This window comes from Dama dama, chromosome 14 (genome assembly GCF_033118175.1).
Source record: "Dama dama isolate Ldn47 chromosome 14, ASM3311817v1, whole genome shotgun sequence".
NCBI lineage: Eukaryota > Metazoa > Chordata > Mammalia > Artiodactyla > Cervidae > Dama > Dama dama.
In genome coordinates, this window is record NC_083694.1 from 50970894 (window position 1) to 51042667 (window position 71774).

At 47.8% G+C, this 71774-nt stretch overlaps 1 protein-coding gene across 1 annotated transcript; it reads left to right on the plus strand.

Moving 5' to 3' along the window:
• The first annotated feature begins 14622 nt into the window (after positions 1 to 14622).
• LRRC38 (leucine rich repeat containing 38) lies at positions 14623 to 51853 on the plus strand. Its single transcript, XM_061159790.1, has 2 exons — positions 14623 to 15268; positions 51351 to 51853. Exons 1-2 carry the CDS (start codon positions 14623 to 14625, stop codon positions 51602 to 51604), a joined length of 900 nt encoding a protein of 299 aa, XP_061015773.1. The 3' UTR covers positions 51605 to 51853.
• The last annotated feature ends 19921 nt before the right edge of the window (positions 51854 to 71774 follow it).

The following is a 71774-nucleotide window of genomic DNA, read 5'->3' on the forward strand; positions in this document are numbered from 1 at the left end:
ACTGTCAGTGGACAGAGGTCTGGAACATTCATCTTTATTACTAAGACTTTGGAGAAGGTGGCTTAAATCTGAGAGCAAGTGGACAGCCCACAGTGGACGGGCAGACGAAGGTGCCAGGTGAATGCAGAGCTGGGCCATCACGGTGCTACCTCTGGGAACCCCCAGCTTGGAGGCACACAGCTCCCAGGAGAGAGAGAGAGGAGAGGGGCTGGGTCAGCCAGGCTGTTTCTCTAGGTTGCTCTTCTTTCCCTGTGAGGCATGGGTGAGCCGATTGAGAACATCTCTGTCCAGGTTGCAGGAGACATTGCCCACCATCCGGTACTGAGAGCTGTGGCTGCCATGGCCTTGGGTGGTCTGTGTGTTGCATGGCGCCTTTCTTAGCCTTGAATCTGCAGCTCACCTATCACGTGACAATGGGCATTCCAGCGCCTGGAACTGAATATTTCTTTCCCACCTGCACAGCCCAGCAGCTAGGGAATGATGGTGTATCTGCCTTCACAGCACTTCCTCTCCATCTGCTTGGGAGGGTTCTGTCCTTTCTATCTTTTCTGGGCTTTTGAGATACCAAATTGGGACCATGAGTGGGGAAAAGCAGGAGCCAGGATGGGAAAGGACAGAAAAAGCAAGTGGGCTGAGGCTTCAGAGAGTGTGGAGAGTGAGGGATTTGGAGGGTTCTGGCACAGCTGTGTGGATTTTTGCTTACATGTGAAATCTAAAAGAAATGGTACAAATGAACCTATTTATAAATCAAAAATAGAGTCACAGCTGTAGAAAAGAAACTTATAGTTGCCAAGGGGGAAAGTCTGGGGGAGAGGGATAAACTGGGAGATGGGGATAGAGATACACACACTACAAGATATAAAACAGCTAACCAAAAGAACCTACCGAACAGCACAGAGACCTCTACTCAAAATTCTGTAATGACCTGTATCAGAAGAATAGAATCTAAACAAGAGTGCATCTATCAATATGTATATGTATAACTGATTAACTTTGCCGTACAGTGGAAACTGACACAGCGTTGTAAATCAACTATACTTCAATAAAAATTAATTCAAAAACACAACCAAAGGAGAGAGAGAGTTGAGAAGAGAATAAGACAATGGTATCTAAAAACAGTTGCCCTGACTTGTTACTTGAGAAGTGGCAGGAAGGATTGAACCTGTATTGCAATTACTTTCTGGTACAGGATGGCATTTCTTTGAATCTGACACTATAGAGACTCAATATGTATTCCTGACTCAGAGTTGGGATGCCCTAGGTATTAAAATGACAGACTCCTACACCTGATATGTGATGGGAGCTGACAGTCAGGGTGAGTCTTGGAATCTCTCCTTTCGGAGCTCGTGGTTTCACGTGAGAGACAGACAGGTGAGCAAATGTAACTCAGTGAGGCTAGAGTTGCATCAGGGGATGTACCAAGGACCAGAAGGACACAGGTGAGTGTAGGGGCCATTATATCCTGGGGAACAGAGCAGGCAGAAGTGGGCCCTGAGAAGGAGGTGATACAGAGCAGGGAAGAGCATTCGGCAGGGAGATGACAGCAGGTTAGAGGCACAGAGGACCAATGACCACTGCATTTAGAAGCAGGAGAGAGGCCGGATGGAGATTGAGACCCAGGATGAGGTGGCTTTGGAACATTGAAAACCTCGATGTGTGTTCGGACTTTCTGTAAGGACAAAGATAAGCCATCGAAGGTTTTGTTTTGATTTTAATACCCTTTTCCTCATTATAAAATGCTAATTAAACTGTTCTATGTTGGAGAAGGAAATGGCAACTCACTCCAGTATTCTTGCCTAGAAAATCCCATGGACAGAGTCTGAGCCTGGCGGGCTTCAGTCCTTGGGGTCGCAAAGAGTCAGACACAACTTAGCAACTGAGCAGAAAGTACACTTTTCCTCATAAAGAACCAATTGAACTGTTGTATTTTATTTTTTTTTCCTCTGTGTGCATGGGTGTGAAACAAAATTGGGACTCTCCTACACATAACATTTTGTAAAGAGTTTCTTTTCACTTGATATTTTCCATATCATTGAACAGTCTTCTAAAAATAATATTGCTAAGAGCTGCATAGCATTTATTTAGGTGGACATTGTATGATTTATTTATTAAAAAAAAATATTTACTTACTCATTTCTTTTTGATTGAGCTAGGTCTTCATTGGTGCTAGCAGGCTTTCTTTAGTTGCAACGAGTGGGGGCTACTCTCTTGTCACAGAGCATGGGCTCTAGGGCACATGGGCTTCAGTAGTTGCAGCTCGTGGGCTTAGTCACTCCACGGCACGTGGAATCTTCCCAGACCAGGGACTGAGCCTGTGTCTCCTGCATTGGCAGTCAGGTTCTTAACCACTGGACCATCAGGGAAATCCATAAACTCACACTTTTCAACCTGATTGCTGACTTCGGCTTTGTGGGAAGCAGTAAGATCTGTGATATGCCTAACTTGTCCAGCGTGCACCAGGAAAGGTAGGGTTGTGGGCAGGGTTCAGAGGGCAGGTCAGTGGGACTGTGGTGGACAAGACCTCCTTTCATCCTCCCCCTAGTCTCCTTCTGGCCTCTCATTCCCCCATGGTCAAAGTCCTAGTTCAGGACCCCGTCATCACTCTTGTTTTAAAAACACTTTACTGAAATATAACTTACATACCACCAAATTTGCTCATTGTAAGTGTCCAACTCAATGATTTTTAGTAAATTTGTAAGTTCGGCCACAGTCACCATGATCCAGTTTCAGAATATTTCCACCACTCCAAAAAGTTTCCTCATGCTTGTGTGTGTTAATCCTCACTTATACTGTTGTCTGTGGGCAGTTCAGCTTTCTGTGTAAAGATTTGTGTATACTGGACAATTCATGTATACACAATCTTACAATACGTGGTCTTTCTCATTGACTTCCTTCACTTAGCATTGCAAGTGTATCTCAGTCAGTTGCTCAGTTGTGTCTGACTCTTTGAGACCCATGGGCTACAGCCTACCAGGCTTCTCTGTCCATGGCATTTTCCAGGCAAGAATACTGGAGTGGGTTGCCATTTCCTCCTGCAGGGGAATTTCCAAACCCAGGGATCCAATCTGTGTCTCTTGCGTCTCCTGCATTAGCAGGAGGATGATTTACCACTGAGCCACCTAGGAAACCCTCACTTAGCGTAAGGCAAGATTAATCCATGTTGTAACATGGACCAGTAGTTCATTATTTTTTAAATTACTAAATACTATTCCATTGTATGAACCTACCACACTTTGTTTATCTATTCACCAGTGGGTGAACATTTGGGTTGTTTCGGTTTGGGGCGATGATGAGTAATGCTGCTGGGAGCATTAGCTTAGATGTTTTGGGGTAGATTCACCTTGTTCCTTCTCTTGGGTAGAGTCCTTGGAGTCCTGGTGATATAATCACCCCCTTGAATTGCTGTGGAAGAGTCTTGCCAACCCCTACCTCAATCTCTATGCTGTCCTCATGGTCTTCTCTCTAAACATACATTCAGTTTATCTCTTCCTAGTATAAAACTTTTCAAGAGCTCAGAACAGAGTCCAGACTCTTGGCCTCAAAATGTACTGTGGCCTTCCTGCTGCAGCCGGCTCTCCTCTCTCAAACCCCTCTCTCATGTTGGGGATCAGGCCAGGCAGGGTGTCACTGTGTCCCCAGTGCTCGAGACCATTTAGAATGAATGTGTTTAATCATTCCCATTGCTGGGTGAATGCATGGGAATAGAAGCTCTGCGATCAGAGCTTTAAAAATCCTTGTATAAAACCCCAAGATTGACAGTCAGACCCTAGGACAACTGCAATAGAAGGTCCCAAACTAGTAAATGAGGAATCAGGAGACCTGGGTTACCTCCCAGCACTGATTTTAGAGGTTTAGTTGTTGCTGTCATTGTTCATTCGCTAAGCTGTGTCTGACTCTTTGCGACCCCTTGAACTGAAGCACACAATCTCCCAGTCCCTCAGTATCTCCTGGACTTTGCCCAAGTTCATGTCCATTGAGTTGGTGATGCTATCCAACTATCTCATCCTCTGCTGCCTTCTTTTTCTTTCAATCTTTAGTAGCCTTTCTCAAACATTCATGGCCAAACTCTAAATTTTTTCATAAGACCTCTGTGCTTTTATGCACACAGATATTTCTTGCTGGAATAATATTCCTTACCTGGAACAGATTCCCCAACTGTTTGGAGAACTCCTGTTCATCCTTCAAAGCCTTAGTCATCTATATGTATAGTAACTGAATCACTTTGCTGTACACTTGAAACATTGTAAGTCAACTGTACTTCAATTAAAAAAGAAAGAAAAACAACCAAAAACAAAGACAGAAAAACCAAAACCTTAGTCAGTTGTCACTTATTCTCTGATACCTTGTCTGATCCTTCCCATCTAGGTAGAATTATCATTCCCTTCTTTCTCCATACCACTGGATTTTGTACACAATTTTATCATTATTTGCTTTACAAATCATTAATGTGTCCACTTCTGCCACTGGGTGGCACAGATGAATTGGATTCATCTATTAATTGTTTGTTTCATGAACTCTGTGTGATGGCTTTGGGAAAATACATGCAAATATATGCAAATGAAATGCAAATTAACACAAAAATAGCTCCTTTGTACCTCTACATTTACTAGAAAGAATTCTAGTGGCTTTATACCCTGTTCGGGTTATGTCACGTTCTGTTCCTCATTTATACTCTCAGAAAGACACACCTGGCTGGAAGGAGGGGGTGTGTGTGCAGGTGGGGGTGTGCACATATTGGCAGGATGGTGGCCCCAATGCCAAGGTGGCTAGTAAGGGTGGCTTAATACTGCTCTGCAATCAGATATATGTGACTTTTCCAAAATAAACAACAATTTCAGACTCTGAGGCTATAGCCAATCAGTCCACCTAATCAGCAGCCATCTAACCACCTCCCATCATTATTAGTAATTAACAGCTCCCGTTTGGCCACAAGAGGTGCAAAAAGAGCACAGGGAACTTATTCCTGGGGTGGGAATGTCAAACATCCTTGGAGCTCCCCAGCTGTGCAAGCTGAGTGTTCAGTGAGCCGTCCAAGGCTGGGTTTCTGTAAAGTGGACACATGACGTCTGGCCCACATCCCTGACAACTGCTTTGAGATCATGGGTGTAAAGGGCTTTGCAGTCCTGTAAATGGTTAATGAGAGTGCTTGGGGTCACTGTCATTATTACTGGGGTGGGGTGGTGGCAGTGAGCAGGGAGCAGCAGCCACGGGGCCACAGAACAGGTATGTAGTACCTGTGGGGTTGAATGAACCGTTCTGTGGTGTAATTACAGAGATCTCATACCGCTTGAGCTTTCCAAAGCAATTCAGACTTAAAATATTCTTTGCCTGAGTATCATTCCAAATGGCAGAATCATTCATTTATACAGGCCCACACTCCTTTGTCCATCAGGCAAAGATATGGAGCAGCTGACCTGTGCTGGGTTCCAAGATTTAAAGATGAAAAAGACACCTGCTTTGTTCACAAGGACCTTTTCCTGTAGTCCTTGTTCCTAAGGACCTTTCTTCTCACACCAGAGCTCACTAATATCCAGCAGGGGAGACAAACATGTCATCAATAAATGCCACAGCTCATGCAAGGGACAGTGATGGAAGCCTGGGGAGCAAGAGAGGTGAAGGAGGCTGCACCTGGGAAGGTCAAGGCCACCTAAAGAACTGCACAGCGTCTTGAAGGGCGAGCAGGCACCTGCCAGGTGGACTGGCAGAGGGAATGCCACATGCCCGAGTACAGAGCATGAAGCCAAATGTGCTCCAAAATCTGATTTAGAAAATATGGTTAATGGCGTCAGATGTACATTTCCCCAATCACACCAACCCGAGCTTCCTTGGTTCCTGCAGACACCGGTGACACTTATGAACTCATGAGGCTTGTTGGCAGTTATCACACAGTGAGTCCTTGAGCTGTCTGCTCTCCGCTGCCGCTGTGTGTCCTGTCTCTTCAAAGAGATTGTGAGTCACCTGAGAGCGGAGGCTGTCTACTCTATCTTTAGCTCCTCAGAACCCAGGTCAATGCCTTTCTTGTGAATATTAAGCAGGTAACAGACATTTGTTGCAGGAGGCATCTACATGGATGTCGGGTCAGGTGTTGCTACTTTGAACACCCGGTTGACGTGGTCCCACGTGCTAATTTGCACATTATCTCATTTCATCCTCATGGTGACCCTACGAGGTGGATACAATTAGTCTCCATTTTACAGATGAAGCCACTGGAGCTTTGAGAGATAACTTGCAGAAAAGATGCAGTCTAGGAGTGATGCAAGTAGGATTGGAAAGCAGCCTGACCGGTCCATGGGCCGATGCTTTCAGCTCCGACTCTACCCAATTTACTTCCCATTTCAGTGTGGTTAACAAAGCGGCATGCGTTGGAGTTTTCAGACAGACAGATAAGTCCTGAACTGTAACCAACTTGTGGTTATCTCTTCCGATGGCTGCCTCCTAAATTAGGGGCTCCTTGAGCATGGGGCCGTCCTTGCTTCATCCTTGTACCCCCGTACCTAACACAGCACCTATTCTCCTGGGATGGATAATAAGGGGACCAGGGAATTGTTCAGAGCAATTCTGGAAGGCTCCCTGGAGAAGGCTAAGTTTCAATGAGCCAAACTGGGAACAATAAGAGGCAAGCAGGGAAGAGAATGTGTGTGAAGACTCGAAGGTAAATGCAATAAAGTGCTGTGGGCTTTGATGGGGTGGATTGTAGCAAAACATGTGTTTGGGGGAGCCCAGACTCCCAGGCTGCTTCACGCATAAAGCTGGCACTTTGTGCTCCACATACGAGTCCCTCTCCCTCCATGAGACCAGAGCTGAGGTCACCTATGAAGGGATGAAGGTGCTTGCTCCCTTTAGGAGGTGGGTGGGCAACTCCAAGTGAAACACCACTGGGAGCTATGGTGGCCTAGTGGAAAAGCATCATTTGTAGATGGAAATTAATTAAGCATTTTCCAAATGCTTATCATCTTTTGGGGCTGATTCTAGGAATTGGGGCAATGTAGTGTCCTCATATGGTCTATGGGGTTCTCCAGGCAAGAATACTGAGGCAGAAGCTCCAATACTTTGGCCATCTGATAGGAAGAGCTGACTCTGGAAAAGACCCTGATGCTGGGAAAGACTGAGGTCAGGAGGAGAAGAGGGAGGCAGAGGATAAGATGGTTGGATGGCATCACCAACTGAAGGGACATGAATTTGAGGAAACTCTGGAAGACAGTGGAGGACAGAGGAACCTGGGGTGCTGCAGTCCATGGAGTCACAAAGAGTTGGGCATGACTTAGCAACTGAACAACAGCAACAAAATGTCCTCTTAGAGGTTCTATTTCAGTGGCAGGAGGTAAAGTGAATAAGTAAATCATCTAGCAGGCTAGGTAGCATCAGGTGGTAAGGAATGCTCTGAAAAAAGCAAAATGAGGTGGTAGCACAGAAGTGGTGCCAGGGTAGAAGGAGCTCAGTGGAGGCCAGCTAGAGGAGGTAATGTTTGGGCTGAGAAAATCTGAATGACCAAACGGCACCAACCACGCCAAAAGCTGGGGGTGGAGTGGGGCAGGAAGTGTTCCAGCCAGAGGGCACAGCACATGCAGAGGTCCTGGGGTTGGAACAAACATGAAAAATTAGATGCACAAAAAGACTAGAGTGGCTGGAAGGTGGTGAGCCAAGGGGATAAGGGTCCAAAATGGGTGAGAGAGGCACGTGGGGCCAGAGCATGCGGGGTCTGGTAGAGTTTTATTCCAAGTGCCAAGGTGTATTAGCTAGCTATTGCTGTGTAACAAATGCCCCAGAAATTTAGCAATTTAAAACAAACAACAACAAAAAACACCCAGGGCTTCCTTGGTGGCTCAGTGGTAAAGAATCTGTCTGCCAATGCAGGGGACATGGGTTCGATCCCTGATATGGGAAGATCCCACATGCTGTGAAGCAACTAAGCCCATGAGCCACAACTATGAGCCTGTGCTCTAGAGCCCAGGAGTTGCAGCTACTGAAGCCCGAGCACCCTAGAGCCCATGCTCCCCAACGAGAGAAGCCACTGCAATGAGAAGCCCAGGCACTGCAGCTAGAGAGTAGCCTCCCAACTCCACAACTAGAGAAAAAAGTCTGTCCAGCAACAAAGACCCAGCATGGCCAAGACAAATAAAATTAAAAAATAAAACAAAAAACAGGGACTTCCCTGACAATCCAGTGGTTAAGACTCCATGGTTCCAATGTAGAGGGTGTGGGTTTAATCCCTGGTTGGGGAACTAACATCACACACTCTGCATGATGCGGCCAAAACAAAAAGATCCCCCAAACGTTTTAATCTGACGGTTTCTGTGGGTCAGGAGTCTGACAGGTCTTCGCTGGGTCCTCTGCTTAGTTTCGCTGACAGGCTGCAGCGAAAATGTTTGCTGGGCTTATGTGGTTGTTGGCAGGACTCAGTTCCTCGTGGGCTGGTAGACCTGAGCCATCTTTAGGTGCTCGCTGTGCCGGATACTCCAACACGGCAGCTCGCATCATCAGAGCACATGAGCCAAAGTGACGGCAGAGAGGAGCTGATGGCAAGGTGGAAGTCACCGTCTCTCGTGATCGAGTCACAGAAGTGGCCGCCCTCACCTTGGCCAAACATGTTAGGAGCAAGTTATGGGGGTGGGGGAGAGTTAGGGAGTTTGGGACGGACATGCACACACTGCTCTATTTAAAGTGGATAACAAAGAAGGACCTGCTATAGAGCACAGGGAACTCTGCTCGATGTTATGTGGCAGCCTGGGTGGGAGAGGAGCCTGGGGGAGAATGGATACACGTGTATGTATGGCTGAGTCCCTTTGCTGTCCTTCTGAGACTATCACAGCATTGTTAATCGGCCATGTGAAAGTGAAAGAGTTGTGTCCGACTCTTTGCAACCCCATGGGCTATACAGTTCATGGAATTCTCCAGGCCAGAATACTGAAGTGGGTAGCCTTTCCCTTCTCCAGGGGATCTTCCCAACCCAGGGATCGAACCCAGGCCTCCCTCATGGCAGGCGGATTCTTTACCAGCTGAGCCACAAGGGAAGCCCTTAACCGGCTATTCTTCAATATAAAATAAAATGTTAAAAAAAAGAAGCAAGTTACAGGTCATGCCCTCATTCAGGGATCAGTGGGGATCACTGGGGGTCCTCTTAGAAGTCTGCCTACCACTCACAGGAAGCCATGGGGGTGTCTGGACAAGAAGATGATGTGGTCCACTGTATATTTTCAAAGGCTTACTTTGGTTTTCTTGAGTGGTGGGAGAGTCAGTGGGGATTGGGCAAGGCTGGAAGCAGGAAAGCCAGTGGGGCTTTTGTAAAAGACGATGCTTGTCTGGGAGAAGGAGGTCCCAGCGGAGGCAGAGACATAGCACCAAGGGGCCTTGTCAGTGGGCAGGAGGTGGGTGTGAGGGGAGAGGAAGCCGGGATGAGTCCTGAGCTTGCTGTGACCTGAGCCTCCTGACTGTGGGGTGATGGTGCCCTTGACTCGTGGGATGTGTGCTCCGTGTTTTTGTCCTGGGGGAGACAGGGTGGCACCACCTCCGCCCTCCTTAACCAAGGTCACACATTTGCTGGCTGGCTGGCCAGCACTAGGAGCACCGGCCGTGAGCAGAGAACAGATGTCTCCTTGTGCCGGGCTGCGGGACTGACCCCATGTCCTTGGTCTCATTAGTCTGCCCACGCTCAGGCCAACCAAGCCAGGACGCTGGAAGCTGCTCACCTACAACTGTGCTCACAAAGTCAGCCAGAGCTGGGGAGGGCTAAAGGTGTGTGTGTGTGTGTGCATGTGTGTGTGTCTGTCTGTCTGAGAGATGCTACATTTGGAATAAGGTTCAGGGCAGGGAGAGTTATTAAAACTGATTCTAGAAAGTTAGGTCAAATATACATATATATATCCACAGCAAATATGAGTTTCCCAAGTGGGTCAGTGGTAAAGAACTCGCCTGCCAATGCAGGAAATTCAAGAGATGCAGGTTCGATCCCTGGGTCAGGAAGATCCCTTGGAGTAGAAAAGGGTAACCCACTCCAGTATTCTTGCCTGGAGAATCTCATGGAGAGAGGAGTCTGGCAGGCTATAGTCCATGGGGTCACCAAGAGTTGGACACAACTGAACGTGTGCACACACACACACACACACACACGCACACACAGAGGCAAATATATTTCAGACAGATACTTTTATTCTTTAACTAAAGAATGCCACCTCCATTAAATATTTACGGGCTATTGGTGAAAAATAAAGAATAAAGATAATTAAGTGGCCATTTATGATGTCAAACTCACTGCTAAGCACTCCACAGATATGCCATTTAATCCTCATAACAACCCAGTGAAGTAGGCACTAGTGTTATTCCATTTCATTGACGGGAAAACTGAGGCTTAGAGAAATGAAGCAACTTGCCAGAGGTGACCGAGCCAGGGAACAAGAGAGCCAAGTTTCACCCGACTGTGTGACTCCAAATCCATGTTCTTAACTGCAACCATCCCTGTCTGTGGGATTTCTCAGGCGAGAAGACTGGAGTGGGTTGCCATTTCCTTCTCCTGGGGATCTTCCAGACCCAGGGATTGCAAAGAGTTGGACACAACTTAGCGGCTAAATAATAACCACCACAAGCACCATCTGCCTCCCACTGCGGGTGGTTAAGGATCCGTTTCCCAGTTCCAGGGGTGAAACAGGGGCAAGAGCTTTTCTTCCATAAAGTGGGTCCAGCCTTGCCAGAGAGGAGCAAAACAAAAGCAAGTTTTACTGTTCCTCTCCCACCCCAACCTAACGGAGGACACAGCTGGTGCCTTGAGAGAGGAAGGGTTCAGTTCTCACCTATACAAGCGGCAGATGGTGCCCCCTGGTGGTGGTATCTGGGAAGGGCAGCGGGTGGGAACAAAGAAGAGCTTGGTGTTAAGACAGTTAATGGGGGCACAGATACAGAGCAATGTCCTGGGGGCAGAGAGCCATTTCCTCGGAGTCAGCCTGCCCCCAGGCAAAGGGGGCCAGGGCATATCTCCGTTCTTGGGGTCCATGGGGTGCCAGGTCAGCCAGGCGTTCATCAGAGGTGATGCATGCCAGTAACCCAAATGACATCACCAAACAGCAGCCACGCTCTATCATTCAAACCTAGCGCCTGTACCCAAATTCAGACTCCAGCACGTACCATACTGGGATCATCTTGTTTACAATTTAGGACCTAGGATTTGGACTAATGTAGAGGTCAGTCTGGCAACCAAGAGGGCTGATCTCACAACCAGATGGTTTTTGCTTAGGGACAAGTTACCACATGGGGGATTTCCTGGGGACCCCACCCACATTATAGTTGCTCAGTTGTGTCTGACTCTTTTGTGACCCCATGAACCTGCCAGGCTCCTCTGTCCATGGAATTCTCCAGGCAAGAATACGGGAGTGGCTTGCCATTCTCTTCTCCACGGTATCTTCCCAACTCAGGAACTGAACCTAGGTCTCCTGCATTGCAGGCAGATTCTTTACTGCCTGAGCCACCAGGAAAGCCTACCTACATAGCTCCCAAGGCCCAGTCTCAGGGGCAGTCAGACCAGGGGCCACTTATAGGAAGTGCTCCATAGCTTGGGGAACTCAGAAGAGGAGCCAGGGTTTCTGCTTGGTGACTTGGGGAACGTGTGACATCAGGTTTTGAAAACATGAGACACCTTGGATATTTGACCCCCGTTTTGAAACTCTTGATCAGGAATCACAAAGTGTGTTGACTCTGGGAATAAATATAGAAAGGGAGTTGATAAACCGAGTCTCCAAAGGCCTGTCCACATCACTTGCAGTGTTTTCTCCTGGGGTTGTAAGAGGCCCCCTTCGAGGGGAGGGAGCTGGGGAGTCGATTGCCTGTGTTCTATTTCCAGCAGCTATCACTGACTCACCGTGTGACCTTGCTGAGGTCACGGCTATGTTTTCCTTGCTAGGGGAACATCAGAGGTGGCAAACCTTGCGTTTTCCCAAGGAATGAGAGTCCTGGAATATGGGGAGGGGCTCCCTGCACCCCATGAATCCTAGTCATGTCTGTTCCTGCTGTTATTCATGAAAAATGGTTTTTGATTTAAATTCAAGGCACCTTGGGGGACACTCAAAGCAGGAAGCAAGGCGTTCCTGCCACAGCAAGACTTATGGCCATTTTTATATGCACTGTCTCTCCAAACACTTTCCAGCTCACGTTCCAAACCAATATTTCCCCACATGGCCTCCACATCAGCTGTGGAAGGGGAGAGGGAAGGTATTTTCTCTCTAGTTTCAAGAGGAGGCAGTCAAGGCCAAGAGAGTCATTTCTCAACATTCTCCTTACCAAGGACCCTTTTATTATCTTACCACCTCACATCCCCGTTTTGCAGGCCCTTGCTAAAGGCTCTGCATTTATTAGGTAGAAATCCATCTGTTTCCATTAATCAAAGTCACCAGTTTCTGTTCAGTGCAAAAGAACTCGGGCTATCACTGACATCATTGCCAAGAACTATGGCATTTGCTCTGGGTGACCTCTTCATAGATAAAGGCTCAATTTTCACCAGTTTTTGAAATTCTGCAGAGTTGATCTTCAGGGATCCCAGGCTGGGGAGTATTTCCCCAGAGAGATCGAGCAGCCTGGGTGGAAAGTTCTATAGCCAGTAGTGGGGCCAGGACCAAGTCCAGGAGCTTGACACTCAGGCCAGGGCTCCAGACAACCAGATCAATTGGCAGGGAAGGTTGATACACACTCAGATACCCAGGCACATGGGTGCATGCATGCAAAATGGCAGCTCAGTCAAATGCAGGTGCCCTGTAGCAGTGATGCTAGGGGCTCAAACCAGTAAGAAATAGGTTCCCCTCTATACTGGAGTGAGGAATCAGAGCTGAGCCTGAGGTTCGAGGAGTGAAGGGTGTAGCAGATGCTTCCAGAGTGCTTCTGGATAGTTGCAATGGGGGGACCTGTTTGTTCTGTCACTGGCCTTTGCTTTGACACTGCAATAATGCATCATTAATGTAGCCAGGGACCAGAGTAGGGGCTGAGTTCTTGCAGCTGGGGATGACAAAGACAAACTGGGGACCCCAAGAGAGTGGGGACAGACAGGAAACTCAGGAGGTCTGGTGTGGAGGCTGGGGGTATAAACAGGACCCCAAGTGCCTCAAAGCTTCCCCCAGGGCTCTGTACCCCTCCTCTCCCAGGGCTCCTGCAAACACTCATTCTCTGTTGAGCCCTTGGCTCAGTCCCAGAGGCTCAGGGTTTTGATCCATCGGAAAGCATCGGGCCTCACATACCTTTGGAAAAAGGCCGAGGGCTTAGCTTTGCGGCTTCAGAATTCAAGCCTCCACCAATCTGTGTGGGGCCAGGGGCCAGGGGCCAGGGCAGGGTATTGGGGGCCTGCTGCCCAACAGCTGTTGCTAGGTTATTTTGGTCCAGTGGGAGCTTATCAATTCCAGGACATTTGGACCAAAATAGCCAACAGCCAAACCATCTCTTGGTGGCTCTGTGGGGACTTCTCCTTAGAAAAGTTTCTAAAATGGGGCTTGATTTGAGGGGTGGGTGAAGTGACGAGGGCTAAACTCACATACTACTTGCTGTCCTCCCTGACCACCTTCCTTGGGGACCAAAGCTGGGGTTTTGCTGGGGAGAGGGTAGAAATTAAGAGGGAAAAGGTCATCCTTAAACTCTTTCTCTTGACTCTGTCTTCCTCCCCACAAGCTGGAGTCATACCTATTACCGTCTCCCGTTTGACAGACGGGGTGCACGGGGTCCAGAGAGGAAGAAACACAGGTACTGGGGCCACACACACACACAAACTGGAAACCCAGGCCTCTGAGCCCAGGCCCGGCGGCCTCTCGGTGAGGCCTTGGTTAGACCAGCAGAAGATCCGCGCCCGGTGGCTGCCAGGTCCCCGACACACTCAGGCCAGCGTGGAAACTGCTGACTGGCCCTGGCTTTTCTTCGGGCCACAGCGGGGGCCCTGGCAGCGCCCGCCTCGGTTGACCCCGCCAACCTCCGTGATAGGGGTTAAGTGCCTGCGGAGGAAACGAGGTAGGAAGGTCAGCCACCCTGAAGCTCCCTGGAGCCCCGCCCAATGCCGGCTCGGCAGACCCGGGCACGGCTCCCCGAGAGCCTGCCAGGATTGCACCGGGCGCAGAGCCAGAAGGACCCAGGTCGCGCTCCGGTTTGCAGCAGGGGTGGCGCGCGGGGAGCGCGCTTTGGCACCTGGCGGGCGCGTGGGTGGGGGTGGGGGCGCACGCCCCCGACACGCCCTCAGAAATCCACTGGGGTTGGGGGCGCGTGGGAACTGAACTTGGTCGTCGAGTGTCCCGCGCCAAGTCTGCGCGACAGGTCCTATCGCCCGGTGACGGAAGGAAGCTGCCCGGGCGGGGCCGCGTTTGGCGACGGTCACTCCGCTACCCTTACCGCTCCCGCCTCTCCTCCGGGATTTTCCAGCGGGTTAATTTCCTGTTCGGGTAAATCCTTCGCGAGTCCGTCGCCCCTCCCTCCCTGGTCCCCCGCTCCCCCACCTCCGCCCCGGCCTCTCGGGCTCCCCGGGTCGGTCCGCGCTGCGCTCCATCGCCCCCGCGCTCCCGGGCGCACGCCCTCCCCGCGCCCGGCCTCCGGGGTCCCGCGCGCCGCCCAGCGCCAGGGCTCAGCCCCAGAGTCGCGTCCGCGTCGCCGCCGTTCGCGCGGGTCCAGGCCATGCGCCCCCGCGCCGCCCCCCGCGCCCCCACCGGCGCCGCCGCCGCGGCGCTGGGGCTCTTTAGCTTCCTGCTGCTGCTCCGGCCCGGACACGCGTGCCCCGCGGGCTGCGCCTGCACCGACCCGCACACCGTGGACTGCCGCGACCGCGGACTGCCCAGCGTGCCGGATCCCTTCCCCCTGGACGTGCGCAAACTGCTGGTGGCTGGTAACCGCATCCAGCACATCCCCGAGGACTTTTTCATCTTCTACGGCGACCTGGTCTATCTGGACTTCAGGAACAACTCGCTGCGCTCTCTGGAGGAGGGTACGTTCAGCGGCTCGGCCAAGCTCGCCTTCCTCGACCTCAGCTACAACAACCTGACCCAGCTGGGCGCCGGCGCCTTCCGCTCGGCCGGGAGGCTGGTCAAGCTGAGCCTGGCCAACAACAACCTGGCGGGTGTGCACGAGGCCGCCTTCGAGACCCTGGAGTCGCTGCAGGTGCTGGAGCTCAACGACAACAACCTGCGCAGCCTCAGCGTGGCCGCCCTGGCCGCGCTCCCCGCGCTGCGCACCCTGCGCCTCGACGGGAACCCCTGGCTCTGCGACTGCGACTTCGCCCACCTCTTCTCCTGGATTCAGGAGAACGTGTCCAAGCTGCCCAAAGGTGAGTCTGCGCGGGGGAGTGGGGGGACGGAGGGACCGCGCAGGGAGAGGCTGCGGCAGCCGGATAGCCTCGGGGCAGCCGTCTGGGGCAGAGCCCGGAAGGAGAGACCTGGTCGCTCATGGCCACTGCTCTGAATGAGAGTTGCTCCAGGTGTAATCCTCGCACGTTCCCAGCCTGAACTTTTCCTGGGACTCTCCTCGGGAAGGAGAGTGGGGAGGGACACATTTGGAATTCTTTGGAATTTCTGGGCCTTGTTGCTGTCCTTGTTTACCTCCAACAATGTTTGGAACCTGGGTTTCCCAGATCGTCTCATGGGGCTTTGGCTCCTAGCACCGGTGGATGCTCCTAGCACCTAGGGCTTCCTAGGTGGCTCAGTGGTAAAGAATCCGAGTTTGATCTCTGGGTGGGAAAGATCTCCTGGAGAAGAAAATGGCAACCCACTCCAGTATTCTTTCCTGGGAAAGCCCATGGACAGAGGAGTCCGTGGGGTCGCAAAAGAGTTGGACAGGACCAAACAACAACAATATCAATGGTGAATGTACCTTATTTCTGGGCCCCTCCTAAGTAGAAGACTCCCTACTGTGTGTGAGAGCAGCGACTCAGCACTCTTCTCAGTACCCTGAACATGGAGAGAGAGCGCACCAGTTCTAAGAGCTCTCTAATAGCTTCTGGAGCCTGAGCTGGCTTTGATTTCTCAGCTGCCAATTTGTTCTTCTGTCTAAAAGGGGTAAGGAATATTCCTGATGAGGAATAACGGCAGCCTGCAAAGAGCCAGTGATGCAGTAAAGACTTGCGGTAGCTTTTCAGCCCAGATGTGAAATTGCTGAACAAAAATCCCCTGGGCTGGGACACCTTTTGCTTGCCTGGTGCACTTTTTCTGTTGGTGACATAGACATACGTGCCCACTTGGCAGACAGGAACATCAGGGCACAGTAGGTAAGGGGCCCTGTGAAGGCCAGGAGGAAGGAGGCAAAGGCAGAGCTGAGAAGAGGGGACCCCAGCATCTGTAAGGATGAGCCCTGAGCAGGTGGACTGTCCTTACCTTCAGTGGATTCCAGGCTTCCACTGGTGAGCCTGTGAGCGTGGTCCCAGCAGCGAGCCTTCAGAGCCAGACTCCACCTCCCCCCTTGCCCTTGGGGGCTTGGCAGAATAGGAAGCAGAGCTGTAAGACCCACAGTAAAAAAAGGTGACATTGATGTGGATTTATCTTTGAGAAATATATATATATATATATATATATATATATATATATATATATATATATCCATTTATTGAGAATTCAAGGATGCTGCTCGTCTATGTCCTGAATCCCTGTGCTCACTTATTCATTCCGTACTGTCACGAAGCACACATCCCAGGCAATCATTTCTCTCCCGAGCTGACACTTTCAGCCCAGGCTGGCTCTCCCACACCAGCAAGTTCTAAAAAGACCTGATGTGCAAGGTGCAGAGTCCCCCAACTTTACACTTTGCCTTCATTTGCTGTCTGGCTCCCCAGGCCCTCCCCACCAGAAGACTGTCCCGGAGACAGGAAGGTCCAGGTGCAGACCTCATTGTGGAATGGGGGTTCACCCTGGTTTTGATTGCTTCTGCCTTTGCTTCTCGGTGTTGTTGGCATCATGAACCCCCATTGTCAGTTGAGGGAGTATAATTGGTTCTCACTGTTAGTCACATGAGGACTTTGTGTTATGGGTCAGGAGCCGTGAATTTCAGTCTCAGTTCTGCCATGGATGGCTGTGACCTTGACCAGGACATGTATCCTGTCTGGGTCTCAGTTTTTTCATTTCTAAAGTACTTTAATTGACCTCTGAGGTCTCTATAGAGCCCTGGATTTGGAAGGCTTAGATTGGAGCTCTGGATTAAAAACTGAGTGACTCTGGGCAGGTCACTTGAGTTCTTTGAGCCTCCTCTTTCTTCTGTGTGAAATTGGGACACTGGAATGCTGACCAATATGTCTGACTGGTGATTGTCAGTATCAGAGCCGTTTAATGTGGGTAAATGAATGAGCAGTAAAAATAGAAAGGGCTTCCCAGGTGGCTCAGAGGTAAAGAATCTGCTTGCCAATGCAGGCTACATGGGAGAAGTGGGTACGATCCCTGGGTCGGGATGATCCCCTGGAGTAGGAAATGGCAACCCACTCTAGTATTCTTGCCTGGAAAATTCCATGGACAGAGGAGCCTGGAGGGCTGAAGTCCTTGGGATTGCACAGAGTCAGACACGACGAGGCAACTGAGCACCCATGAGCATGCAAGAATAGAAAACGTTATTCTTCCTCTTGTCCATAATACAGGAAAGCAAAGAGCCACCAGATGGAGATGTGGGGGGTAAGGATGGACAGGTCCAGAGCAAGTCCAGGACAGGTCCAGGCGCTGGTGGAGGGTTGGTCTCATTCAGAGAGGGAAGATGGAGGCAGCAGGACAGCTTGGGGGCTCCCGGAGTCTCATGGGGTGAAGGCCCGAGAACATCTGTGACCTCACTGCCCGTGGCCTGTGGCCAGAGCAGGGTCTTAAGCTCTGTGAACCAGAACAGGGCAGGGGGTGGGGTGGGGTGGGTGAGTGGGGAGCACCTAGTCTAGGCCTTGAGGCGAGAGAGCTGGGTTCTGACGTAGACTCAGATTATGACCCTAGGCAAGTCCCAGGCCTCTCTGTGCCTCAGTTTCCCTGCCCTAACTTCAGACTGAAGAACAGAATCCGATAGCAGGTTTGCCGCGAGGGTTGTATGAGGTCCTCTCTGTCAAGGGCACAGTGATTTTAGCAAGGAGTAGGTGATGGTCAGGCATTAATCACTCCTTTCCCTTCTCCTCATGCATTCGGGCCTCTCATATTTTCCCAGAGGCATCTGGTGACGGGCTGAGAGTGCAGACTCCAGCTCAGATCTGCTTGGTTCAGATGCTGCCTCTCCCTCTTACTAGTTGTGTGTGCTTCTGCCTTCCAGTTTCCTCTCCTCTAAACTGGGAATCATGCTAGTACCCACCTCACAGGGCTGTTGGGAGGAGTAGAAGGGTAGCCTCTATAACCGGGTCCCCAGCCTCCGGGATCTAATGCCTGATGATCTGAGGTGGAACTGATATTATAATAATAGAAATAAAGCGCACAGTAAATGTAAATGCGCTTGAATCATCCCCAAACCATTCCATCCCCTGCCTCCTGGGTCTGTGGAAAAATTGTCTTCCATGAAACCAGTCCCTGGTGTCAAAAAGATTGGGAACCACGAATCTATAAGGTACTTAGAACAGTGCCTCACACACCGGAACTACCAATAAGCAATAGTGCTGTTATTACCCTGTTTTGTCCAGAAGGCCTGGAGAGCTGATGGGAGGTACTTGCCCAAGGTCATACAGAGAGTTAAATACAGATGGAGGGGGGAGCGCATCAGGACCTCCTGGCTCCTGGCCTCCAACCAGTTGACCATCCACTTCCTGCCAAGGAAACTCGGCACCTTGGGGCTTAGGCTCTAGGCCTTTCTAGGCAGGGCCCAAGGTGGGGAATTCAGTGGAAAGAGCAGAGACCTCCCCCCGCCCCGGCCCCACAACAACGCCTCCTGTCATCTCCCCTGCCTCTTCCTCCCCAGAGAAGCAAATCAGGCTGAACCAGTGACCTTGACAAGCTCTGACAGCACAAAAGCATGATGCCTGCCAGGTGAGCGTCTGCGCTGATGGGAGCGCTTGGCCACTGGTGGAACACCGCGGGGTCAGCCGGTCCCCGCCGCGCAGACTCCTGCAGGGCTCTGCTTTCGGGGGCAGAGGGGTCTGGGGGAGCCGGCCTACTGGGGCTGGATCTGAAGAAAGGCTCACCGGCCAACTTGGCAACAACAAGCAAGCAAACAAACCCCAAGCAAGAAAACAAACAAAATCCCAGGATGCTAATTCACTCTGAATTTCAGGTAAACAATGTATAACATTTTAGTATAAGTCCTGTGCAATGTTTGGGATATTCGCACGCACAGAATTATTTGTTGTTTTTTGAAATTCACATCACTGGCCATCCTGTGTTTTATCCAGTGGTTTCCCTGATAACTCAGCTGGTAAAAAATCCACCTGCAATAAGGGAGACCTGGGTTCGATCCCCGGGTTGGGAAGATCCCCTGGAGAAGGGAAAGGCTACCCACTCCAGTATTCTGGCCTGCAGAATTACATGGACTGTATAGTCTGTGGGGTGGCAAAGAGACAGACACGACTGAGCAACTTTCACTTTCACTACCTTCTGGTGGCAGTTTGTGGTTTACCAGGGCCGTCTTTTTTTAAAAAAAAAAAACCCGTGCCTGGCAAATTACCTTTACCCACAACTGGTCACTGGGTGTGAGGTACAAAGAAAAGAAGTGGTTTGCACAAGTTCATGTTGTTAGTGGCTGAGATGAGCCTGCACTCAGGAGTGTTTGACTCCACTCCTAATTCTTTGTGATGGCCTAGAACAGGAGGGCGAGAATAGCCCCTGCTCTGTTCTACCCATCCCTGACTCCCCTAGGGGACAGCTGGCTGCCCTTCCAGCCCCAGATTCCGCTCCTGGTCTGGTGGTTCTCCCAGGAGCCAGGTTCTGGGCCAGGTAGGACACTGTGCCCTCAAGGGAACAGTGACCATCCTTCTTCAATAGAAGTAGCTTCAGACCTGGAAGATACAGACATGGGAACTCGCTCAGGCGACAGTGGGGTAGAGAGGGAGAGAAGGTGGCGGTGGGGAGGGGGGCGTCTGGGAGACAGGGAAGTGGCAGGACAGCACCCTTCTTGGCAGAGGGTGATCTTTAAAGCCCTCCAGTCCCTCCCGTTGTCTTCTGTTCACAGCAGCCCAACGAGGTGTGTTGGAAATGAAAACATACAGGTGGTGAGGAGCCTCTGTGCACTGATCCCTGGGGAGTTTGTTTGACTTGCAGATTCCTGGGCCCCCAGACCCACTGAATGTTGGCCTGGTGGATGAGGCCTGGGGATCTGCATTTTAAATGCCTCCACCTCCTGAAGGGCTTCCCAGATGGCTCAGTGGTAAAGAATCAGCCTGCAATGTGGGAGAACTGGGTTTGATCACAGGGTCAGGAAGATCCCCTGGAGAAGGAAATGGCAACCCACTCCAGTATTCTTGCTTGGATAATCCCCATGGACAGAGAAGCTTGGCAGGCTACAGTCCACAGGGTTGCCGAAGAATTGAACACGACTTACTAAACAACAACATTCCCTGAAAGGGGCTTGCAGTGCATACACTTTAAGCTTGAAAACTGCTGCTGGAGGGGGCAGGCTTTTTACGGCAGCTGTGAAAATGCTGTGTGACATTGTGGGACTTTCCTGTCTCTCTGCCTCAGATTTTTCTGCTCTAAACAAAGGCATGTGAGTGGGAGGATTTTAAGGTTCCTTCCAACTCTAAAATTCTGTGGTTTCAAGGGAAGGGAAGATGGTCTGTGTCGTAAAGGTTAGGAAGCTGAGGCCTGGGGAGACCAGGCCCCTCCAGACACCCCACTGCTGGAATCCCGGGCCCGCAGTCTCTGTGCAGTAGGGAGGGGGTAAGCACACCCAGGAAGCCTGGGGTTCTGGGCTCACAGTTCATCCCACATGACCTAGCCTTGCTCCTGGAGCCTTGGGCAGCAAAGGCCACTGGATTTGAGGAATCGTGGCTCGGTGGTAAAGAATCTGCCTGCCAATGCAGGAAACTTGGGAGGTGAAGGTTTGATCCCTGGGTTGGGAAGATCCCCTTGATAAGGAAAGGCAACCCACTCCAATAATCTTACATGGGAAGCCCCGTGGACAGAGTGGGCTACAGTCCGTGGGGTTGCAAAGAGTTGGACACAACCGAGAGACTAAGCACACATACGCATACATCTTACTTGGGCTTCCCGAGTGACACTAGTGGTAAAGAACCTGCCTGCCGATGCAGGAGACATAAGAGACGCAGGTTCGATCCCTGGGTTGGGAAGATCCCCTGGAGGAGGGCATGGCAACCCACTCTGGAGAATCCCATGGACAGAGGCGCCTGGCGGGCTACAGCCCATGGGGTGGCAGAGAGTCGGATGTGACTGAAGGGACTTAGCAGGCACGCACAGTGTGCACATTTTCCTTGTGCTTACACACCTAAGAGAACCACGTTCCTGGCAGAGGTAGATCGAGGTCTCACTCGCTCTTTCAAGTGGCCTGCCTCCCGCTGTTGACAGGTTTGTACATGTCCTGGTGCCACAGGCGCTTGTGTTTCTAACTTGTCTCTTAATTAGAGTCAACTCCTCAGTGTCACTTTTCAACATCCCTAGTGTCCTGGCCGGGTGTCAGCTTTTACGGGCACCGCGCTCTGGAGTCCCGGGGAGAGTTGGCTGCAGACGTGACCCAAGACAACCCCTTGTCTCTTTTCTCGCTGGAGCGCCCCACCCATTCCTGCTACTCTGTCCCAAATGCTGGATCTTTCTGGAAATGGCACCTTCGTCTTGCTGCTGCTGTTGTTTAGTCACTGAGTCATGTTAGATTCTTTGCGACCCCATGGACTGTAGCCCGCCAGGCTCCTCTGTCCGTGGGATTCTCTAGGCAAGAGTACTGGAGTGGGTTGCCATTCCCTTCCTTGGGGAATCTTCCTGCCCCAGGGATTAACCCCGCGTCTCCTGCATGACAGGGTGATTCTTTACCACTGAGCCACCTGGGAAGTTGGGGTACTCTATCAATTAACTCAAAGGGTGACCTCATTGCTGGGCCAGTGGGTCAGGGGACCTGCCTCTCTGCCTCGCTCAGACAGCCCTGGAGGAGCAATTGGCAGTTTGCTCTGGAGAAGCCAGTTGCACTGTTACCTGAAGCTGACCAGCTGCCAGCTGACTTAGGTCCCCCAAAATTGAGGCCTTTCAGCCAAGTGGCTGTCCGTTGCCCACTGTCTCAGAATCCTGTGGTTCCTGATGTAGCTGAGGATGAGGTGCTTGGCTGGCCTTGTCACCTCCCGGCTGGCGGTGGGGTGTAATGGTGTAATGGTGGTCCAGAAGGACCCCCACATAGGCTGGTTGTCGTGAAGACCTGAATCAGATGCATTCGTGGTTACTTGAGTCAAATCGTATCCTGAGCACCGTCACTGTAAGATCACAGCAGATTGTATCTCTCCAGTCCTGGGACTGTCCTGGGCGCCTGCCCTCAAGTCTTCTCCCAAGCTGTGCCAGCCACTTCCCCAGTTCTTCACTTCCCCCACCCCCTGCCGCCCCCCACCTTCCCATCCTTATTTCTACTTCTCTGCCATTCTGGTTCCTACTTAACCTTCCAGCCTCCAACCTTCTGGGCCTTGAGGCTGCATTGGGAGGCTGGCCTGTGCAATCTCATCGGATGCTGTATTACCTCTATGATCATTGCTCGACCTGCCAGTTTGCGAGTCTGGCCTGTTTTGAGGCACAAAGTGTGTCTTTTTCTCCTTGAACCCCCGCAGTTGGTGCAGTAAATTACATGTTTGGAAACCTTCTGATGGCTTGCATTGCCCTTGGAACAAACCAACTCCCTCCTGTGTCCTGATAGGGTCCATCCACACCCCAGCCATACCAGCCTTCCTCTGTCCTGGGAACACGCCAGGTACTGGTGACCAACCAGGGCCTCCTAAGTTATGGTTTCTCTCTTCTGCTGAGATGGTCCCACCTTCCCATGGCTGTGTCTCCCTCATCATCAGGTCCCCATGAGACGTCCCCTTTTCAGAGAGGCCTTCCCTGACCACCCCACCCAAGCAGTCCCATCCCCACCCCGCTCATTGTTGTCGTATCTCCTTGTGTCCGTGGCATCGTGCTTGTAGAGTCCACATTATCTTGGTCACAAATCTTGTGGCTCTAGAAGCATGAGTTCCAGAGCCACACGCTCCCTGCAGTGTCCCCAGTGACTGGGCCGTGCCCAGCGTAGAAGGGGCTCCAAGGGGCTGTGAGCATGTGTGAGTGGACAAATGCACACTCCGGGGGCCTCTGTCACAGGCCATCAGGGGACAGGCCAACGTCACTGCCCCACCAAGTGACCCCTGCCTGACTGTGGTCAGCCAAAGACACCCAGATCACCTTTCGGCAGAGGCAGAGGCCTGGAGTGGGGGTTCTTGGCTCCATTAGCAGATCCTGCTCAAACCCTCAGGCAGTCGCTGTGAAGGAGGGAGGGGCCAGCTGCGCCTACCCCATCTGTGAGAGCAGTGCTGGCAAGACAGTGGGGCCGCCTTCGTCCCGGGAGTCTGTGAGCCTCTGTCCTGCGAGCTGCAGTGTGAGTGTCTGGGGGAGAGGGTCCAGGACACAGAGACCACAGATCTGTTTACCCTGCTGAATCAGAAACCTGCTTCATCTGGCGTAAGCAAACAGAAAGGTGTCTTGTAAGGATGTGGGTGTCGCCAGGAGCCCAAGTCCTCAACAGTCAGGCCCAGGGAGCTCGGGGTGAGACCTGGGAGGCTGCAGGGAACACAGCACCTCCCTCTTTCACTCTCTACTTCTCACACCATCTCTCTTTAACTTTTTATTCTAGAGTGGTGTGTAGCCGATTAAGAGCTTCCCTGGTGGCTCAGAGGTAAAGAATCTGCCTGCAATGCAGGAGTTGCAGGAGATGCAGGTTTGATCCCTGGGTTGGGAAGATCCCCTGGGGGAGGGCATGGCAACCCACTCCAGTATTCTTGCCTGGAGAATCCTATGGACAGAAGAGCCTGGTGGATTACAGTCCATAGGGTCTCAAAGAGTTGGACACGACTGAAGTGACTTAGCACACATGCACACATGGCCGATTAACCATGTTGTGATAATTTCAGGTGGACAGCAAAGAGACTCAGCCATACATATACGTGTATCCATTCTCCCCCAAACTCCCCTCCCACCCAGACTGACACTTAACATGGAGCAGAGGTCCCTGTGCGCACATCGTCTTTTTTTCTCCTCTTCATATATTGATAGGCTTTCTCAATTTTTTCCGTCCATGTGACAAAATAATATGCTGCTCCATTCATGGGACCAGCTGAGGCTGGGCGAGACTGTGCTGTCCTGGTTCCAATTTCCAGATCCGAGAGGAGGCTCTGGGGGGTGGAGCTTAGGGATGGGGGCTGAGCAGACCACCCACTAGGCATGCATGACTCTGGCCCGGCTTCCTGTGAGCTGATCCTGGGCCCTGGTGTCCCCTCTGTCAAATGCAGGTGATAGCATCTGCCCTTTGACCTCGAGTGACATCATATGAAGATGCTCAGAGTACAGTCTCCTCCAACACCGCACATAGAAGCTGTTGTTTTCTTCTTTATCCAATTCATAGAAATGTGGACAAACAGGTTTACAAATCCCTCTGGATTTAAGCATTGCCTGTTAAATCCCAGATGTCCACAATCCATGCAGATGGGCATTAGCTGTGTGTTCACAGCATGTCCTCCCAGGGGCTCTGAGCCTGGCCCCTCTGCTTCAGAAGCTGCCCATCAAAGAGCCTCTAGTGCCCCATCTCCTCCATCTTCCAGGCTACCCATGGGGATAAATGCCAGAGGCAGGAGTCAAGACCTCAAAGGAGCTGCGGGCCACTCAGGATTAAGGGGCAGCTTCTCAGACATGAACCCAAACCAGAGATCTAGGAATTGGGTTCCTGTCCCTACTTCTCTGTTGGCCAGCGGTTGACCTGAGTCATGTCCTCTTTCTCAATTGCTCTCGATAATGAACAGTGACCCCAGATGCCCCTGAGGGCGGTAGGTGGGAGTCCTCAGAGGAGGTAGGGCAGAAGGAGAACCACAGGCACATGAGAAAGAACTTGGAACTCTGTGCTGACTAGACTCCCCAGAACGTAGTGGTGTCTGAATTCCTCTGTCAGCTGCAGACCCGGGGGCTGGATGACCTGGAAGGCCTCTTCTAGCTCTGATTCTGGCTGGCTCTGCGCCCTCCCCAGCCAGCCTCCTCCAGGTCATGGAATGAGAAGGTCCAACAGTCCCTTGTCCCCAGCTCCGAGCAAAGGTCTCCTGGGTGGGCTCCCTGGCCCCACCACCCTGGCAGCTCTCTTTCAAATCAGCAGGTACAAGAGTATGATTGTCTCTTCTCCCGCCCCCACCACATTATTAGAAAGAATGGCATTGCTTTTTCACAAAACACCAAGGGAATGATATCTCTTTTTAACATAAGCTTCCCTGGTGGCTCAGATGGTAAAGATTCCACCCGCAATGAGGGAGCCCTGGGTTCAATCCCTGGGTCGGGATCCCCTGGAGAAGGGTGTAGCAACCCACTCCAGTATTCTTGCCTGGAGGATCCCCATGGACAGAGGAGCCTGGTGGGCTACAGTCTGTGGGGTTGCAAAGAGTTGGACACGACTGAGCGACTAAGCACAGAGCATCATGAATGATTATCTGCATCAGAAACGAAGATGTCACATGGTCCTGTTCAGGGCCTGAGGACTTACAGCTGAAGATCAGAACACCTGCTGCCACATCCTTGACCTGGGCAGGTCACCTGACTTGTCTGGTATGTGGTTCCTTCATCTGTAACCTTGAGGTTTGTCGGGAACATCAGGGAACATCAGGGAAATCCTAATATAAAAGGGCTTTAGGAAAAAATGGGAGTGTGCAGACAGGTATACGATTGTCTTTTTTTTTTTTTTTTAAACTTTGCTTTTTTCCTGTGTTATATTATGTGTAGTCTTAAAATTACTCATGGAAAGCTATTTAGATTTTTTTTTTTTTGAGTCTTAAAACCAGAATTAGGTGCTATTTATTTACTTTGTCTATGCAGAATGTGGAATCTTACTTCCCTATCCAGGGATTGAACCTGTACTCCCGGCATTGGAAGAACAGAATCTTAACCACTGCACTGCCATGAAAGACCCCTGAAATGACTGTCTCTAAGGATGAAGTTTTATACTCACAGATGTCTAGAAACAGGAGAAATGGAAGCCATGCAGGGCCACACGGGGAAGCATCAAGGATGGTCAGGAGGCAGATGAAGTAAAAAGAAAAACAGATGAGGGTCTTTATTGTGGTTTTTGCAGGAAGGAATGGGTGAGGCGGGGTAAGCAGAGGAGGCAGGTTTAAGGTTGGCTAGTTTGAGTAATTTCAGGAAGCTCTCATTAAAAGGGTGATCCCTAGCTATCTAGTACCTGGCCCTGCAGTGTTTTAGGGCAGGAAGATAAGAGTCTGGGATTGCAAGAACCTGATCAAAGGAGGTGGGTGGGGTACCAACTAGGGTCGGTAGGTTTGCATATGAAGGGTGTGCTCATTGGCATGGATTTAGGAACTAGCCAGCACTGGGAGGGACAGTCCTTCCCCAAGTGGCAAGGCCTCAAGATGCCAAAGCTAAATAAAATGTAGAATGTAAAAATCATGATGAATACAAGGGTCACTGCAGATATAATTGAGTGGTATTTTATTTAATCTAACATATCCAAAATGTTATACTTTCGACTTGTAATCAAAAGAAAACTCACTCATGAGCTATTTTTCCATTCTTTGTTTCATACAAAGTCTTCAAAATCTGGGTGTGTTTTATACTTACAGCACATCTCAGTCCAGACTGGCTGCGATCAATTTCTCAACGTGTGGCTGGTGGCTATTGTAGTGGACAGTATAACTCTAAGTCTACTAGTGTTTTCCAAAGAGGTCAGCGCCAGACTTACCCCATTTTACAGGTGAGAACATCAAGGCACAGATGGGTTAATATAACTTGGCCAAGATCCCCAGCCAAGAAGTGACAGAGGGAGAGATGAGCTGGGGTCTTTGTCACTAAATATTGCATGACTTCTCAAATCTCATGTCAGAACCAGGTCCCTTAGCCACAAACCCGCTCTCTCGTTCACAGCTCCTGCTTTAGGCTTAGAACCAAACTTAATGAGTCTTGCTAACTCAGAACCTTGACTTGGCTGAATCAAAGGCGACTTAAATGTATTAGTGAAAGTCAGAGTAGACATGTTGAGAAAGCAAGTTCACCTCCTACTTTAGGCTCTTCTGAGACTTTATCTGGAACAATGACTCCTCCCTGCTTGCCAGACAGATATCAAGTTGTTTCTTTCCTCCGCTCAGAACTCTCCAGTAACTCCCATGTTGCTGAGGTTAGAAGCCAAGTTTCTTCCAAGGGCTTCCCCACCCTCTCTGCAATCTGACCTCCTTTCTTTCTGGCCTCACTTCCGACTACTCTCCTTTCATTCACTCTGGTGCAGGCACCCAGGCCCCGTGTTGTTTCCCTAACGTCACAGGCATATTCCTACCTCAAAGCCTTGCTGTTCCCTCCGCCTGGACCGCCCTTGTCCTGATGTCCACATGACGTGCCCCCTGGCTCCTTTTAGCTGCTTTCAAATGCTACCTTCTCATGGAGCTTTCCTCCCAGCCCCAGTGAGCTCTGGGACCTGCCACCTCCAGCTATCCTTCCCTCCCCACTTTGCTTTTGCTTCATCACACCTGTCACCGCCTGCTGCATAATACATCTTACTGATTGACTCGTGGTCTGTCCGTTTCCCCTCACTAAATCGTAGTTACAAATTATTTTTTCACTGTTTTTACTCCAGGGCTGGCATGTATTAGGTACTCAATATGTTTTTTATTTTTTTGGCTGTGCTGTGCGACATGTGGGATCTTAGTCCCCTGACCAGGGACTGAATTTGTGCCTTCTGCATTGGGAGTGTGGAGTCATAACCACTGGATTGCCAGGGAATTCCCCTTCAATATGCATTTGCTGAATGAATGAATGGCTCAGTGATGGATGCTAACACCAGGCAAAGGGGAGAAGAGCAGAGAGGAGGCAGTCTCCAGGACCACCCCCTTGTTTAGAGGAACTAGTTTGGTAAACTGATTCTCATCAATGTGTTAGTGACTTGAGGCTTAACCAGGAATAGACACAGTAAAAGCAGAAGGAAGGGACCTCTGCTTACCAGAGAGGCACAGTCTGCATAGAATTTCAGACATGGGAATGTCAGATGGAGGAGGCCTGGAGGGAAGGTCAGAGCCCCAGGCCTCATCAAATTACAGCTTCTAAGCAGTTACCTGGTCTTCCTATCTCTTAAAAGATGCCAGATACTCTTTGTATTTGGACAGTAAGACCATGTTGACATAGGAAAATGGATATTTAACTAAGGAGAGATGTGGAAGGACATCATCCCTGTCAGGTGTTTGAGGAGCTGTCACGGAATGTAGGAGACTTGTTTTGGCCTCAGAAGATGGACCAGTGTCTGTGAACGACAAGGAGACTGATATTGATGCACTGTAAGGAGCAACAGCTAGCTGTTAGGGCTCTGCCAATGGGCTGCCTGGGTAGATAGTGAAGTTGCCATCCTTAGAGGCATTCAAGCAGAGACCAGATGACCACTTGTCTGTGGTGCTAAAGGGAGTATTAAGGAGTGGGTGCTTCTGCCACGGTGCTTCAGTCCTCTGAATCTAGCTTTCTGGGGTTATTTTTCATTTTCTTCTGTTTCTCTGGCCAGAGAAGCATGTCTTGAACGAAGCTCCAGCGTACTGGAAATCCAGTGACTGTGTCTGTCTTGATGCCTAGAGCAATCGCCCCACCTTTCTGCCTTTCTCTTCTTCACCCATGCTTCTTTCTGAACCTGAATAGACAAAGTTTTTAAGTCATGCAGCTGGAGAGAAAGTCAGAGTCCTAGCCCTTTGCTTATTGCTCTGCTCATGCCAGTCACTGTAGGAAACCACATCACTTGCCAACTATCAGAACTGGTTTCTTTTTTTTTTTAAATTTTTTATTTTTTTCATTTATTTTTATTAGTTGGAGGCTAATTACTTTATAATATTGTAGTGGTTTTTGCCATACATTGATATGAATCAGCCATGGATTTACATGTATTCCCTATCCCGATCCCCCCTCCCGCCTCCCTCCTCATCCGATCCCTCTGGGTCTTCCCAGTGCACCAGCCCTGAGCACTTGTCTCATGCATCCAACCTGGGCTGGTGGTCTCTTTCACCCTTGAGAGTATACTTGTTTCAATGCTATTCTCTCAGAACATCCCACCCTTGCCTTCTCCCACAGAGTCCCAAAGTCTCTTCTGTACATCTGTGTTTCTTTTTCTATTTTGCATATTGGGTTATCATTACCATCTTTTTAAATTCCATATATATGCATTAGTATACTGTATTGGTCTTTATCTTTCTGGCTTACTTCACTCTGTATAATGGGCTCCAGTTCCATCCATCTCATTAGAACTGATTCAAATGAATTCTTTTTAATGGCTGAGTAATATTCCATTGTGTATATGTAACATAGCCTCCTTATCCATTCGTCTGCTGATGGGCATCTAGGTTGTTTCCATGTCCTGGCTATTATAAACAGTGCTGCGATGAACATTGGGGTACACGTGTCTCTTTCAGCTCTAGCTTCCTCGGTGTGTATGCCCAGGAGTGGGATGGCTGGGTCATATGGCAGTTCTATTTCCAGTTTTTTAAGGAGTCTCTACACTGTTCTCCATAGTGGCTGTACTAGTTTGCATTCCCACCAACAGTGTAAGAGGGTTCCCTTTTCTCCACACCCTCTCCAGCATTTATTGCTTGTAGACTTTTGGATAGCAGCCATCCTGACTGGAGTGTTATGGTACCTCATTGTGGTTTTGATTTGCATTTCTCTGATAATGAGTGACGTTGAGCATCTTTTCATGTGTTTGTTAGCCATCTGTATGTCTTCTTTGGAGAAATGTCTGTTTAATTCTTTGGCCCATTTTTTGATTGGGTCATTTATTTTTCTGGAATTGAGCTGCAGGAGTTGCTTCTATATTTTTCAGATTAATCCTTTGTCTGTTGCTTTGTTTGCTATTATTTTCTCCCATTCTCAGGACTGTCTTTTCACCTTGCTTATAGTTTCCTTTGTTTTGCAAAAGCTTTTAAGTTTCATTAGGTCCCATTTGTTTATTTTTGTTTTTATTTCCAATATTCTGGGAGGTGGGTAATAGAGGATCCTGCTGTGATTTATGTCGGAGAGTGTTTTGCCTATGTTCTCTGCTAGGAGTTTTATAGTTTCTGGTCTTACATTTAGACCTTTAATCCATTTTGAGTTTATTTTTGTGTATGGTGTTAGAAAGTGTTCTAGTTTCATTCTTTTACAAGTGGTTGACCAGTTTTCCCAGCACCACTTGTTAAAGAGATTGTCTTTTTTCCATTGTATATCCTTGCCTCCTTTGTCGAAGATAAGGTGTCCATAGGTACGTGGATTTATCTCTGGGCTTTCAATTCTGTTCCATTGATCTATATTTCTGTCTTTGTGCCAGTACGATGCTGTCTTGATGACTGTGGCTTTGTAGTAGAGCCTGAAGTCAGGCAGGTTGATTCCTCCAGTTACATTCTTCTTTCTCAAGATTGCTTTGGCTATTTGAGGTTTTTTGTATTTCCATACAAATTGTGAAATTATTTGTTCTAGTTCTGTGAAAAATACCGTTGGTAGCTTGATAGGGATTGCATTGAATCTATAGATTGCTTTGGGTAGTATAGCCATTTTCACAATATTGAGTCCTCCAAACCATGAACACGGTATGTTTCTCCATCTATTTGTGTCCTCTTTGATTTCTTTCATCAGTGTTTCATAGTTTTCTATATATAGGTGTTTTGTTTCTTTAGGTAGATATACTCCTAAGTATTTTATTCTTTTTGTTGCAATGGTGAATGGTATTGTTTCCTTAATTTCTCTTTCTGTTTTCTCATTGTTAGTGTATAGGAATGTAAGGGATTTCTGTGTGTTAATTTTATATCCTGAAACATTACTGTATTCATTGATTAGCTGTAGTAATTTTCTGGTAGAGTCTTTAGGGTTTTCTATGTAGAGGATCATGTCATCTGCAAACAGTGAGAGTTTTACTTCTTCTTTTCCTATCTGGATTCCTTTTACTTCTTTTTCTGCTCTGATTGGTGGCCAACACGTGCAAAACTATGTTGAATAGTAGTGGTGAGAGTGGGCACCCTTGTCTTGTTCCTGACTTTAAGGGAAATGCTTTCAATTTTTCACCATTGAGGGTAATGTTTGCTGTGGGTTTGTCATATATAGCTTTTATTATGTTGAGGTATGTTCCTTCTATGCCTGCTTTCTGGAGAGTTTTTATCATAAATGGATGTTGAATTTTGTCAAAGGCTTTTTCTGCATCTATTGAGAAAATCATATGGTTTTTATCTTTCAATTTGTCAACGTGGTGTATTACATTGATTGATTTGCAGATATTAAAGAATCCTTGCATTCCTGGGATAAAGCCCACTTGGTCATGATGTATGATCTTTTTAATATGTTGTTGGATTCTGTTTGCTAGAATTTTGTTAAGGATTTTTGCATCTATGTTCATCAGTGATATTGGCCTGTAGTTTTCTTTTTTTGTGGCATCCTTGTCTGGTTTTGGTATTAGGGTGATGGTGGCCTCATAGAATGAGTTTGGAAGTTTGCCTTCTCCTGCAATTTTCTGGAAGAGTTTGAGTAAGATAGGTGTTAGCTCTTCTCTAAATTTTTGGTAGAATTCAGCTGTGAAGCCATCTGGTCCTGGGCTTTTGTTTGCTGGAAGATTTCTGATTACAGTTTCGATTTCTGTGCTTGTGATGGGTCTGTCAAGATCTTCTATTTCTTCCTGGTTCAGTTTTGGAAAGTTATACTTTTCTAAGAATTTGTCCATTTCTTTCAAGTTGTCCATTTTATTGGCATAGAGCTGCTGGTGGTAGTCTCTTATGATCCTTTGTATTTCAGAGTTGTCTGTTGTGATCTCTCCATTTTCATTTCTAATTTTGTTGATTTGGTTCTTCTCCCTTTGTTTCTTGATGAGTCTGGCTAATGGTTTGTCAACTTTATTTACCTTTTCAAAAAGCCAACTTTTAGCTTTGTTGATTTTCGCTATGGTCTCTTTAGTTTCTTTTGCATTTATTTCTGCCCTAATTTTTAAGATTTCTCTCCTTCTACTAACCCTGGGGTTCTTCATTTCTTCCTTCTCTAGTTGCTTTAGGTGTAGAGTTAGGTTATTTATTTGACTTTTTTCTTGTTTCTTGATGTAAGCCTGTAATGCTATGAACCTTCCCCTTAGCACTGCTTTTACAGTGTCCCATAGGTTTTGGGTTGTTGTGCTTTCATTTTCATTCGTGTCTATGCATATTTTGATTTCTATTTTGATTTCTTCTATGATTTGTATGTTATTCAGAAGTGTGTTATTTAGCCTCCATATGTTGGAATTTTTAATAGTTTTTTTCCTGTAATTGAGATCTAATCTTACTGCATTGTGGTCAGAAAAGATGACTGGGATGATTTCAATTTTTTTTAGTTTACCAAGGCTAGATTTATGGCCCAGGATGTGATCTATTCTGGAGAAGGTTCCATGTGCACTTGAGAAAAAGGTGAAATTGATTGTTTGGGGATGAAATGTCCTATAGATATCAATTAGGTCTAGCTGGACCATTGTGTCATTTAAAGTTTGTGTTTCCTTGTTAATTTTCTGTTTAGTTGATCTGTCCATAGGTGTGAGTGGGGTATTGAAGTCTCCCACTATTATTGTGTTGTTCAGAACTGGTTTCTAAATGTATTATGTGTGACCAGTTCAGGTGGCTCAGTGGTAAAGAATCCACCTGCCAATGCAGGAAACATGGGTTTGATCCCTGGGTCAGGGAGATCTCCTGGAGAAGGAAATGGCAACCCACTGCAATATTCTTGCCTGGAAAATCCCATGGACAGAGCAGCCTGGCAGGGCTACAGTCCACGGGGTCACAAAGGGTTAGACATGAATTAGTGACGAAACAGCAGCAACAACACCATGTCAGTTCACGTTCAGCTCCCCTTGAACCAGGATACTGGTCTTCTTGGGCTCTCCCTCAAGCCCACATAATTCAAGCTTTCAGACACAGCAGGAATGCCCCCGTATATGCCACCAGATTCTTCCCTTCAGTCCCCTGTGAATATTTGTCATCCTTCAGCTCTGTGCTCCAGAGAGCCGTGCTCCAGAGAGCCCGGCTCCAGGAGCTCTGTCACTAACCATCACATGGCTTCCAAAATCTCATATCAGAAACCAAGGGCTCTTAGTTAGAAGCCTATCCTCTTGGGTCCAGAGCCTCTAGATTAGTCAGTGAGCTTCCCTGATCCAGAACCTGGTCTTGGAGGGTTTAAACCAATGATGACTTGAACAGTTTAGTGGAAACCAAAGCAAACTAAACACTTGTGAGGAAAAATTCAGCTCCCAGTCTCTAGGCCATAATAGTGCACATAACAAGGGCTCTGACCTCTTGGAGTGAACATTCCAGAAGACTCAGAAAAGCTTAGATAATAGGGTTATCTTGTCTACTTTTCTTTACTTTCAGGTAGGAAACTGTGGCTCAGCGACACTGAGAGACTTGCCCAAAGTCACACATTAAACTAGTGAAAAGGCAAGACAAGTGCCAAAGCCCCTGTTTCCTGGGCTGTGTGACCCCCTCACCTTGTAAGACAGGCACTAGAGGGGGTTTTTGGATTTAGATCCTCTGTGGTTGGAACCCTGATCCTTTATTTACTAGCTTTGTGAGCCTGGGCAGATTGCTTAACCTTCCTGTGCTTCAGCTTTCTCATGTGTGAAATATGTGCTTAGTCGCTCAGTCGTGTCCGACTCTTTGTGACCCCATGAACTGTAGCCTGCCAGGCTCCGCTGTCCGTGGTGTTCTCCAGGCAAGAATACTGGAGTGGGTTGCCATGCCCTCCTCCAGGGGACCTTCCCAACCCAGGGATCAAACCCAGGTCTCCTGCATTGCAGGCGGATTCTTTACTGTCTGAGCCATCAGGGAAGCTCAAGAACTCTGGAGTGGGTAGCCTATCCCTTTCCCAGGGGATCTTCCCGACCCAGGAATCAAACCAGAGTGTCCTGCATTGCAGGTGGATTCTTTACCAGCTGAGCTAGTATTCACAAGTCTGTCATATAGGTCAAAGCATATGGGTCAAATAACCCCTTAGCACAGTGCCTGGCAAACAGAAAGCTGTTCATAAATGCAGTTACTATTATCAGCTGTAGATGAAGGCCTGTGTTACCACCATAAGAACGCAGTTCCAGAGGCTCACCCTGAGCCACAGACATGACTATCACTGCAGGTGCTGGATCCCGGGGTCCCCTGTGGCCCCTTTTTCAGAGGAAAGTGAAAGTGAAAGCGAAGTCGCTCAGTCGTGTCCGACTCTTTGTGACCCCATGGACTGTATTGCAACCCCATGGACTGTAGCCACCAGGCTCCTCCATCCATGGAATTTTCCAGGCAAGAGTAATGGAGTGGGTTGCCATTTCCTTCTCCAGGGGATTTTCCTGATACAGGGATCGAACCCAGGTCTCCCGCATTGCAGGCAGACGCTTTACCATCTGAGCCACCTGGGAAGCCTTCCTCTGCTGTCAGAGGAAACATAAATCTAACAACAACAACAAAAACAGTCTGGTTCACAACTTACTAGAAAATCAGAGTTGCTGTGTTGGTAAATTGTTGGTAAATTGTGTTGGTAAATTGTTGGTAAATTGAGCCATTTGGGCATAGAAAGAATGTTATGGCCTGAGAGGGAAGTGCCAGCACTCATGTGGAGATGTCCTGGAGAGGGTGTCTCACGCTGCATAGATGGGGATGGCCACCAGGTCACTCCAGAGAGGTACAGGCAAGTGAAATCCAACCAGTGATGCGTATGTGAGCGAGGCCAGTCAAGACTGAGTCTGCCGCGGTATCATGGAAAGAAGATGGGCTTTGGTGATGGCCAGGCCTGCCCTTAAGTCCAGACCCTCACAGATGAGTTGTATGACTTCAGGCAAGTCATACAGCTTCTTGGAGCCCCAGTCGCTGCATCTAGAACCTACCCCATATTTGTACCCATGTTTGTAGCAGCATTACTCAAATGACTGAAAGGTGGGAGTGACACAGGTGTCCATTGATGGATAAATGGATAAACAGGAAGTGGTCCATCCATACAGTGGACCACAAAGATGGAAATTCATGGGACTTCCCTGGTGGTCCAGTGGTTAAGACTTTACCGTCCAATGCAGGGGGTGCAGGTTCGATCCCTAGCCAGGGAGCTAAGATCCTATATGCCTTACTGGCCTAAAAGCCAGAACAAACACAACATAAGCAATATTGTAACAAACTCAATAAAAAATGGTCCACATTAAAAAAAAATCTTTAAAAAAACAGAAGGAAAATTTGCCACATGCTACAACATGGATGAACCTTGAGGACGAGATGCTCGGTGGAAGGGGCCAGTCATAAAAGGACAAATACTGTATCATCCACTTACTTGAGGCACCTTAGAATAGTCAGTTTCATAGACACAGAACAGTGGTTGCCACGGGCTGAGAGGAGGGAGGGATGGAGGGCTTGTGCTTGATAGGAAGAGGGATTTGGTTTTGCAAGATGAGAGCACTCTGGAGGTGAATGGTGGGGAGGATTGTGCAACATTGTGAATGTACTATATGCCACTGAACTGTACACTTACACATGTTAAGATGGTACATTTCATATTATGTATGTTTTACCACAAAATTTAAATTAAAAAATGGGACAGGAAAAAAGTGCCCCAAAGCAGGCCTTGCAGCCTCATTCCTCCTGGCACAGCATCCATGCGTGCTCAGTCGTGTCTGACTCTTTGCGACCCCTTGGACTGTAGCCGGCCAGGCTCCTCTGTCCATGGGATTTCCCAGGCAAAAATACTGAAGTGTGTTGCCATTTCCTCCTCCAGGGGGTCTTTCTGATCCAGGGATTGAGCCTGTGTCTTCTGTGTCTCCTACATTGCAGGTGGATTCTTTACCATCAGGATTCTTTAGCCATCAGGAAAGCCCCTCCTGTTGGCATTATGGGAAAGAACCCACCTGTCAATGCAGAAGACGTAACAGACAAGGTTCAATCCCTGGGTCCAGAAGATCCCCTGGAGGAAGGCATGGCAACAGACTCTATTATTTTTGCCTGGAGAATCTCATGGACAGAGGAGCCTGGCCAGTTGCAGTCCTTGGGGCTGCAAAGAGTTAGACATGACTGAAGTGACTTAGCACACATGCACGCAATGCTGGCATCACGGAGGTCGTCATGGGCACTGAGTGTTTAGCAGGAGCCCTACCGTCTACCCACTAGATGTCAATAGCACCCCACCCAGTTTCGAGGACCAAAAAAATCTCCAGCCATTGTCAGATGCCTGCTGAGGGGCAAAATCATCCCCAGATGAGAATCACTTTTCTAAAGGGCTGCTGAGAAGAGGATTAAAGGACATGGTAGTGATGCAGTACTTATCATAATTTCTGGTAAATGGTAAGAGTTTCAATAAATATTACTTCCCCATAGAAGTAATCTGAGGTACCCACTTAATGCACACACTTCTCATCACTCTCAGAACACTCAACACGTCGCTTCTTCCAACTGGCCAGTGAGCCCACAGCAGATGTTAACCAGGGACACTGGGTGCTCAGAGGGGCAGGTCCAGGAAGGGAGCTGCAACTAGTGTCTCTGAGAAGCATGGAGCATCATCACCATGGGTGGTGGGAGGTACCAGCCTCTTGGGGCCAGTTTTAGATTTCTTCATGCTGGTCTTGCCAGAAAGATCTAACTAGTTCATTAGTTATCATAAGTAGACACAGGTTGGTGACCTCAGAACTCAGCCCAGGGTCCAACTTGTAGCAAATGTCTGTTATTGATAGTGGAGGTGGCAGCAGCAGTGGTGGCAGTAGAAACAGTGGAGGTGGGCATCAAGGTGGAGATGGTGGTCATAGGGCAGGTGGACATGGGAGAGGTGGTCATGGGGAGGTGGACACGGGATAGGTGGACACAGGAGAGGTGGATGTGAGGGTGGAGATGGTGGACATGGGAGAGATGGCCATCAGGATGGAGATGGTGGGTGTAGCAATGGTGGTGATGGGTCAAGATGACGGCAGTGGTGGTGGTAGCGGAAATGCTTGCATGCTTCCCAGAGAATAAAATTGCAAGCCATCAGTGATCATCTCTGTCATTTCTTACCAGGGGGAAGACAGGCCAGGAAAACCACATTGGGAGGCAGTCAGTTTTCCATGTTTATGTGTGTGACTGAGGTCGGTGTCTGGCGGTTCGGGGTGGGAGTCAGGCTGGAGTGGAGGGCAGTAGTCACAAGTCACAGCCCTGGTGCAGGATCCACCCTTCCTATAGGATGTGCTCTGCGGAGCCAGGACCAAGCAGAAGCCCTTGACCTGCTGCTGCTGATGCATCTTCCTTGGGGAGAGATCAGCTGATTACTTAATCAGATGGAGTGTCTCCTGGCTGAGATGGTGAAGACAACTGGGAACTTCCCGCATGTGGTGATATTCAGTGGAAGTGGTGATGGGGAGCAAAGGTCAGCACTATTAAAAAGAGCTGGTGTTCCCCAGTGCCCGCTCCCCAGAAGCAGGAGTAGGCCCTGCCTGCCATCTGCGATGCCCTCTCCTGTAGTCTTCCTTTGTAGCACAAAGTAGCTGCAGGAGGGGCCATGTACATGCAACTCCAGGTGTTTGTAGTGAACTAAGAACCCGATGCCCCAAAAGAGCACTAAATGAGGAGTCAGAAGACCTGGGTTCCATCCAGACTCTGTGTGACCTCAGGCAAGTTGCCTAACTTCTCTGGGTCTCTCAGCTGTAAAAGAAAGGGGTGAGGATGGGGAGGGGTACTAGATGTCAAAGGTGCCTTTGGGTTTAACCTTCTGTGATGCTGTGAAATCAGGAGGCCAAAAGTCTGGCCATGTGTGTGAAAGAACCACAGCTGCTTCTGCTTCCTGGCCTCTTGGGTTGGGGTGCCAGGAGGCTGGTAGGGAGGGTGTTTGATTGGCCCGGGCTAAGTCCTCTTACTCCAATGAACAGGAGAGGAGAGTGACAGCAGTGATGACCCCTGGCCAAGAGCAGTGGGACCAACACCTGGTGGTCCTGGAGAATGTCCTTCCTCTTGGGTATGGGGCAGGGAACCGCCTTCCTTGGGAGTTGTTGCTCCAGAGTGGGTTGGGTGGAGGAGTTCAGCTTGACTTTCTCCCCACTGCTCCTCATCACAGGTCCTTCTCATCCTGGGTAGAACCTGTGAATGTCTTAGCATATAGGTCTTGGGCAGGCACTTTACAGAAAAACAACTCCCAGTGGCCGGTGAGCACACCATACATTGTTTATTTAGCTCTATTGGTCATCAGAGAAATGCAAATTCAATTACCAGTGTTCACTTTTATGATCTGTCAGGTTGGCAAAGATGAAAAGGTGACAAAATCCATTGTTGTCATTAATTCAGGGACTCTCACACAATCTTCAACTTGGGAGGGGATGTGTCTTGTGGAAAGAATTAAGGATGTATACACATGGTGCTGGGAAAGATTGAAGGTGGGAGGAGAAGGGGACAACAGAGGATGAGATGGTTGGATGGCATCACTGACTTGGTGGACATGAGTTTGAGTAAGCTCTGGGAGTTGGTGATGGACAGGGAAGCTTGGCGTGCTGCAGTCCATGGGGTCGCAAAGAATCAGACATGACTGAGCAACTGAACTGAACTGATAGATGTTGCTCATTGGAAAAGGAAATGGCAACCCACTCCAAGTGTTCTTGCCTGGGAAATCCCATGGACAGAGCCTTGGCAGGCTACAGTTCATGGGGTCACAAAGTCAGACATGATTGAGCGACTAAACAACAGCAATAACATGGTGCTCATAGTAGCTTTGCTTCGGGAAGGGAAAAATAACCTGGAAGCATTCTGGGATTGGGCAAGTAAGTCATGTTGTTCAGTTGCTAAGTCTCATCTGCCTCTTTGTGACCCTATGGACTGCAGCATGCCAGGCGTCCCTCTCCTGCACTATCTTCCAGAGTTTTCTCAGTCCATTGAATCAGTGGTGCTATCTAACCATCTCATCCTCTGTCCTCACCTTCTCCTGCTGCCTTCAATCTTTCCCAACATCAGGGTCTTTTCCAGTCAGTTGATTCTTCGCGTCAGGTGGCCAAAGTAGCGAAGCTTCAGCTTCAGCATCAGTCCTTCCAATGAATATTCAGGACTGATTTCCTTTAGGATTTATTGGTTTGATCTCCTTGCTGTCCAAGGGACTCTCAGGAGTCTTCTCCAGCACCACAGTTCAAAAGGATCAATTCTTTAGCATTCAGCCCTCTTTCTGGTCCAACTCTCACATCCACACCTGACTACCGAAAAAGCCATAGCTTTGACTATATGGACCTTTGTTGGCAAGGTGATGTCTCTGCTTTTTAATATGCTGTCTAGATTGGTCATAGCTTTTATTCCAAGGATGTAACCATTTCAAGTGATGTTTGATGATTATGTTGGTGGAGTGAAGGATGTTCCCAGAATGTTTATCAACCAGAGTGGTGGAATGTGGATCTACTCTGGGGATTTATGTGCATGCACACAGAGAAGAATGTGCGCTCATCTTCTCTTGCAAGAACTCCAAAATTGCAACTTGCTGCTGAACAGCCATTGACAGGAGAATGTTGGATCTCACCAAAAAAAAGCGTCCAAGCACAAAGGAGAGTACATCATGAGAAATGCTGGGCTGGATGAAGCACAAACTGGAACAAGATTGCCGGGAGAAATATCAATAACCTCAGATATGCAGATGACACTACCCTTATTGCAGAAAGCAAAGAGGAACTAAAGAGCTTCTTGATGAAGGTGAAAGAGGAGAGTCAAAAAGCTGGCTTAAAATATTCAAAAAATGAAGATCATGGCATCCGGTCCCATTATTTCATGGCAAATAGATGGGGAAACAATTGAAATAGTGACAGATTTTATTTTCTTGGGCTCTGAAATCACTGCATATGGTGACTGCAGTCATGGAATTAAAAGATGCTAGCTCCATGGAAGAAAAGCTGTGACAAACCTAGACAGCATATTAAAAAGCAGAGACATGACTTTGTCGACAAATGTCCGTCTAGCTAAAGCTATGGTTTTTACAGTAATCTTGTTTGGTTGTGAGAGTTGGACCATAAAGAAAGCTGAGTGCTAAAGAATTGATGCTTTTGAACTGTGGTGTTGGAGAAGACTCTTGAGAGTCCCTTGAACTGCAAGGAGATTCAACCAGTCCATCCTATAGGAAATCAATCCTGAATATTCATTGGAAGGAGTGATGCTGAAGCTGAAGCTCCAGTACTTTGGGCACCTAATGCAAAGAGCCAACTAATTGGAAAAGACCCTGATGCTGGGAAAGATTGAAGGCAGGAGGAGAAGGGGATGACAGAGGATGAGATGGTTAGATGGCATCACCAACTCGATCGACATGAGTTTGAGCAAGCTCCAGGAGTTGGTGATGGACAGGGAAGCCTGGCGTGCTGCATTCCATGGGGTTGCAAAGAGCCGGACATGACTGAATGATTGAACTGAACTGAACACAGAGAAGAAAAAAATTCTTGACAGGTGTAAGCCAATGTATTAAACATGTATTTAAGGGTTCTTTTATCCACTTTCTTTTTAGTTCTGTTGTTTTGGTGGATACACAGGCTTTGCATAATAAGTGGAATTAGGAAGACAAAAATATATTTTTAATGACAAAAGGCACTTAGCAGAGCCTGGCATTAGGCAGGTCCCGAGAGAGGCCAGATCAGGGGAAGGGCCCCATGCGAGCCTCTGGCTGGCTGCAGGCCTGTTTGTTGGCAAAGGGACGAGAGATTAATCTCAATCTGCCTTCCACTGTGTCACCATCTATTTCAGGAGTGTGGCAGCTCTTCACCCTCTCCGGCTCAGGTGTCAGCTGCTGGGGAGAAGTCATCAGTCAGAGGAGAGGGCCTGGAGGGGTGGCAGCAGGCAGGAAGCCAAACCGCCCTGCATGAGGACTGGCCCATCTCTTCGGAGCGTGCCCAGCAGAGCAGGTGGAGGTGGTTCTGAAGTGAAGGAGCAGTGGGCTGCATTCTGCCTGGGCCCGGATGAGCCGGCACCCACCTTGTTTCAGTGGAAGGTGGGTCTGGGTTGGAGGAAGGAGACAGAAGGTAGAAACTCAGATTCCCATCAATTGTGCCTGTTCCTTGAGTTGTCTCCCTAGGCCAGGAGATGAGCTGCACAGAGTTATCCCTGCTCCCCCAAGAGCCTGGAGCCACAGCACGTGGTTTGGTGGGACAGCTGGGCAGAGTGAGATGATTTGTGACAGTATAACAGGTGTCCGGCTCATTCTTGAACTCAGTTTTCCTATAATCTGTTGGTTAATTTGGCCTCTGAAGTGTAAACAACAGAAGCCAATCCTGGCTAATGTACGCAAGGCAAGTGCAAGGATGTCAGGTAATTCACAGAGCTGAAGAGAAGGCTTGGGAAGCAGACTCAGGAGAGAATGGGGCCGCCCTGGGAGCCTGGAAAGCAGAAACCAGTTGATGAATTCTGCAGGGTGGGGCTGCTGGATTGAGTGGGCTCCGGCCATGCTTTTGGTCAGTCCACACAAGAATCAGTGTGCTGGGACAGAGAGACTTGGGCGAGGGGTCCTGCATTTTAAGAAAGTCACATCAAAGGACTGTCCCGGTAATCTGGTTGATAAGACTCCACATGACCTCTGCAGGGGTTGCATGTTCAATCCCTGTTTAGGGTACTAAGATCCCACATGCTGTGCAGTACGGCCAAAAAATAAATGAATAAAGAAAGAAAGTTGGACAAGACATACCCAGGGGGTGAGAGGTGATTGCCCAAAATGAATTCTGAAAGCAGACTCCATATGAGTAGAGATGGAGTGTAAAAAGCTGAAGGATGACTGTTACATGCTAGACATCTCGACTGGGTGAATTGTATCTCCTAGAGGGATATGTCTAAGCCCAAATACCTGGAGCCTGTGAAGGTGACCTTATTTGGAAAAAATCTTTACAGATATAGTTAAGTTAAGGATCTCAAGATGAGATCATCCTGGATTTAGGATGGGCCCTAAATCCAATGACAAGCATCCTCATAAGAGAAAGAGAGTGATGTGAAAGAGACTGTTGTTATTCAGTCCCTAAGTTGTGTCCGACTCTTTGCAACCCCATGGACTGCAGCAAGCCAGGCTTCTCTGTCCTTCATAAATTATGCTCACACTCATGTCCATTGAGTCAGTGATGCCATCCAACCATCACATCCTCTGTTGCCTACTTCTCCTGCCCTCAATCTTTCCCAGCATCAGTGTCTTATCCAATAAGTCAGTTCTTCAAATCAGGTGGCCAAAGTATTGGAGCTTCAGATTCACCATCAGTCCTTCCAATGAATATTCAGGGCTAATTTCTTTTGGGATTGACTGGTTTGGTCAGTCAAATACAGAGCAGAAAAGCAGAAAGAGATACAGAGCAGAAAGTCTTGTGAAGACAGAGGTGGCGACTGGAGTGATGCTGCCACAAGCCATGGAATGCCACGAGTCACCAGAGCTGGAAAAGGCCAGAAAGAATTTTCCCCTAGAACCCTCAGTGGGAGCCTGGCCCTACTAGCACTTTAATTTTGGACTTCTGGCCTCAGCCATGAGAAGATGAATTTGTTTTAAGCCACCCAGTTTGTGATGATTTTTATGGCAGCCCTAGGAAGTTAGGACAACACCCAAACCCTTAAGAAATGACCTCTCCCCACTGAGGACTCCAGGCTTGGGCCTCCATTGGAGGTAGTGAGGATTCTAGACTGAATGTATAAGTTTCCTGTGCAGCTTTGGCTAAAGCCTGTGACCTACTGAGTCTCAGTATCCCTACAAAAAACCTGTTCAAGCATTTGTAAGGCAATAGGGGAGGGTAATGACTCCAAATCCAGGGTCTATCCTTTCTCTTCTGGGGAATCGGAAGCAGGTAACATAAATAGTATTCTGTTTATTTGTCTGCAAACCAGAGTCACTGCAGTACTAGCCATGGAGGTTGTTTTATAGATTACAGGAGCATAGATAATGCAATAGGGGCTTCCCAGGTGGCTCAGTGGTAAAGAATCCGCCTGCCAATGCAGGAGAGGAAGGAGACGCAGGTTCGATCCCTGGGTTGGGAAGGTCCCCTGGAGAAGGAAATGACGACCTATTCCAGTATTCCTGCCTGGAGAATCCCATGGACAGAGGAGCCTGGAGGGCTGCCGTTCATGGGGCCACAGAGAGTTGAACACGACTGAGTGAGCGAGCACACACGTACCCCCACAGACAATGCAGCGCTTGGCAGACTGTCCTGTTAGGCTGCAGGGGTGAGCTGATTGGCCTCACTCTCTGTGGGTGCTCTGTTCTGTTCCACCTGTTTCCAAAGAGCAGTGAATGTTTCCACCTTCCAAGAGGGAAAAGCATGGGAGAAACTCCGCTTTTCAGGCAGCTGCGAAGTATCTGATGATGAGTTTAGGGAAAAGGACTTCTGTCCTGCAAAGGAGGGGCCTGTGCTTGTCCAGCACCATTGGCCATTAGGTGGGACAGTCAGTCCCCTTGGGGAGATGGTTTAGGAACTCCTATGGCCACACAGGTAAGCCATGCTCTCCAGTCCTGTCTTTATTCATGTTGTTTTTTAGTTGCTAAGTCATGCTCAATTCTTGGCAACCCCATGGACTGCAGCACGCCAGACTTCCCTGTCTTGGCAACCCCATGGATTGCAGCACGCCAGACTTCCCTGTCTTGGCAACCCCATGGATTGCAGCACGCCAGACTTCCATGTCCTTCACTGTCTCCCAGAGTTTGCTCAAACTCATGTCCATCGAGTTGGTGATACCATCCAACTATCTCAACCTGTCACCCCCTTCTCCTCCTGCCTTCAGTCTTTCCCAGCATCAGGGTCTTTTCCAATGAGTTGGCTCTCTGCATCACTTGACCAAAGTATTGGAACTTCAGCTTTAGAATCAGTCATTCTGATGAATATTCAGGGTTGATTTCATTTAGGGTTGACTGGTTTGATCTCCTTGCAGTCCAAGGGACCCTCAAGAGTCTTCTCTCCAGTACTGCAATTCAAAAGCATCAATTCTTCAGCACTCAGCCTTATTTATGGTCCAGCTCTCACATCCATACCTGACTACTGGAAAAACCATAGCTTTGACTATATGGACCTTTGTCAGCAAAATGATGTCTCTACTTTAACAGTGTACAGATGTACAAATTTTATCTTTTATAAAATGATGATTGTGTGTGTGTGCTCGGTGTCCTAACTGAGGAGAATTATCAGCTGCAGTCCTCTGTCAGTCTCATCTATTTCTTACTTTAAAATTTTTTACTACTATGTAAAATTCAGAAGCCTGAGGACCATAGCTCTGGACTCTAGGCTTCCAAGCAATCTTAGTCATGGGCTGATGGTTTTACCCTCAACTTCTGCCCATGCCTTATACTTTCTGGCTGCCTCTGGGATGCAGGACATGCAGAAACCCACTGCCCAGGGGGTTACAAGCTCACATGCCTGCCCAGGGGCCATCAGGTGACATGAATGAGTGAGCAGGCTCACACCAGGTGTCCTGTCTCATTAGGGAAGCCTGACAATTTTCTCTGTGTGACAGCATTGCCTTATCTCCTGATTTGAATGTTTTCTTAAGCTGCTTAAAATAAAAGACCCCTGTTGTTGAATTGGAGTTTTCCACATGGCTCAGTGGTAAAGGATCCACCTGCCAATGCAGGAGACACAGGTTTGATTCCCGGGTTGGAATGATCCCCTAGAGAAGAGAATGGCAACCCATCCCAATACACTTGCCTGGGAAATCCCATGGACAGAGGAACCTGGAGGGTTACAGTCCATGGGGTCATAAAAGAGTCCAACATGATTTAGCGACTAAACAACAACAACAATTGTTGAGTTGATTAAAAAAAAAAAAAAAAAAGCTTAAAAAGCTATTGCAGCCTGATCCTGGCTCAGGGCTGCCTTCCTTTAATCTCTTAATCCAGATTCTCAATTCCTTGCAGTGATGCTCCTATGACTCCACATGCAGCCACTGGACACCAACCAGGAACAGTCATTTGGGAAAATGTTGTATTTAGGGGGTGCTATTCTAGCCCAGATGTCCCAGGTGGTGCTAGTGGTAAAGAACCTGCCTGCCAATGAAGGAAACCTAAGAGACACAGGTTCGATCCCTGGGTCAGGAAGATCCCCTGAAGGAGGGCACAGCTGCCCACTCCAGTACGGGGCTTCCTCCTGGCTCAGACGGTAAAGAATCTGCCTGCAATGTGAGAGACCTGGGTTCCATCCCTGGGTTGGGAAGATCTGGAGGAGGGCATGGCAACCCACTTCAGTATTCTTGCCTGGAGAATCCCCATGGACAGAGGAGCCTGGAGGGATACAGTCCATGGGGTTTTAGAGTCGGACACGACTGAGTGACTAAGAATGCCCATAGTAGCCCAGGAGGACATATCTCATGTAGTTTCCCACCCACATGCCAGATTCTACTCAGGCCTCTTACCTGCAGTACATTTCTCATTCCTCTCCAATGATCCCCCCAACTCAAAGAGAACTCGTTCATTCCATGAATATGGATGAATACTTACCATATCTTCCAGACATTCAGCTCTTTATTTTCTGAATTTGTAAAGTCCATACTTGATTCTCAATCATGCATCATCTTCTCCACTGCTTGCTGTTTTTAAGTTTAGGCTCCTCCGTCAGACCATAGCTTCCCAGGTGGCCTAGTGGTAAAGAATCCACCTGTCAATGCAGGAGACGAAGGAGGCGTGGGTTTGATCCCTGGGTTGGGAAGATCCCCTGGAGGAGGAAATGGCAACCTACTCCAGTATTCTTGCCTGGGGAATCTCATGAACAGAGGAGCCTGGCGGGCTACAGTCCATGGGGTCACAAAGAGTAGGATACAACTGAACGACTGAACACACAGGCACGCCAGATTATGAGCTTCCTGAGGCCGAATGTGTCCCTTTCTTCAGCATTACACGCAACATAGGGTTGTAGGAAAAACACAGGCTTTAGACTAAAACAGAGCTGAGAGGATAAGTTGAATTCGGGCTTTCCTTATTTAATAGTACATGAATTGCCAAGATTTCTGAGGCCCGCTTCCTCGCCTATGAATTGATGATAATGCCACTCACCTCCCCAAGGGAGGTCAGTTATAAGTGTCATGCTTATAACTTATAAGTCATGCTTATAAGTTATAAGGGGTAATAAGGGGTATGCACTGCATCAGAACATAGTAGGTGCTCAATAAATACTACCTACCCCTTGCACATACATTCTTCACAGTCTGGGAAATGAATGAGGGCTCACTGGATTGGGAGATGTGTATGTCTTTGTTTTCAGAAATCTACCCAGGGTGCCTCTGGGTCACCCCTGGGCTTTCTTAGTTCTGCTTTCCACCCAGTTTTGACTCAGTTGGGACCAGCCATTTGCAATATGGCACTCCTTCCTTTTTCTTCCTTCCTGCCTTTTTCTCCTTTCTTATTTTTTTCTGAATCTAGCGTAAAGCCTTACCAGTTTTGTTTAATGCATGAATTAAAAAGCCATTTAACAACTAAATGTGTGCCTAGTAGCTAACAGTAGCCCTGCCTTAGAAAGTTATCTATTTAGCTGAGCATTTCAGTTGAAAGCAGCAGTTCTCAACCAGGAAATTCTGTTTCCTTCCCTGCCCTCCTCTTGGGGACATGTAGCACTGTCTGGAGACATTATTGATTGTCACACTGGGTAAGGATGCTGGCATCTAGCGGGCAGAGGGCAGGGACAATGTAGGACAAAAGATAAACATCTTGCAGTGTGTAAAACAGCCCCCTACACCAAAGAGTTATCCAGGCCCGAATGTCAGTAGTACTGAGGTTGAGAAACCCTGGTTGAGTACCCTGCAGGAGAGAAGAGGTGACCCCAGAGAAATATGACTCCAATTCCTGAGTTCTGCAGCCAGCCTTGAATGTGTCCTTAGACGGCCCGACAGCAGTGCCCTGCCCCCCTCCTCTGGGCCCTGCTGACTCTCATTTCTCTGCCCTTTGTGAAATACAAAAACCCATTAAGTCAGTATGTCTTATCGTGATGGCTCCATCAAGCGTGCGTCCAGAGTCTCCCACTCCTGGTGGGCTTGTGTGTGGTGTTTTTCAAGCAAGCCTGTTTTCTCTAGCCACAGAGAAATCGGAGATGACATTTTCTAAAAGTGTCTCTTTGTAAAAATGCCAAGCCTAATCTCAAGGCACAAAGAACTTATAGAAATCAGAATCGACTTGAGGAGTCGTGACCGGCAAAGGTAGATTTAAATGGCAGGCTTTGTGGACTTGTGTTGTTTTGAGGGGGGTGGTTGTTTGCCAGTTAATACAGCTCATTGAAAAAAGGACTTCTGGACCTTTTCTCTGGGTCATAATGACCTATTATGACTTTGAAAATTGCAAATATTACCTCGGTTTTAGAAACTGCCTGGGCTTCATGCAGTCCATTGATGTCCATCTTGTTTCCTTTGTAATATCTTTGGGGAAGGGTGGGGTGGATGCTAAGAAGAGGCAGATCAATTGATTTGCTTGATTTTCTGTTGAAGAAAACAGTGTCTGCAAGGGAACCTCACTAAAACTCTCTTTTAAAACTCTCTGGTTCTGTTTAACTGCATTTTAAAGGCTTAGAGGTAAGCAATTGCTTGGCTTAAGAAAAGAAATAGGCAGAAACATTGTCAAGTGTAAATTGGAGAAACCTGCAGAACTCTGGTTCAGGTAATTCCTTGGATATCTAAGGTAGGCACAGATTCAGGGAGAGGAGGGAACGTGAATCTGGTCGTGAGGCAATGGTTCCCATGGGAAGGAGAACATCAGTGGGTTGGCTATAGACTACATAAAAGGTGGGTGATGACAAAAGGAAGGTGGAAGCTCAGACAGCCTGCCTCCATCTTCCAGTTCTGAGGGAGAAGGAAAAATACACAAATTAGTGAGGTGTGAGGAAGTACCCCATGGAGATGGATTGAAGGCAGCTTTCTGAAACCAGGAAGCACTGAAAAAGAGAACAATGGAAGGTTTCCTGAGAACGGAGAGGAAGTCAAAGGTAAACAGAAGTTGCAGGCAGGTGAGCTTAATGTGAAAACAGTGTCTTCACATCTCTGTGAAACTGTGTTGCTGAAGGCAAGCTATATGGATTCTCTGTGCTTCGGTTTTCTCATCCGTAAAATGGGTATAGTAATAATTGTTGTGAGAATTAAGAGTTAATTTGCATATAGTACTTAAAATAGTGTTTGGGTGTAGTAAGTACAGTATGAATGTTAGTTACTACTACTTTATTTTTCTCTCCTCTTCCAGATCAGAGACACAGCTGTCCTTTTTATTAATTTAATATCATGCATTTTACTATTATGCATTTTCTTATATTTGAAGTTTGTGAATTTATGGCAATAACTTGATTTAGTATTAATATATAGCTTGTATATCCATCAGGATGTGTAGATTATGCTTGGTAATGAACAATTTTTATTGTTTAATACTAAGACAAGTCTATATCTTTTATTTGTGTGTGGTGAGGATTGTTATTAGTCTACTAGGGTTGCCATAACAAAATACCACAGATTGGGTGGCTTGAACAATAGAAATTTATCACAGTTCCAGAGACTAGGAGTCCAGACTAAGGTGTGGGTAGAGTTGGTTTCTGCTGAGGTCTTTCTTCCTGACTTGCAGGTGGCCACCTTCTCACTGTATCTTCACATGGATTTTGCACGCGCAGAAAGAGAGAGAGCTCTCTGCTGTCTCTTCTTCTTTTAAGGACACCAGTCCTACCGATGAGCCCCACCCTTATGACCCCATTTGGCCTTAATCACCTTCATAAAGACCTTAAAGGACATGGTATCCCAATATAGTCATGTTAGGGCTTCAACACATAAATTTGGGGTGTGGGGAGGTTTAGTCCAGTCCATAACAGGATTGCTGGTGGAGGTGGGCCTCTGTTCGTAGTATTTATTTGGAGACCCGGGTTCTCAGGGGCTCAGCCCATGTCCATCTCTCCTACCCCAGCTCTTGCTAAATTCCTCTTGGCTCACTCTGCAGCCCCAGGTGAACTTTTTCCCATATCCTGAGTTCTTTACCAGCTTTCTTCTTCTCTGTCTGAACTCTTCTTCCATGGCTGGTTCCTTCTCATCCTTTAGACCTTAACTGACAACCCCTCCTAAAGATGGTCCTTTGTCCCAGACAAGTCTCAGCTTTAGGCTCCTACAAGTAAGTGGAAAGGGTAAAATTCACCAACCTGTAGTTCTCTAGCTCTCCTTCCACTTTGCTTGATGGCAGATGGGGTACCCCAGGAGGAACAGTTTACTGATGAGGGAGCAGTCCTCCAGAGATATCTAAAATGTCATAAACCCATTACGCTAGGGACGTGTCCCTCACCCCCAGATGACCGACAACTTCTGTCACCACCTTTCCTCTTGGTGGCCGTCATTGGAAGACAGCATCGGCTTCCTGTGCCCCCTGGCCCCTGTCTTCTTGCCTATCCTTTCCAGCCCCACATCCCTTTTCTGTTCCTTTTGTAGGCACAGTGGCTATAGGCCAGGTCTACTGGAGGCAGATTATTTGAGTTAGAGTTAAAGCTAGGCCGCTTACTAGCTGTGCTGCTTTGGACAAGTTACTTTACCTTTCTGAACCTGTTTCCTCATCTTTAAAATGGGGATGATAGCAGGACCTTTCTCATGGAGTTGTGAGTATTTAATGATTTGTTATGTGTGAGGTGCTTAGAACAGTGCCTGGCCTATGGTAAGCTTTGTGTGTGTGTGTGTGCGCGCGCGTGTGTGTGTGTTAGTCACTCAGGCATGTCCAGCTGTTTGTGACCCCATGGACTGTAACTCACCAGGCTCCTCTGTCCATGGAATTCTCTTGGCAAGAATACTGGAATGGCTTGCCATTTCCTTCTCCAGGGAACCTTCCCAACCCAGGGATAGAACCTGGGTCTCCCGCATTGCAGGCAGATTCTCTACTGTCTAAGCCACCAGGGAAGCCCATGGTAAGCTCTAGACTGCATTTATTGTCGCTGCTATGCAGTCCATCCTAAAGGAAATCAGTCCTGAATATTCATTGGGAGGACTGATGTTGAAGCTGAAACTCCAATACTTGGCCACCTGATGTGAAGAACTGATTCATTTGAAAATACCCTGATGCTGGGAAAGATTGAAGGTGGGAGGAGAAAGGGACAACAGAGGATGAGATGGCTGGATGGCATCACCGACTCAATGGACATGAGTTTGAGTAAACTCCGGGAGTTGGTGATGGACAGGGAGGCCTGGTGTGCTGCGGTTCATGGGGTCTCAAAGAGTCAGACACGACTGAGAGACTGAACTGATGAAGCATTTTCTTAGCACATATCCAGGTGTAATATTTTGGGGGGCCTGTGGGTTTGAAACTTCTTTTTAAATTAGCAAGACACTTTTCAAGTGAGATCTTAAAGGGAACCCCAATATATGAAACAGAAATTGCAAGGACTTCTCTGGTTGTAGTGCAGTGGGTGTCCCAGGAACTCTCTCTCAAAAGCCCTCACACTCTTCCTCATCAACTAGAAGATAATGTTTCTCAAGTGTGCCTTGGGGACCAGCAGCATCGGAATCTCATGGTTATTAAAAATGCAGAGCCTAGGGTCCCACTCCAAACCTGCTGAATTGGATTCTCCAAGAGGTGGAGCCTGAGAATCTGAATTTCAGTATAGTCTTCAGGTGCTTCTGAAGCACACAGGAGCTTCATGCCAGCTTCCTAACTATATACTGAAGGTCACCTTTGGATGTAGGCTTATTTTCCCCACTACTCTTCTAGAGTAGTGATTGGAGTCTCTATGATGCTACACTGATTCTTTGTTCAGTTTTGCCTGGTTAGCAGTGAAAAGGAGGCTGGCATTCCTCTTGGAAAGCTACCCTACAAACTGAAGTGTGCCATCATAGGTTGGTATTGGCCCTATACATCCCACTGCCTCTGCCCCACCCTCTGCCTACCCGCAAGGCTGGGTATTATCAGGTCTGGATTAGGGTCTACTGAGCTTCTAAACCCTAAAAAGGTGATATTCCCTTCCATCAACCATTCTTAGTGATTCAAAATCAAGAGTGCCATGCCTTAAAGCAGTGGTTCCCAACCTTTTGGCACTAGGGCCTGATTTCATGGAAGACTAATTTTTCCACGGGCTGATGAGGGGGGTGGGCAGAGGGATGGATGGATGGTTTGGGGATGATTCAAGTGCATTATATTCATTGTGCACTTCACTTCTAATCTGATGTTGCTGCTGATCTGATAGGAGGTACATGTCCGTGACCTGGATGTTGGGGACCCCTGTCTTGAAGCGGGTCAGGGGAGACCAGCACATTCTGGATTCTACCATGTGATTACTGTGAGGCCTTTTGAAACAGTCTAAATTGCATTCAAGTCCACTTTGTCCCCCTTTTGTGTTTGGGTGATGCGCCCTTTGCACTTGGTCCGCACTCACCTTGCTGACTTTTGGGCCATCCTGAGACACAGCCTAAACCTCTCTCATTCTGCCTGCCTTTTTCACAGGCCTGGACGAAATCCAGTGCTCCCTGCCCATGGAGAACAGGAGGATATTCCTGCACGAGCTGTCAGAGGCCAGCTTCAGCGAGTGCAAGTTCAGCCTCTCGCTCACAGACCTGTTTGTCATCATCTTCTCCGGCGTGGCCGTGTCCATCGCTGCCATCATCTCCAGCTTCTTTCTGGCCACCGTGGTGCAGTGCTTCCAGAGGTGTGCCCCCAACAAGGACACTGAGGACGAAGACGAGGATGAGGACGACTGAGCCACCCCCAACCCTTCCTCACTCTCCTGATCCCCAGCCGGTGGCTCCCCTCTGAGAAGAGAGGGAAATGCTGAAAGGGAGGAGAACTGACCATCAGTGACCAGAGGAGCGCATGCTCCGAGCCTGGCCCCTGGGTGCACCTGGTGAGACCTCCGATCTTGGAGTTTAGAATCCGTAGAGTGGAGGAGCCGAGGAAGGATTCCCAGAGAAGAGCCTGCCTCGTGGCTTGAGATGTGTGCGCCGGGCGAAGACGGCTGAGTCAGGCTTTGGAGCTGACAGCTGAGAATCGCATAGGGGATGTGAAAACTGGAAGGCCTGACCTGCAAAGATGACTTTGTCCTATCCAATTCTCCCACTTGGACTGGGAGACCAGGCAGCCTCTCCTTCATCCCCAGAGGCAGCAGCCCAGATGGTGGGGACTGGAATTCAAGTCCTGGGAGCAGGATTTCTGTTCCTGAAATAGGCTTCGGCCACCTTGAGATGTTATACAGAAAACAACCCGTGTCTGGCTAAAGTGGCACTGAGGAAAAAGCTAACACCTGGACAAAGGGTGTTTGTCATTCTGTTTTTTTGAGTGGGTCAGGGAAACTTTGTCGACAGAACTCAAACCCTCATGGTTATCCTGAGATTGCTGTTGTTGTTTAGACACTTGGTGGTGTCAACTGTTTATGTCCCTGTGGACTGTAGCCCACCAGCCTCCAGTCTATGGGATTTCTTAGGGAAGACTACTGGAGTGGGTTGTCATATCCTCCTCTGATTCATAAAGGAAGGACAGCCAATTCATACCTTTGCGATGGCCTCTGCTCAGAGTCTTCCCTCTAAAGTACAGCCAGGTGGTTCCCACTTGCCCTGACACCTCCCCCAACCGTGATTCCCACCTCCACTGAATATCACCTGTTCATTCTGTGCCAGCACCATTCCAGACTTGTCATCTCCAGAACTTGAATCCTGGAGGCCAGGATTCCAAAAAGCAGGTTACCTTGGACCAACAAAATGTTAAAAAAAAAAAAAAACACCAAAAAAAAAAAAAAAAAAGCCCTGGGACTTGGCTTCTGAAAAACCTACATCAGTGGCCTTAGGGTGTGTGTGACATTTCTTTGGAGCATAGGCTGTGACAGGCAGTGTTTTCCAGGATGTGGAATGCAGTGCTGTGATTCAGAGATGGTATGAAACAATGTCATATGCCCGGCAGGTTGATGCAAGGTGATGGGTGTTAGCATCATCGGACCTTGCTGGGGACTGGCACTTAGACAGGGGACTGGTGAGAAGCTCCTGGGATATTTCTGGGAATGATCTCTCCATTGTTTCCTATAATATATTCCTTATGTTTCTTTCTCTGTTGCTCCCCTTGAATTTTTTTTTCACTTTTAGTTTTTAATGACATCTATTTTTTTTTAAATTGGAGTATAATTGCTTTACAATGTTGTGTAGTTTTCTGCTGTACAGCAACATGAATCAGCTATGTGTATACATATCACCAACTTGATGGACATGAGTTTGAGCAAGCTCTAGGAGTTGGTGATGGACAGGGATCCCTGGCGTGCTGTAGTCTATGGGGTCGCAAAGAATCGGACACAACTGAACGACTGAACTGACTAACTGATACATATCTCCTCGCCCTGTTGAGCTTTCCTCCCACCCGCACCCCCATCCCACCCCTCTAGGTCATCACAGAGCCCTGATGATGGTAGTGTATGTATGTCACACGTGGTTGTGTATATATGTCGATGCTACTCTCTCGGTTCATCCCACCTTCTCCTTCCCCAACTGTGTCCACAAGTCCATGCTCTACTTCTGCATCTCTATTCCTGCCCTGCAAATAGGCTCATCAGGACCTACGATGGAATATTACTCAGCCATAAAAAGGAACAACATTGGGTCATTTGTAGTGATGTGGATGAACGTAGACTCTGTCATACAGAGTGAAGTAAGTCAGAAAGAGAGAAACAAATACCACATATTAACGCATGTATATGGAAGCTGCCTTAAGTCTTTGCCTCCACAGAGAATTACTGAGTGCTTGCTAAGTGTTCTGGCCCAGGCGCTGTGGGTGTGCCTTTCATGATGAAGACAGAGCTCTTGCTGGCTTGGGCCTCATATTCTTATGGGTGAAACAGAAAACAAACAAGTAAACCAAACAGTAATTTAAGGTAGTGATAAGTGCTGTGAAGGAAATAAATGAGGTCTTGTGACAGAGTGACTGCTTGGAGACAGTCAAGAGTGGATGATTGGGTGAATTAGCCAGGACTCTCCAGGGAAACAGCACCAATAGAAAATCATCTATCCATCTGTCTGTCCATCTGTCTGGATTATAAGGAATTGGCTCAGGCAGTTATGGAAACCAAGAAGGCCCATGGTCTGCAGCCAGCCAGCTGGAGACATGAAAAATGCTAGTGATTTGATTCTAGTCTGAATTCAAAGGCCTGAGAACCAGGAGAGCCAAAGGTTAAGTTCTAGTTTGAGGGCAGGAAAAAACTCAGATCAAGTGGTCAGGCAGAGGGCGAGGGAGAAGGAGAGAGGCAGAGAGAGAGAGAGGGAGAGAAAGAGAGAGACAGAAATTCCTCTTTCCTCCACCTTTTTGTTCTATTCAGGCCCTTGATGGATTGGATGCTACTCACCCACTTTGGAGAGGGTGATCTGTTTACTCAGTCTGAAGATTAAAGTACTAATTGCATCCAGAAATACCCTCACAGACACATCCAGAAATAATGGTTAACCAAATATCTGGGTCCCTTATGACCTAGACAAATTGATGCATAAAATCAGCCATCACCCAGGGACCTCTGATTGGGTTGCTTTGAGCCTAAATCCTGCCTCCTCTTCCCACCTCCTTGCCTCTCTCACTTCATCCCTACTCTCCTTCTCTTTCACTCCCTGTCCCTACTTTTCTTTCTGTCCTTCACCCTTGAGGAGACTCCTGGTCACCCTTTCAGCCACCAGCATTGTTGACTCCAGCAGAGGAGACCCCCGGCTCAGAGGGGCTGTCTTCTCAGAGTCTCTGCACAGGTGGAGCAGTATGCCAGCATCTTCCCAGAGTTCATAGCAACATCTGTGGGCTCCACCCTCAGAGCAGGCAATGCTTCCATTGGGGAAACAATATAGGCAAACACACTGGTCATCCTGAACATACAAGATGCTGCTTGAATTCTTGTTGAAAGACTCCAGCCATCATTTGTACCTTACTGTGAATGAAGGTATCTGGAGATGGTTTTTGATCAAGGGAGAGAACTCCACTGATGTTTGGTCATTGTAGGGGAGATAGATGGAGGAGAGGGCTGAGGGCTCAGAGGATGGGAGTTTGAGACACAAAACAGTCTAACACCAGCACCACCCCAGCCTGGCCACAGACTCAGATGAGACTTAGGTGGTATTGGACTTCTGTCATCACAGTCTCTAATCCCCACTCCCAAGAGTATCCTACCAGGGACATAACTGAAGACCCTGGATCCAACTGTTATTTTTGTTGTTGTTTAGTTGTTGTGTCCAACTCTTTGCAGCCCTATGAGGGGTAGCCCACCAGGCTTCTTGGTTCATGGGATTTTTTTCCCAGGCAAGAATACTGGAGTGGATTGCCATTTCCTTCTCCAGAGGATCTTCCTGACCCAGGGATTGAACCTGCATCTCCTGCATTGGCAGTCGGATTCTTTACCACTGTGCCATCTCGGTAGCCCAATCCAACTGCACCCCTACTAAAGTCATAGTGTGTTTCTCCCAGAATCCTAGGGAGGTGGTGCCCCCAAGCTGTAAGCTGTGTAAACAGCATTACACCCTCATTGTAGTAGGTACTGGTAGATGAGTTCCCTTTTAATGAGTCTACTTTATTCCTTCATTCCACCTCCAGTGGTTCATTGTGGTCAGCAGACTCAGTTGTTTGCTCAAATACAAAAGCCCTGCAGAGTACGGAAGCTGGGGGTCATATGCTGAATGGACAGGTGAGTGGGGGCGAGGCTCCCTGGCTTGCTGGGTACCCATCAACCATCATTTCTGCCAGCTGCAACCCAGGGTTTTGGAAAGAACATGATTCTAGGGAAGAAGAAGAGTTTTAAAGTATTGCCTGTTGAAACAGTCATCTCCTGGATATAAAGTTCCTCTGAAGCCTTGGGGACACCATGGGGGACCTAGGGACGTCTGTGGTCAAACCCAGGGAAATACACTGACCAGTAGCTTAGCTCAACTAGGGAAACACCTTTTGAGAAGTGACATTGCACAAACAGTAGGTGATGATTTAGTGCTCCCTGACTTGCTGTTGTGCCTCAAGATATTATTAGCAATAGTGATAATTCTGCATACCAGTTGAGGGCCTCCTCTGCACCAGGACTGTCCCTCTTCCAAGTCTCCACAGGTGTCATTTGGGTCTCAAATGCTACCTCCTCAGAGTCACTTTCAACACACTGTCAACTGCAAAGTGGCCTTTGCCATCTACCTCTATAAGAATTAAATCATGTGCTACCACAGCTGCTGATTTTCAATACCTCCTGAAAGGAGCTCAGGATGGAGAGCAGAAATAAGGTACTCTGTGCCCTGGAAAAAACTGGAAGAACAGTTTTTTGGATAGATATTTTCAGGAGCTGATTTTATGAGCTCAGTTATTGTATCTCCTCATGTGTAGAAAAACACTAAAATTCTTCATGGTGATGACTGCTCCTCATGACTAGAAGAAAACTTCTGCAAAAAAATTTGTGCTTCATTGCATGAACTTCCTCTTCACCAAAATCATGTATATACTGACCTTCCCCCCTACCTTTTAGGAGCAGTTTCTCAGGGCTATCGTATAGTCCTCATTTGGCTCCCAAGTAAAACTTGTCTCACAATTCTCATGTTGTGCATTTTTTTAAGTTGACAACATTACCCTGTATTATTTTTTGCACAGCACATACTATGGTCTGAAATTATCCTACATATTTATTTACATGTTTATTGTCTACCTTTCTGGACTAAAGCATGAACTCCCCAAGAGCAGGAACTCAGGCCCTTTATGTCTCCAGCATTTGAACAGTAGTGGCACAACCAATGTGCATATGGGGTGAAAGTGCAAAAAATGAATTCCAGGCACCATGAACTATAAACTTTACAAACTTGAGTGCTACTAAAACACCTTGCAACTCTAGGAGTGAGTTGCTTGTTGCTCAGTTGCTAAGTCATGTCCGACTCTTTGTAATCTCATGGACTGAAGCATGCCAGGCTCCTCTGTCCTCCACTGCTTCCACAGTTAGCTCAAATTCATGTCCACTGAGTTGGTGATACAATATAGCCATCTCATCCTCCGCTGCCTGCTTCTCCTCCCCCCTTCAATCTCCCAGCATCAGGGTCTTTTCCAATGAGTTGGCTCTTCACATCAGGTGGTCAAAGTATTGGAGCTTCAGCTATAGTATCAGTCCTTCCAATGAATATTCAGGATTGATTTCCTTTAAGATTGACTGTTTTGACCTCCTTGTAGTCTAGTGACTCTCAAAAGTCTTCTCTAGCACCAGAATCCAAAAGCATCGATTCTTCGGCACTCAGCTTTCTTTATGGTCCAACTGTCACATCTGTACAAGACTAATTGAAAAAAGATGTGCCTTATAAAAGTTGAGAGTTATGTTTTATTCAGTGGGGATTTTTAGGGCTTCAAACTTGGGAGGCAGCATCTCAAGTAACTCTGAGAACTGCTCCAAGGAAGTAAGGGGGTGAACCAGATTATATAGGAGTTTTGTAACATAGAGCAAGTAGTCTGAATATTAAATGATTATTTTAATTAAAGAAAGCCAGGTATCTCAAGTTAAGGAGTTTAGCACTTTTCTGTGTATGGGAAGATACAAGAGTCTGGGCTCACTGAAATCATTCCTTTGATATGAGTTCTCTTGGGGCTCACCAGCTCACCATTGGCTGTGGCTGCAACCAGTGATGACTGTGACATCCTTTGTTTACTGATATGGCGGGAAATATTCCATTTCTCAATTTCATAGATGAAGGAACTGAGGTTCAGAGAAGATGCTAGATTATAGGACACAACAGAGCCAGGACAGATTTGTGACTGTTGGACTCCAAAGCTATGCTCTTGGTTAAAAGTTTATGTGTATTGAGAGCATTCTCTGGGCTAGGTGTTGGACCAAGACCTTTGTGCAACTTACCCCCATAAGGCAGTATATTCATCAGGGTTCTCCAGGGAAACAGAACCAATAGAATGCATATATATATATATATATATATATATATATACACACACACACACACACACATATATATATGAACAGATTTATTTTAAGGAATTGGCTTGTGTGATTGTCCACATCTGCAGAAGGCCGAAGATCCAGGGAAGAGCTAGTAAATCAGTCCAAGTATGGTGTCATCTGCTGCACATCCCCTCTTACTTGGGGGTGGTCAGTCTTTTGTTCTATTAAGGCCTTCAACTTATATGATGAGGCCCACCCATATTATGGTGGGCAATCTGCTTTCCTCAAAGTCCACTGATTGAAATGTTAATTTCATCTAAAAACACTCTGATAGAAACATCCAGAATAATGTTTGACCTCACATCTGGAAACCAGGGCCCAACCAACTTGTCACATAAAATAAATCATCATAGTTAGGTACCATTGTCTTCTCTCCTTTGTGGATTCATTGCCTCCATGTGGTCATTGAGAGATTGGATTTGGTCCTGTGAATAAATTACCCAGTTGGACATAGCTGATAAGTGATGGAGTAGGATTTGGCAAAGGATGCTGTGACCACTGCATACACTCCCTGTACCCAACTGCATTCCTGTCTCAGGTTAGCAGGAGCTGGCCTGGCAGGGACTGCACAGAGTGGCACATTTCTAGAGGCTGTATGCTGTACTTCAGGAAAAGCAGCCTGCATTTGCTGGGTGCACCCAGGATGAGTTTATTTTGAGACTCAAATTCAACATCGCAGACCCATTTGTGAGAGTCAAAACCACCAAAATATCTTGTCTTACCACATTGCTTTCCTTAAGATCTATTTCCCAGAGGATTCCAGCAACATCACAAATGATTTCATCTTATTGTAAAGATAGTGGATACCACAAGTACAGGACTTCCCTGGTGACTCAGCAGTAATGAATCCACCTGCCAATGCGGGAGAGGCAGTTTCAACCCCTGTATCGGGAAGATTCCCTGGAGAAGGAAATGAAAACCACTCCAGTATTCTTGCCTGGTAAATCCCATGGACAGAGGAGCCAGGGTAAAGAATCTGAAGGACCAAGGGCATACATACATCTACCCAGAATCAGTGCCCTCTTCTAGCACATTCTCAAGACACCAAAATTCCCTGGACAAATAACTCCAAGCTTAGGGGCAGGGGTGGGGGGAAGGGGGCAGTGGATGCTTCTAAGCATTCCTCCTACAGGGTGGACTGAAGGCCAGGCAGTGGATGTTGGCAGGGCATGTGAACAGAGGCTGGATGTGCAGGCTGGGGCATCCAGTGTAGGTATACAAGACCCTAGGAGGTCAGGATAGAGCAGGGGCTGGAAAGAGAAAGGGAGAGGTCTTAGATGGCTCAGCGCTCCCCACATTCCCATATTCTGATGGAGTAGGATTTGGCAACAGGTGCTCTGACCAAATTTCCAAGAATTCAAGAATCATCATTTAAACATCTTCCAAGTCATTAAGAATGTATTTTTGTCAAGATAGTTGGGAGGAATGTTGCCTTAGCAGTTTATCTTTCTTTATGACTTATGAATGTGTAGGTATGGGTGTGTGGAGCATATTTGTATTCTTGTCCAGGCTTCACAGATGTTACAGGTAAGCCTGAGTACCACAGCAGAGACAAAAGGACAGACACGCACCCTGGCCATGGCCCTAGGACTGGACACCGCTTCTTCCCAAGGACTTCCCACATGGCATTAGTGGTAAAGAATCTGCCTGCCAATACAGGAGATGCAAGAGATGTGGGTTCTATCCCTGAGTTGGGAAGATCCCCTGGAGTAGGAAATGGCAATCCACTCCAGTATTCTTGCCTGGAAAATGCCATGGACAGTGGAGCCTGGCAGGCTAGAGTCCATGGGGTCACAAAGAGTCGGACACAACTGAGTGACGGAGCACACACAGCACACGTGTGTGAGCACACACAGCTTCCTTATGTGGCTGGTCCACAGGAGCCTTTATACAGAAAGGCTAAAAAAGGCACACACACTGATTGCTATCACCAGTGATGGAGAGGTTTGCGTTGAATATTCATGTTTCCCCTTCCCTTCTCCATTGCTTCCCCTCTTCCTCTTCATCCTGAACCTCCCCCTCTGACTTCCCTTCCTCCTCTACTTTCTCCTCCCCACACCAGTGTTACAGACCTAAACTCTAGGTATGTCAGTGGCTGGAGGTAGGTGGTTTTTCCACCTTTATTACACTTAACTGGACCCCAGAACACATCAAGACTCTGTTTCCTTAACATCCCACCACCACCAACTGAGCCATCCTCAGACCTTGAGCCTTGGACCTCTGCCATTAAATTTTTTTAAGTGATCTCTAGTGGCCTTGAAGATTAGTGATTTATTATTTGCAAGTGGTCTGTTCTCACTGAAATTGCCCCAAAGCAGACGTCTGTGGATTTTATCTTTCGGCAATCAACAAGGTAGCTTTATTCTTTAAGACTCCAGACTAATAAACACACATCCAAACTTTACATTGTTTTCCATATTGAATAATTTTTAGAAATAAAAATAAACAGGGTTCTCTGCTGTTTGCAAACGTGATCCATTTTCTGAAAACATACTTTTCCAGGGAGTACATGAGTTATTATATTTTGGCCTTGGGAAAAATACAATGTGCTTTTCTGGTGAAGCCTCACACCCATGCACAGGGCAGTTAGTCATAAGCTCAGTTGCTCTCTGGAGAGACTTTGGTGCCTAAGTTGGGAGTGTTTTTTCCAGTACAGACCCACCATCCCTATCCAAGCCTTTGATTATGTATTCATAATTGGAATGAAGCAATCATATGTCAATTGGCCTTAAAAGGAGCCCTCAGGGGTGGAGGGTCAGCCTCCAGTGGAGCGAAGGCCTGTGCCCATAGCTCATGCTTTGGGCTGTGCCAGGGACCCTCTGGGAACCTCAAGTCCTCCCCTGTGAACAGAGAAACACTGACTTGTTGGCAGAATTGATGAGAAAGAACACAATGAAACAATGGGAGGGATGCCCCCTTCAACCAAAGGTGGTCCCTTCCCTCCTTCTCCAGAGTCCTTGGGTATCCATAGAAAAGGGTGCCATTTCAAGAGATCAAGACCAGATCTTGAATCCCAGCATCAGATAACAGACCCCAAGAGCCAGCAGTCTGACAACCCCAGTGGGTAATCATAGGAGCTCAGTTCTCATTTCTACATGCTGTAATCAGTGCCCAGCCCCGCTGCCAGTGGCCTATCAAACCCAGCTGCATCTGGGGCTCAAGTCTGCATAAATGTCAGAGGCCACTTTTGCATGCATCTCCCTGGGGTCCACTCATCAGGAATACAAATGAGGCCACATCAATACTCAGACTATGTTGTCCTTGTGGATCCTGCCTGCCTGATGGCAAGTCAGAAAGAATACCCCACCCCCGCCCTACAGACACTACATATTTATGGGAATGGGGAGTCTCTCTCAGGCTTGAAATCCAGCATGAACTGGCTTCCAGCAAGCATCCATCATTTCTGCTGAGGGTTCATGCTTGCCCTGGGCAGCATGGCCTCCACCAGCCATACTGTGGCTCCTTGGGGGACCCCTCTGTCGACTTAAAAAATAGTCACAACTTAAAAGTTTGAGAGTTATGCTTTATTTGGTGGGAGTTTTTAGGACTTCTTGTCTGGCAGGCAGCATGTCAAGTACCTCTGAGAGAACTGCTCCAAAGAGGCAAGGGGAGGAGTCAGGTTATATAGAAATTTTGCAACAAAGGGGAGGTAGTCTGAACATCGAAGGGAAAGTCACTCAGTCATGTCTGATTCTTTGTGATCCCATGGACTATACAGTCTATGAAATTCTCCAGGCTAGGATGCTGGAGTGGGTAGCGTTTTCCTTCTCCAGGGGATCTTCCCAACCTAGGGATAAAACCTCCCACATTGCAGGCAGATTCTTTACCAACTGAGCCACAAAGGAAGCCCAAGAATATTGGAGTGGGTAGCCTATTCCTTCTCCCGAGGATCTTCCCAACCCAGGAATCGAACCGGGGTCTTCTGTATTACAAGCAGATTCTTTACCAACTGAGCTATCAGGGAAGCCCATTGAACGTCAAAAGGTGATTATTAATTAAAGAAAACCAAATATCTCAAGGAATTTAGGGCTTTTCTATGCATGGGAAGATGCAAGAGTCTGGGCTCACTGAAATCATTCCCTTCATATGCATCTCAGCTAAGGGGACAGTATCCTGTGTTTTTCACATCCTTAGCTCCCTTGGGGCTCAGAGTAGGGAATGGCTGTAATCTGATGTTTGCTAGGTTGCAGGCATTCTTCTCCTTTCTGAGTGCCCCTAGGGCTCACTGGCTCACACTGAAGGGCTGCGATAGCTGATGATGTCATAGTCATTTATTGATATGGCATTTGTTTATTGATATGGCAGGAAATATTTCACTCTTCATCTCCCCACACCATCCCTGCCCTGTCCAGGTATATGATCTCAGACTACCATTCCCTCACTCACATCCATGGGGTGTTTCCCACAGATGGGACAACCCCCCTCCATAGGGTTAGGTTAGATTAGACCCTAGGCCAGGCTTAGAACCAGACCCCCTAAGAACTTCCGAATTTCCTCATCTCTCTGGCTTCCTCCCTCAGGTTTCCACTCCAATTTATCAACAAGAGCAAATAGATTCCCTGGGCAGGGCTGCCCCTACCTGCAGCCATGGCAATCAGCCAGCTTCTGAGCCAGAGGTAACTAAGGTGGGACATGGATACAGACATCCTTCCTAATTGATGAGGGAGGCTTCAGGTTCTGCTGAGACTGGGCGGGGGGGAGTCCTGGACTCTCCACACCCTGAGAGCTGCTTGGGAAGGCAAGAAATGCAGGGACAAGATATCCCTACCAGGGGGCTCTGAGTTGGCACTATGGAATTCTCCGTCCCCAGAGATGCTCCATACAGAGTCAGAGCCAGTCGGTCACCTTCACTAAGCACCAGTCTTTGACCAGTTTGGCAGACAGGAGACCTCAGTTGTCACATGAACAGCAGAAAATGCACACTCGCCCATCTGAAGAGGGTCACACCATGTGGTCTACCTTAAGGGAGTCCGAGAGAGGGAGTACGCAGGAGCAGGCTGGGGTTCGTGCCAGCTTATTGCACTTGACCTGCAACCACTGAAATGGTCCTAACAGAGTATTTGGAAAAAGTATTGTTGGAGCACTGAAATAGCAGAGTAATAAAACTTACTGGTGTATGAGTACCAGGGTGTTCACACTCCGCCTGAGTACTGGGAGGGTAACCAGCAGGCCCTCAGTTTGTATGATGCTGCAGTGAGTGGTCCTGGACTTTGCTGACTGCTCCCCTCCCCACCCCCATCCTCATCACTCACTCCTTTCAGCCTCTGGGCACTCCTTCAATCAAGGGCTCTCCCCTCAACCCAGAATGCTCTTCCTCTAGACTTCTGCTTCTCCTTAGCATTTAAGCCTCAGCTCAAAGGTCACTATCTCAAAAAGGTCTTTTTGCCTATTCCAGCTGAAGAAAACCTCATCTGTCACCCTCTGATGCCTTGTCACCCTTGAGAAAAGCAATATTTCCTGCTGTATCAGTAAATAAAGGATGTCAAAATCATCAGCAGTTGAACTGGTGAACCCTGAGGACACTCAGGGAGGAAAAGAATACTTGCCATCTTGCAGCCATTCCCTGCAGCCTAAGGTGAGCCCTGAGGAAACTCAGGATGTGGAAATGCAGGATACTGGTCCCAGATATCTGTGGGGCATATCAACTCAGTGAGTTTAGACCCTTGCATCTTCCTATACATAGTGCAGTCAGTCACTCAGTCATGTCTGACTCTTTGTGACCCCATGGACTGCAGCAAGCCAGAATTCCCTGTCCCTCACCAACACCCAGAGTTTACACAAATTCATGTCCATCGAGTCGGTGATGCCAACCAACTATCTCATTCTCTGTCATCCCCTTCTCCTCCTGCCTTCAATCTTTCCCAGCATCAGGGTCTTTTCCAATGAGTCAGTTCTTCGCACCCACCCACCTTATCCATGTACTTCACAGATATTTATCAGATTCTGCCAAGCCCTGGGCCTAGAGTGCAAGCAAGGACCTTTCTCTTGCCATTAAGAATTCAGAGAGGAAGAAAGGGTACACAAGCAAGCAAACAAAACCAATAAGCCCATACATGATTGCCATGAAAAGAATGAAACAGGGTGTAGCCTTAAAAAATATTCACAACCTCAAAGTTGAAAATTACATTTTATTTGGTGGGCATTTTTAGGACTTCCAGCCTGGGAAGCTGCATCTCAAGTAGTCCTGAGAGAATTGCTCCAAAGAGGCAAGGGGAGCAGCCAGGCTCTATAGAAGCTTTGCAACAACTGTAGTCTGAATATCAAAAGATTACTAAGTAAATGAAAACCAAATATCTCAAGTTAAGGAATTTAGTGCTTTTTACATATAGGACATGGACTGCTTCCCAGGCTGAAAGTCTTAACGATCTCCGCAAATAAAACACAATTCTCAATTTTGAAGTTGTGAATATTTTTTAAGGCTACACCCTGTTTCATTCTCTTCACAGCACTCATGTGTGGGCTTCCCGGGGTTTGTTTGCTTGCTTGTGTACCATTTCCTCCTCCCTGAATTGTTAATGGCAAGAGCAAGGTCCTTGCTTGCCTTGTAGGCCCAGGGCTTGGCAGAAATCTGATGAATATCTGCGAAGTAGATGGATAAGGTGGGTGGGTGGATGGATAGATAAATGGGTGGGTGAATGGATGGGTGAGTAAGTGAGCAGATGGATGGATGAGTGGGTGGATTGATGAATGGATGGATGGGTAGATGAGTGGATGGAAAATTTTCCACCCTTTCAAAGACTTGAAAGCCACACATAACGTGTGAGGAATATAATCAAGGAAGGATTCATAAGATATACTGAGTACATTAAAAGAAAGTGTTTTTTCACCTTGCAGAGGGCACAGTTCTGAGCCTTGGGCTGCAGTACTGTCAGGAGCCACTTGTGGTGTTTCCTTCTTTAGCAGTTGCCCATCTTTGTTGCAGCTTGAAGTCTTCCCCTCTGCTCTTTGTGGGCTGCTGATTACAGACGCAAACCCCTAGACGTTGCACCCTGCCTTTCGTCTGAGAGCCAGGAGAACAAGCCCTCTTTGGATCACTATGTGTAAGAGCAAGGTCTGACTCTTTTTCACTTTGGGTCCCCCTCCCTCGTGTTCTCCTCTCCTTGGCATAACTAGCCTTGACATTGGTAGCTTGGTATCGAAAGATTTCCTTTCATGACCATCTGACCCTAATTACTTCCATTAATTACTTGGACAGATTCCCCTGCAAAAAAGCCTTAAACCCAGGGGTGGAGGGAGAAGGGGATGCTCTTCACCTGTCCTTGTCCACCAACTGCCTCTAGAGGGAGGAGGCTATGTGGCATTCAGGATATTTAATTTTCTGGAGATTTGCTGTCAATGGAGGTCAGTCTGTCACTCTGATCAGAGTTCCCTCTAAGAGCTTTTTCTCTCGCTAATCCTGCATCTTCTAAAGTGCTTGATTGCTTGTTGGAGGGAAACAAGTGTGAAGGGAGGGGAGAGCTGATGCAATGTGCAATTAACTGGCTCAGTGATTTCTGATCCCCATTCTTACTCCTACAACCAGGGAAAGGCCAGGTTGGGACAGAAGTCCAAGTGGGGCATTAAAAACCTGCAGTTCCCAAGCCCCTCAAGCCACCATCTGACTCATTGTCAATCCCCACTCCTCTCTAGTTCTAGGGAGAGTGTAACAAGCTCCCAGGTTGCCTGGCTTTGTACTTTCCCCTCATTTCCCTCCATTTGTTCTGCTCAAATCCTCCTTGTCTTAGATGCTTCTTTCTTAAGATTCACTCACTCATTCATTTATTCAACATTTGTTAAATGTATCCCCTGGGCCAGGCACTGGACATTTAATAACACAGGACAAACAGGTTCTCATCACCAGCAGTTTTCCATCAGAGAAAACAACTCAAACAAGTGATGCACAGTAATGTGATGACTTATGCTGGGGAATGCTGGTGCCTGGGAGCCCCAGAGCAGGGCCAGTTCAGGGTGAGCGGTCAGGAAAAGGTCCTGTCAGCTACAAATTGGCACTTGCCATGGGCTTCCCTGGTGGCTCAGCTGGTAAAGAATTCACCCGCAATGTGGGAGACCTGGGTTCAAATCCTGGGTTGGGAAGATCCCCGGAGAAGGGAATGGCTACCCACTCCAGTGTTCTGGCTTGGAGAATTCCATGGACTGGGTCCACAAAGAGTCAGACATGACTGAGTGACTTTCACTTTTTATCTACCTTCACAAAGATCAAATCATGTGCTGCTGCAGCTTCTGACTCTCAACCTCTCTGAAAGGAATTCAGAGTGGAGAGCAGAAATTCTGTGCTGGTTGGGTTTGACTGGGTCTTCAGATAGTTAGATATTTTCAGGAGCTGACTTTGTGAGCCCAATTCTTATATCTCCTCATATCTAGAAAAGCACTAAAATCCTTCATGGTGATGACTCCTTCTCGTGACTAGCAAAAACCTTTTGCAAAAAATATGTATGTGATCAAGTTAATGTATTCCCCTTTCATCAAAATCACATATATACTGACCTCCCCGCCACCCACTTTGGAGCAGTTTCTCAGAGCTATCTGAGGTGCTGTCTCCCAGACTGCAGTCCTTATTTTGCCCCAAATAAAACTGATCTTGCAACTTTCACATTGTACTTTTTTTTTTTAAAGTCAACAGGCCCCTGGTGAGAACTAAAGACTCTGTCCAAACCCCTACAACTGGGAGAGGACCAAACCCTAGCAGGTTTCTAGGAGCTTAAGATCTTGTCCTTAGGAAGATCTCAATCCCCATCAAATGCCTGCCTGGACACCTCCAGACTGCCACGAGAATTCACTGCTGTTCTAGCCAACACCTGACATTGATCCAAACTTCTGTTTCTTAGTGATCTATTAAAAAGTACTTACCATTGTGAATCCTTTCTCTCTCCCCTTGAGATATATACATATCTCCTACATCTCGGGGGGCTTCTTTGGGCCTGAGGACCATCCCCTTGAGAAGTCATCATCAGGAAGAGAGGGCTCCTCTCCCTTCTCATCTCTCCCAGTCTCTGTGGGAGGATGAAACCCTGACCTCCACATGCCAGCTAGTAGACACAGCTGCCCTAACTGCATGGGCACTGACCAACCCACTGACCCATTGTGACTCTTGGCTTCTCTGACTGTACTGAGCCCCTGCACCACCCACCCCACCCCCAGCTGCTCCTTCAATCCACCTGTAACATGCCCCACCACCTCTGCACAATGGAAATGGAGCTCTGCCCTTTGCTCACTGTTGGTAGTGACTGAATAAAATCTGTTTTCACCACTTTCACTCACTTCCACTTCCAGTGCCAATGTGTTTATCATTGACACTGTTGGAGGGACATTTTATCTCAAGCTGGAAAGTTGAGCAGTAGTTAGCCAGGCTAAGTGTGTGGGTCTGGGACCAGGAGGTAGGTAGGGGGTGGGGGAGGAATAAAGCAGAGAATAAGGGAGAAACCAAAAGAACATTGAGAGACTGGAGGTGGAAGGAGACATGAGGTCTTTGGTTCTTGCCAGCACACAGCCACCCAAGCCCTTTGTGGGCACAGCCTAGCCATCCATCCATGGTGAGAGACTCAGATACTGGCTGAAGTTTCTTCTACATCCATCCAGCTTTCTTCCCTCTTCCCAGCCAGCTCTTCCCAGCTGGCACTCAACCTGCCCTGTCAAATCCCTGATGGGCTGGTTCGGGGCTGCCCAGCCCTCTCTGGGGACCAAGAGGATGCTGCTGCCTCTTGGCTTCTATTTTTCCACCATTAAAAAGATCAAGAGGGACTTCTCTGGTGGTCCAGTGGCTAAGACTCCAGCTCCCAAAGCAGGGGCTCGCGTTTGATCCCTGGTCAGGGAACTTAATCCCACATGCTGCAACTAAGAGTTCGCATGCCCCAACTGTGGTAAAAGATCCTGCATGGCCCAGAAAGATAGAAGATCTCAAGTGCTGCAACTAAGACCCAGTGCAGCCAAATGAATAAATAAATATTTAAAAAAAAAAAAACTTTGAAAAAAATCAAGATATAATTCACATACCATGAAGTCTAGCTTTATAAAGTGCACAGTGGTTTTAGTATATTTATAAGGTGGTACAACCATAGCTGGGATTTCCCTGGCGGTTCAGCAGTAAAGAATCCACCTGTAATGCAGGAGATTCAAGAGACTCAGGTTCAATTCCTGGGTTGGGAGGATCCCCTTGAGGAGGGCATGGCAACCTACTCCAGTATTCTTGTCTGGAGAATCCCCATGGGCTGAGGAGCCTGGAGGGCTACAGTCCACAGGGTCGCAAAGAGTCAGACACCAGTGAAGCGACTGAGCATGGACACACAGCCATCACTACTGTCTAGTGGCAGAACATTTCATTATCAGGGAGAGAAACCCCATATCTGTTAGCAGTCACTTCCCATTTCCCCTTCCTCTGGCCCCTGCAACCTTTAATCTGCTTTCTGTGTCTGAGGAATTGCCTCGTCTGACACTTCATATATGTAGAATCATATAACATGTGGCCTAAATGCTTTCAAGTTTCATCCATGTTGTTGGTCTCCAACATTTTTTGGCACCAGGGACCAGTTTAATGGAAGACAATTTTTCCACAGACTGGAATTGGGGGGTGGGTTTGGTTTCACCCACCGCTCATCTCCTGCTGTGCAGTTTGGTTCCTAACAGGCCATGGACCCATACTTGTCCATGGCCTGGGGGTTGGGGACCCCTATTCATGTGGTATCATGGATCAGTATCAGTACTTCCTTTTAATGGCTAACATTCCATTGTGTGAGCATACCAAATTTTGTTTATCTATTCATCTGTTGATGGACATCTGGGTTATTTCTGCTTTTTAGCTACTGTGAGTAATGCTGCTATGAACAGTCATGTACGTATGGCTTGTTATGTGTGTGTGTGCTAAATTGCTTTAGTGTTCAACTCTTTGTGACCCTATGGATCGTAGTCCACCAGGCTCCTCTGTCCTTGGTATTCTCCAGGCAGGAATACTTCATGGCAAATAGATGGGGAAACAGTGGAAACAGTGACAGACTTTATTTTCTTGGGCTCCAAAATCACTGCATTTGGTGACTGCAGCCATGAAATTAAAAGGTGCTTGCTCCTTGGAAGAAAAGCTATGACCAACCTAGCCAGCATATTAAAAAGCAGAGACATTACTTTGCCAACAAATGCCCATCTAGTCAAGGCTATGGTTTTTCCAGTAGTCATGTATGGATGTGAGAGTTGGACTATTAAGAAAGCTGAGTGCTGAAGAATTGATGCCTTAAGAATTGATGCTTTTGAACTGTGGTGTTGGAGAAGACTCTCAAGAATCCCTTGGACTGGAAGGAGATTCAACCAGTCAATCCTAAATGAAATCAATCCTGAATATTCATTGGAAGGATTGTTGCTGAAGCTGCAACTCGAATACTTTGGCCACCTGATGTGAAGAACTGCTCCTTTGAAAAGACCCTGATGCTGGGAAGGATTGAAGGCAGGAGGAGAAGGGGATGACAGAGGATGAGATGGTTTGGCTGGCATCACCAACTTGATGGACATGAGTTTGAGCAAGCTCTGGAAGTTGGTGAATAGGGAAGCTTGGCATGCTGCAGTTCATGGGGTTGCAAAGAGTGGGACACGACTGAGCAACTGAACTGAAGTGAGATATAATTGACATACAATAAATTTAAAGGATGTTATTTCATAAGTTTTTATCTATTTATCTTTCTACATTTTTATCCCCCTGGTCATCTATGTGTCTATCATTATCTATGTATTTATGTATCTATCTATCAGCTATCTATCAATGTATTCCCATGAAATCATGATCATGAACATGACCATCGACCTAAAGGTTTCCTCCTCCCCTTTGCCATTCCTCTCCCCTCCACCATCCCTCTCCCCTCCCTTCCCTCTCCCTAGGCAACAACTGATCATCTTGTCACTAGAGGTTAATTTTCATTTTCTAAAGGTTTTATCAATGGAACTATAGAGTAGGAATTCTCCTTGGTCTGGCTTTTTTCACTCTGCACAATTTTGAGATTCATCCATGTTGTTGCAGGTATCAGCAGATCTTTCTTTTCATTTATTGCTGAGTTGTCCTGAATGTCCTTTGATCTTAAGCAGGTTTCTCAGTGCCTCAGGACCTCAGCGTCTTCAGCATGCAAACACCAGGTCCCCTGGGAGCCACTATATGGCTAACTCCATTTTTGCCTTCTGGGATTCAGGACACGGCACGTCTTTTTCTAGTAACTTCTCCCCTGTGTTCTAGCTGCCTGGGGTTTCTTCCTGTGTGGCTACTGCCTCTGAGTCTGAGAAATATGTCTCTCTTAGTTCGTAAATTGTGGGGTGAAAGAACTTTTGGGACGCCGAGATTCTGGGGAGCCTCTGCGATGTGGAGTGATCTTCAAGAAGGCAGGCCTTGCTGTAGGCCTGGCTGGCATTCTGATCACCCTGAGAACATGGGCTCCGAAAAGAGAATTCAGCTTCATTGCTGCAGAATACAGAGGATCAATAGAAATCCAAGGGTCAATTTGTCACCAGCCCCTCCCCCACCCCAGGTGATGCTAGTGGTAAAGATATGCCTGCCAATGCAGGAGATGCAAGAGACAGTTTCGATTCCTGGGTCAGGAAGATCTCTTGGAGTAGGAAAATGGCAATCCACTATAGTATTCTTGCCTGGATAATTCCACAGACAGAGGAGCCTGGTGGGCTATAGTCCATGGGGCCGCAAAAAGTCAGGTATGACTGAGCAACTGAGCCCACACACAGACGCGGGCACACACACAGACAATACACACACACACTGTTCTCCTTTCTGTTGGGATCCTGGATGAAGAATATAAAGAGTGCAGTGGGTGGTTAGGACTGGGGGCAGAGAAGCAGCAGGATATAGCCCTTGCTCTAGAAAAGAAATGAAATATGGTTGGGAAAAAAAAAAAAGCAAGAAAAGAAAAAGAGGGAAACAAACAAAAACAGGGAACAGGTAAATGTCTTCCTCTTCTTTCTACAGCGCCCAACTTGCGAAGGTACGTGCTGACCAGCATCTGGGGCTGAGGGCAGTTGGGGGTGGGGGTGGGGGGCTTCCAGATGTTGGATTTGTGTAAAGATGAAGTATGGCAGTCTTCAGTGAGGCAGATGGAGGGCAAGGAGACAGAAGCAATCAATCCTTAGTTCAGTTCAGTTGCTCAGTCATGTCCAACTCTTTGTGACGCCACGGACTGCAGCGTGCCAGGCTTCCCTGTCCATCACCAACTTCCTGAGCCTATTCAGACTCATGCCCATCGAGTTGGTGATGCCATTCAACCATCTCACCCTCTGTCTTCCATATCTACTCCCATCTTCAATCTTTCCCAGCAGCAGGGTCTTTTCCAATGAGTCAGTTCTTCACATCAGGGGGCCAAAGTATTGGAGTTTCAGCTTCAACAACAGTTCTTGCAATGTACATTCAGGATTGATTTCTTTTATGATTGACTGGTCCATTTTTCCAGGTACCCCAGACTACCTGGACATCTCTATCTGTGGTCCAGTTGGAGCCATCTCTGGTTTTCTTGCTTAAGAAACCCTTGCCCAATCCCTCTGGGTCTTCCCAGTGCACCAGGCCTGAGCACTTGTCTCATGCAGAGGGATTGGGTAGAGAGGGAGGTGGGAGGGGGGATCGGGATGGGGAATACATGTAAATCCATGGCTGATTCATGTCAATGTATGACAAAACCACTACAATATTGTAGAGTAATTAGCCTCCAACTAATAAAAATAAATGAAAAAACAAACAAACAAACAAACAAAAACCCAAAAAAAACTTTGCTTCAACACTTGCCCTTTTCTATCTCTGGTTTCTGAGACTGACTTCCTTCAGCCAGGACAAGCCTGCCATCATTCTGATGGATTTCTGACTGCAATGATGCAGTCAGATGCAGATCATTTCTGACTGCAATCTGGCACTCCCTCTTGTCACGGGTTCCTTTGGTCAATTGCTCAAGACAAATGCATGGAGTGCCTTCTCTGTGGCACATTGACAGGGT

Coding starts and splice junctions, on each gene's coding strand:
- LRRC38 (XM_061159790.1), top strand. CDS start 14,623: ATGCGCCCCCGCGCCGCCCCCCGCGCCCCCACCGGCGCCGCCGCCGCG. Junction 15,269..51,350: donor CGTGTCCAAGCTGCCCAAAG/GTGAGTCTGCGC, acceptor CCTTTTTCACAG/GCCTGGACGAAATCCAGTGC.